Source organism: Nicotiana tomentosiformis, chromosome 3, assembly GCF_000390325.3.
Source record: "Nicotiana tomentosiformis chromosome 3, ASM39032v3, whole genome shotgun sequence".
NCBI classification, from domain to species: Eukaryota; Viridiplantae; Streptophyta; class Magnoliopsida; order Solanales; family Solanaceae; genus Nicotiana; species Nicotiana tomentosiformis.
In genome coordinates, this window is record NC_090814.1 from 137,321,897 (window position 1) to 137,393,985 (window position 72,089).

At 38.8% G+C, this 72,089-nt stretch overlaps 3 protein-coding genes and 1 long non-coding RNA gene across 4 annotated transcripts; all 4 read left to right on the forward strand.

The window, feature by feature from the left end:
• The first annotated feature begins 19,329 nt into the window (after positions 1 to 19,329).
• LOC138906891 (uncharacterized) lies at positions 19,330 to 20,510 on the forward strand. The gene is made up of 3 exons (XR_011414517.1): positions 19,330 to 20,042; positions 20,133 to 20,198; positions 20,302 to 20,510. It is a non-coding gene; the product is annotated as an uncharacterized lncRNA (long non-coding RNA).
• A 2,437-nt stretch (positions 20,511 to 22,947) lies between these two features.
• On the forward strand, positions 22,948 to 27,528 carry LOC104103667 (uncharacterized). The gene is made up of 9 exons (XM_070197703.1): positions 22,948 to 23,321; positions 23,838 to 23,886; positions 24,095 to 24,183; positions 24,314 to 24,370; positions 24,465 to 24,527; positions 24,709 to 24,774; positions 25,294 to 25,380; positions 26,404 to 26,497; positions 26,834 to 27,528. The coding sequence occupies exons 1-9, from the start codon at positions 23,217 to 23,219 to the stop codon at positions 27,307 to 27,309; spliced, it is 1,086 nt and encodes a 361-aa protein (XP_070053804.1). The 5' UTR covers positions 22,948 to 23,216; the 3' UTR covers positions 27,310 to 27,528.
• Positions 27,529 to 32,193: 4,665 nt separating this feature from the next.
• LOC104092794 (calcium-binding allergen Ole e 8-like) lies at positions 32,194 to 32,694 on the forward strand. Its single transcript, XM_009598461.4, has one exon. It carries the CDS (start codon positions 32,194 to 32,196, stop codon positions 32,692 to 32,694), a length of 501 nt encoding a protein of 166 aa, XP_009596756.3.
• Positions 32,695 to 55,875: 23,181 nt separating this feature from the next.
• Positions 55,876 to 58,680, forward strand: LOC104092795 (ras-related protein RABA6a-like). Its single transcript, XM_009598462.4, has 2 exons — positions 55,876 to 56,304; positions 58,166 to 58,680. The coding sequence occupies exons 1-2, from the start codon at positions 56,087 to 56,089 to the stop codon at positions 58,614 to 58,616; spliced, it is 669 nt and encodes a 222-aa protein (XP_009596757.1). The 5' UTR covers positions 55,876 to 56,086; the 3' UTR covers positions 58,617 to 58,680.
• Positions 58,681 to 72,089: the final 13,409 nt, after the last annotated feature.

Below are 72,089 nucleotides of genomic sequence, written 5' to 3' on the forward strand. Positions count from 1 at the left end.
GAGGAAAAAAATCCCCATGATAATATATTTTTACTATTATTTGAACTGCTTTCCTACTCAAATAATATTTTGTTATTATTATTATTTTGTGTAATATTGAAAAATATATCCAATTATAAAAGAACAACTAAGAAAATTTTTAAGAATATAAATATATGAGAAAGAGAAAGAAAAAGGTTGGTAAGAGTCAATACCACTAATAATTTTGCAAACATAAGGATCTAAAAGTGGAATGTCAAATCGATCTTTTTACTCTTTGAAAATAAAATTTATGGTGGATAAAATTATAATTACGGTTAAATATTTAAAATAAGAGATGAACTAATATTAAGAATCTGAATCAACAGAAAATAAATTATTTTTTATCTTAAGACCAAATAATCAAAAATTTAATTAATTATTTAGCACGAGAATCCATCTTAATTATTTTTAAATTCATCATATGAGTAAAATTATTTCTCAAGTTAAAAATAAATAAATTTAGGGTACATAAATGTATTCTATAACAATAGCGTTAAAAAGTAGATCACAAAGAAAAAAGATTAATATAGTATTAAGAAGGCCATACAAGATCCTGAACAAAAATAAGTTTTCAAGACTATATTATAAAGAGTTGACTATGGTATAACGGGATTACCCTTTGTAGATGCCTTCGCCGGAATCGAATTAATATTCATATGTCATGCGTTACTTACAAATGTCAGATCAAGAGGTATGATACTGTTAGCAATAAGAACAAGTGGTGTACCATCAACAATTTTATTATGAAGTCGTACAACTCACTTTAGATTTAATATACATCTTCAAACAACTGGAATAATCATCACAAAATATATCAAAGCAGAGCAATAATACTAAAATTTATAAGGAAAGCCAAATTTATAATATGTGATGAAGCATTTATGGCTAAGCGTCAAAGGATCGAACAATTTCCTAGAGTATTAGAGATATATTGGATATCAATGAACTATTTGGAGGAAAAGTAATAGTTTATGTAATGACCCTATCGGACGTTTTGATCTCTAGTGCATCGTTCAGCGGTTTTGAGGCCTTGAGTAGCTTCACTTCATGTTTTATGACTTGTACACGTAGTCGAAATTGAATTTCGGGAAGTTAGTAGTTGATTCGGATGGAAAATTCTCAATTCGGAAGCTTTAAGTTGGAAGAGTTGACCAAGGTTTGACTTTTGAGTAAATGACCTCGGAATCGAGATTTAAAGGTTTCAATAGGTTCGTATGGTGATTTCGGACTTGAGCGTATGTTCGGGTTGAGTATCGGGTGATCCGGGAGCATTTCAGCGCTCATTGTGAAAAGTTAGCATTTTGATGTTTTTAGAATTTTCTAAGTTTGGTTTGAAGTGAACTTTGGTGTTATCGATGTCCGTTTGAGGTCCCGAGCCTTGGAATAGGTTCGTATCGTGATTTGTGACTTGTACGTAAAGTTTGGCGTCATTCCAGAATATTAGTATGAATCAGACGCGTTCGTCGAAGTTGGAATGTTTGAAAATTAAAAGAAGGATTTTGATCATCAATTCGTAGTTTGGATGTTGTTTGGTGTTATTTCAGGCCTCGATTAGGTTCGTGTCATGACTTGGGACTGGTTGGTGTGATTGAACGGGGTTCCGGGGATCTCAGGTGTGATTTGGGGTAGTTTCGGACCAAGTTTAGGTGTTCTAATGGTGTTGGTTGCTCGTTCTAGTGTCGTGCTTTGCGATCGCGAATTGACTTACGTGATCGCGAAGAAGGAAATTGGTGACTGCCTTTTTGTGCTTCACGAACGTGAAGAAAGAGTCGTAAACATGAAGAAGGACTGGGGGTCAGGGGGACTTTACCCTACGCGAACGCGACAAGGTAGTGGCGAACGCAATAAATTGCTAGGCCGGCAGCTTGCCCTTCGCGAACTCGGGAAGACAACCATGAACGCGAAAGAGGAGTTCTAGGATAGGGGCGAGTTGTTCATCGCGAATGCGATGCAGTGGATTGCTAGGTCTTCGCGAACACGATGAAGGTCGGGCCTGGGCAGACTTGTTTTAAACCGATATTTGGCTCATTTTCATATCATTTCTTCCATGGGAGCCGACTTTGGTGCGCTTTTTTGAGTGCCATTTTCATCATATATTATGGGGTAAGTGATTTCTACACATTGTTAGTTGAATATACGCATTTAGGCTTGTAAATTCAAGAATTTAAGTGAAAAATGTGGGATTCTTGGTAGGAGCCCTAGAATTTATAACTTCGAGTTTTGACCACGATTTTGGGCATGGAATTAAAAATAAATTATATATTTAAACTCGTAGTATTATGGGTAATGTTTATCTTCGAAAATTTTCGAAACCTGGGCATGTGGGCCTGAGGGTTGACTTAGTTGACTTTTCGAGCAGAGTTGGGAATTGTTATAAATTGATTAATTATGAGTATTGGAGTATATTTTTATTAGTTTCATGTTGTTTGACTAGTTTCAGATCGATGGGCATCGGTTTGATGTGTTAGAGAGGCGTTGGAGACGGTTATGAAATTTCGGAGCGAGGTAAGTCTCCTGTCTAACCTTGTGAGGGGAATTTACCCTGTATGTGTTATATTTGTTATGTGCTACATGTTGTGAGAGCAACGCACGTATGAGGTAACGAGTATCTATGCGTATGCTAGAATTCCTGATTTGGTCCGGGTAGACTTACATTCGCGCTATGCTTTATTTGCAACAATTGAGTTATCATTTCTTGTTTAATTGCTTTAATTTACCTTCAACATGAGACTAGACTCGCGTAGAGTATCGGACTTGCCATTTTAGGTATTTAACGAGCTACGTGATTAGCCGTGGAAAATTGTGCTTCCCTTACGAATTTCTTCTGCATTGTGCGTATTCATCGGGAAAAAAATTAAATTTCATAACTCACATGTATATTCGTGAGTGGGGTCAAGGACACATTAAGGCTTTTTATTCTAAGGGGATCAGGCCGTTCGTCTCGACTGAATTATTGTAACGCGGTCTTATGGGATCGGGCTGTTCGCCAAGGCAGGATTATTGTAACACGCTCTTATGGGATTTGGCCATTCGCTTCGGCAGGATTATTATAACACACTCTTATGGGATCGAGTCGTTCGCTTCGGCATGATTATTGTAATACACTCTTATGGGATAGGGTCGTTCGTCTCAGCATGTTTATTGTAGCACACTCTTATGGGATCAGTCTGTTTGCCTCGGCATTTCATAACATACTCTTATGGGATCGGGTAGCTCGCCTCGGCAGAATCGTGCGTATTATTTGACAAGAAGCCGATGTAATCTGTGAGTTTTCCTGACTTGAGATATGAGGATCTATCTGGTGGTGGCCTTTATATACTCCTTTAATGAAATAACCGATATTTGAGGACTTATCTTTACTGTTTAGTTGAGGATCGTATCGTGAACCTATATTTGTTTTCACTGTTTAATTACCATACTTCATACTTGTCTACTTTATTATATTGATTTATTGGACCACTAGTAACTGTCGATGTCGACTAGGGATGGGCATAAAATTCGAAAAACCGAATTTCGAACCGAATTAATTTGGTATTTCGATTTTGATTTTTTCGGTATTTCAGTTTATTTCGGTATAGAAATTACCGGTATTTCGGTAGTTCGGTACGGTATACGGAATTGAATTTTTGATACTTCGGTATTTCGGTATACCGAAATAGTTTAGTCCAAGCCCAACTTTATTTTTATTTTTTAGCCTAATAACTTTAAGCCCACGCCCCAAAAGTCCAAAATCCCTAATTCCCTAATCCCTTACCCTTAGGCTTAGTCGCTTAGAGACAGACAAGAATTTCAAGAAACCCTCACGACTTTGCTTGGTTGTTGCGGCGGTCGGATTCACGAGTTACGACTCACGACTACAACCTCGGCGACAGCGATTCCTTTCATCGGTGATTGCTTGTTTGCTCATTGTTGACCTTTATTCAGGTTCTTAACTTTTCCATTTTTCATTCAGTTATGTAGCTATACTTAAGTCTAAATAGCAGTACTAAAGTGAGAACAAGTGGTTGCACTAGTGACTCTGACTCAAATAATCAGTTGGATGGGCTAGTAGAGGTGGCGTTGAAAGGGTTAATGGTAAGTTTAGAGAGGGTGATGAAAATGGCTGATTGCGTTAGGCTTAAGACGTTGAAGGGCTTGTTAGATATCTTGAATCCTACACAGTGTGTGCATCTCTTGGCTGATATTTCAATGCTTCAAATACAGATGAAGAAATGTGGTAGAAAAAGAGAAAATTTTTGCCGTTAGTTTGAAAGTTTAATGAAAAAATGTGAATATTAATATACTATAGTTTTCTTGTACAATTTCGTTAGGTTTAGCTAGTATGAGAGTAGAGGATAAGCTTCATAAAATTTGCTATAGAGTATTAGAGCTTTTGTTACTACCAACAGATTACTGTGTAATTCTACCTATATTTTTGTATGATATTCTAAAGTTTTGGTTTTTTTCCAGCTTAATCATACTAGAAGCAGTGTTTTGCTTGTAGTATTCTATTTAGTATTTTGGTTTTAACAATTTGTGTTTATATTTGTTTTAATTTTGTATAGATGGCGGATGAAAGTAGAGTAAGTGATGTTGGTTCAACTGAAAGCTTACCTATTACTAATGATAGCAATGCCAACACAATTGATAGTGATACTCAATATTCTAAGAAAAGAAAAGCCATGCAACCTAGATCCGAAGTTTGGCAACATTTTGATAAATTTGAGGTAAATAGGGTCGGTAAAGCAAGGTGTAGATATTGTAAGCAAGCTTATGCTGCTAATACATCTAGGAATGGAACAAGAGGATTGAAAAATCATTTGACTAGATGCAAAGAATACCCACCTAACATTGATAAAGATAATAGTCAAATAAAGATAAATTTTCAATCTTGCCAAAATGATGGAGGAGTACTTTGGAAATTTGATCAAGAAGTGGTTAGGAGGGCCTTAATTGAGATAATAGTTATTGATGAACTACCATTTAGCTTTGTAGAAAAGGAAGGCTTTATGAAGTTTATGAGAATAACTTAACCACTATTTCGTCTTCCTTCTCGTAGAACAATAACAAGGGATTGTTATGAAGTTTACGGTGAATTGAAGTAAAATCTAAGAAGTTCTTTTAGAGAAGCACAACCAAAAATTTGCCTCACAACAGACACATGAACTTCATTGCAAAGAATAAATTATATGTTGACAGCCCACTTCATTGATAGGGATTGGAAGTTGCATAAAAGAATACTAAATTTTTGCCTTATCACTAGTCATAAGGGTGAAGAGATGGCAAAAGCTATTTGTAATTGTTTGCTTGAATGGAAATTATACAAGGTGTTCACTACTACTGTAACGACCCGACCGGTTGTTTTGAGCCCTAGCGCATCGTTCGACAGTTTGGGACCCTGAGCAGCTTCACTTCAGGTATTACGACTTGTACGCGTGGTCGGAATTTTATTTCTGGAAGTTCGGAGTTGATTTGGAAAGAAAATTCTGATTTCGGAAGCTTTAAGTTGGAAGAATTTGGCTAAGGTTGGATTTTTAAGTAAATGACCTCGGAATTGGGATTTGAAGATTCCAACATGTTCGTATGATGATTTTGTACTTGAGCATATTTCCGGATCGGGTTTTGGATGACCCAGGAGCATTTCGGCGCCTATTATGGAAGTTGGCATTTTTGGAAGAATTTCCTAAATTTGGGTTGAAGTGCATTTCAATGTTATTGACTCCCGTTTGGGATTCCGAGTCTGGGAATAGATCCGTATGGTAATTATGGTATTGAGAGCACGTCCAGATGTGGATTTGGAGGTCCGAAGGTCATTTGGCGAAAGCTGGAATTTGAAGGTTTTTGAGAAGTTTGACCGGGAGTGGACTTTTTGATATAGGGGTCGGATTCCAATTCCGGAAGTTGAAGTAGGTCTGAAATGTCGAATGTGACTTGTGTGCAAAATTTGAGGTCAATCGGACGTGATTTTATAGGTTCTGGCATCGAATGTAGAAGTTTGAAGTTCTAAAATTCATTAAGCTTGAATTGGGGTATGATTCATGATTTCGATGTTGTTTGATGTGATTTGAGGCCTTGAGCAGGTCCGTGTTATATTATGGGACTGGTTTGTGCGATTGGACAGGGTCCCGGGGGCCTTGGGTGTGTTTCGGGTGGTTTCGGACCAAATTAGAGTAGTTTTGGACTGTTGTTGATGGTGTCTGGTTTCCTTCTCCGCGAACGCGAAAGAAGTCCCGCGTTCGCGAAGAGGAATTTGAGGGGTTGCTGGGTTTGGCCTCGCGAACGCAAGGCAGTGGATGCGAACACGAGGCAAGAGCTGGTCAAGCCTTTGCGAACGCGGCCAAGGCGACGCGAACGTAAAGAAGAAGGGGCAGGGCAGCTGGCCTTCGCGAACGCGATCAGAGGGTCACAAACGAGGAGAGAGATTTCTGGGCGTGAGTTTGTTGAGCTTCACGAATGCGAGGGATGTGCCGCGTTCGCGACAAAGGGTCGGACTGGGCAGTGAGTTGTTTTAAAATGGGAGTTTGGCCATTTTCACTTCATTTCCTCCATGGGAGCCGGTCTTGGAGCCATTTTGGAGCTCCATCTTCATCATCTATGTCAAGGTAAGTGATTCCCACCTGATGCAAGTTAAATGCTTGGATTATATATGAATTTAGACATGAAAATTTATAGAAATTTGGGATATTAAGAGAAAAATGTAGAATTTGGTATTTTTGGATTTTGACCACGAATTTGGGCATGAAATTGGAAATAAATTATATATTTGAGTTCGTGAGGTTATGGGTAATGGTTATCTTCGAAAATTTTCGAAATTCGGGCACGTGGGCCCGAGGGTTGTTTTATCGATTTTTCGAGCGGAGTTGAAAATTGTTGTAAATTGATTAATTATGAGTATTAGAGCATATTTTGATTGAGTTGCATCTTATTTGACTAGTTTTGGAGCGACGGGCATCGGTTTGAGTTGTTGGAGCAGATTTGGAGCCGTTTATGAAATTTCGGAGTGAGGTAAGTCTCATTTCTAATCTTGTAAGAGGGAATTAATCACATAGGTGAATTGATTAAATATATGCTTCTACTTGCGGGGGCTACGTACGCACGAAGTGACGAGAGTCCGTACGTAGCTACTAGCTATGCCTATGTCCGAGTAATTTTAGGTTTGCATCATGCCTTGTTGATATTGTTATTTGATTTGTGGTTACCGTTTGCCTTGAAAAGAAGAAAGATTGAGGTTTGCGTATTAAATTGTCTTAAGAAGGATTTAAATTGGGAAAATTAAGTTTTCAAAAAGCTTTTATTTGGACTTCGTATTTTTGAAAAGAAATTGAGGAATATTATATTAACTTAATAAATTTATATTTGACTGCGTCGCATGTATGATCCGCGAGCGGGGTAATAGATGCATCTATGGTTCGTGCCATTCGACCCTCGGCAATGCACCATTTATATTTATTTGTTGGATCGGGCCGTACGACGTCGGCATGACTTGCGCATGATTGTATTAATTGCTTCGGAAATTATAATAATTGATATTGCTTCATTGGCCGGAGATATAAATTGTTAAACGATGAAAATGAATTTGGAGAAATTTCTTATTAACAAAAGAATTGTTTACTTATTTTATGATATTGGGCTTACAGCAGTTCTACGTGATCCATGCTCAATTATATCATTGGTATATTAATTATAGCCCATAGTAAGTGTCTGAGTCGACCCCTTGTCATTATTTCTTCGAGGTTAGGCAGGATACTTACTGGGTACGCGTTAATTTACGTACTCATACTACACTTGCTGCATATTTTTGTGCAGGTATATATATGTTTAGAGGCCTTGTGGGCGCAAAGGCGGGGTCATTGCTGAGACTTAGGTGAGTTGCACTCTCTACTATGATCCGCAACCAGCAGAGTCTCCTTCAGAGTATTTATATTTCTCATGTCCAAATTTATATTTCGGACACATATTGTATTTTATTTTTCTTCCTAGTTGATGCTCATGCACTTGTGACACCAGGTTTTGGGATGATTATGGGTTGTCCTGTATTGAACTTGTTGAAAATATTATTATTTACCCTGTAAATTCAATCTTTTACTATTTAATTGAAGGAAATTATGATTTCAAAATACTAAAATGAGAACCAAATTAAGTATTTATTTTTAGCTTGCCTGACAATGGCGTTCGGCATCATCACGACCTTTAAGGGATTTTGGATCGTGATAATTACTGTGGACAATGCTTCTTCAAATGATGTCACAGTCAAAGAATTGTCTAAAAAGTTAGATATATGGAAAACTAATATGAAGAGTGGTAAACATCTCCATGTGAGATGCATGGCTCATATAATAAATCTAAATGTGCAAGTGTCACGACCCAATATCCCCTCCGTGTGACGTCGTGACGGCACCCAGTCTCTACAACTAGGTAAGCATAACATTTTGCGAAATAATAAAATGAAAATATAAATTTAACCAACTATTCAAAAATACACAACAATCCCAAAAATCGATACATCGTGAATCACAAACTACAGGAAGAAAAGTCTAGTGTCTCTACACATCAGAGTCTATCAAAAGAAAATACAAAAGATAATGGACATGAGGAAGAGTAGAAAGGGGACTCCGAGGTCTGCGGACGCGGCAGATATACCTTGAAGTCTCCAAAACTATTCCGGCTCACTAATAGTGCGGCTGATAAGGAGCACTGGATTTGCACACGAAAAACATGTGCAGAAGAGTAGCATGAGTACACCACAATCGGTACCCAGTAAGTGTCAAGCCTAACATCGGTAGAGGAGTGACGAGGCTATGTCCGGGCCCTACTAGAATATGATAATAAAGCAAGGCAAAAATGAAATATCGCAGTAAAAATAAAGACTGAAATTTAACAAGAAAGAATTCATAGAAGGTAACAGCTCAATACACAGAAATACAACAGGGGATCTCCCGAGATACCATCTCGTAGTCCCAAAATAAATATGCAGTATAGGGGAGAGCTCCCGGAATATCGTTCTGTAGTCCCAAAGTAAATATGCAGTACAGGGGGATCTCCCGGAATACCGTTCCGAAGTCCCAAAGTAAATATGTGGTACAGGGGGATCTCCCGGAATACGGTTCTATAGTCCCTAAGTAAATATGCAGTATATGGGGATCTCCCGGAATATCGTTCCGCAGTCCCAAAGTAAATATGCAGCGCAAACAATAGAAATACAACTATATCACGAAATCTTACGATTTAGACTAAGTACCAATCAAGGAAGAAGCAGGAAATTCACTAAGCATGCTGCACAAAGTTCACATAAGTAGTTAAGACACGTAGACATGCTGTATTAGACTAAACAGGATAGCTACACATATTGGAATAACTCAATTAAGAATAAAAATAGATTAATACTCATTAAAATGGTATAACTCAAATAAAAGGAAAACAGGTTAATGCTCAGTAAGAAAATCGGGTTTTTCCACAACTATCCCGTGTACGTACTCATCACCTCACGTACACGACGCTCACATATCACAATAGTTCCAAATCTTAGGGGGATTTCCCCCGCACAAAATTAGGCAAGCCACTTACCTCGAGTCAAGCTCAATTAATCGGTCACAATGCCTTTTCCACGAATATCCGGCTCTGAATGACCCAAATCTAGCCAAAAGCAATTACGTATCATAAATACAACAATAATAGACTCATCTAATTAATGAAATCAATATTTTAACGAAAATTTTGAAATTAACTCAAATATCGCCCGTGGGGTCCACTTCTTGGAATCGGGTAAAAGTCATAAAATACGAAAGCCCGTTCACACACGAGTTCACTCGTACCAAAATTCACCAAATCCGATGTCTAAATCCCAATCAAAACTCAAAATTTCGTTTAGGGAATTGTTCCCCCCATTTTCCCCAACTTTTCAATCCAAAACCGAAATTAAATGAAGAAAACAACTATAGATTAATGAAATACAACCAAAAACGAGTTAGAAATCGTTACCCCAAAGCTCTCTCTAAAAATCCCTCAAAGAATCGCCAATTTCCGAGTTCCCAAGTCCAAAAATGGAGAAATGACTCAAGCCCTTGAAACTCTCTCTTTTCTGCCCTGCGAACTCGCTTCTGTGAGCCCAGAACCGTACCTGCAGTACCGCTTCGGCGGCTAGGACGCCGCACCTACAAGTTTTCATAGAACTCCAGAGCCCGCACTTGCGTGCCTAACTCCGCACCTGCGGATGCGCTTCTGCGCTTAATCGTCTGCTTCTGCGGAACCTTGGGTCCTTCTCATCTCCGCATCTGCGGCTTCCCTTCCGCAGATGCGGCTCCGCTCCTGCGGCTCACTCGTCGCATCTGCGACAACTGACTCCCCGGCCTAAAAACACACCTGCGATCCCAGCCTCACTTCTGCGAGGCCGCACCTGCGGACTTCCCACCACAGGTGCGAAAACACCAGAACCAGCAACTCAAAAATTCTTCTAAGTCCAAACTTTCACCCGCTAAGCACCCGAAACTCACCCGAGGCTCCCGGTACCTCAACCAAATATATCAAAAAATCCTAAAAAACCATACGAACTTAGTTGAGTCCTCAAACCACATCAAACAATGCTAAAATCATAATTCATCCTCTGATTCAAACTTAAAGAACTTGAAATTTTCAAATTCGACAACCGACGCCGAAACCAACCAAACCACGTCCGATTGACCCCAAATTTTGCACACAAGTCATATTCAACATTACGGACCTACTCCAACTTCCGAAATCGAAAAACGATCCCGATATCAAAAATTCCACTACCGGCCCAAAACTCCAAAAATTCGTCTTTTGACATTTTAAGCCTAAATAAGCTACGGACCTCCAAAACACAATCCGTACACGCCTCTAAGTCCATAATCACCTAACGGAGCTAACGAAATTGACAGAATTCCATTCCGGAGTCGTCTTCATACAGTTCCAACTAAGATCCAAATCCTAAGGCTTAAGCTCCCGTTTTAGGGACTTAGTGTCCCGGAACACTCCAAAAATCAAAACGAAGCCTCCCGACAAGTCACAATAGCAGAAATAGATGTGGGGGAAACAATAAATAGGGGGATGGGGGCTATTACTTTCAAAACGACCGGTCGGATTGTTATATCCTCCCCCTCTTAAAACAATCGTTCGTCCTCGAACGAGCATAGAGACATACCTGAAGTGGTGAAAAGATGAGGATAACGGCTGCACATATCCTGCTCGGTCTCCCAAGTCGTCTCCTCGACCGGCTGTCCCCTCCATTGAACCTTCACAGAAGCAATGTTCTTTGATCTTAGCTTTCTGACCTGCCTGTCCAAAATAGCCACTGGCTCCTCAACATAATATAGATTCCTGTCTAACTCGACTAAGCTAAAATCCAACACATGAGACGGATCACCGTGATACTTTCGGAGCATAGAAACATGGAATATCGGATGAACTCTTGCTAGACTGGGATGCAAAGCACGCTCATAAGCAACCTCCACAACTCGACACAACACCTCAAATGGACCAATGATCCTTGGGCTCAGCTTGCCCTTCTTTCCTAACCTCATAACGCCCTTCATAGGCAAAACCCGGAGCAAGACCCGCTCTCCAACCATGAATGCAACATCGCGAACCTTTCGGTCCGCATAACTCTTCTGTCTGGACTGGGTTGTGCGAAGTCTATCCTGAATCACCTTAACCTTTTTTAAGGCATCCTGAACCAAGTCCGTACCCAATAATCTGGCCTCACTCAGCTCGAACCAACCCACTGGGTACCGACACCGCCTACCATACAGAGCCTCATATGGTGCCATCTGAATGTTGGACTGATAACTGTTGTTGTAGGCAAACTCCGCAAGTGGCAAGAACTGGTCCCAAGCACCCCCAAAATCTATCACACAAGCGCAGAGCATATCCTCCAGTATCTGAATAGTGCGCTTGGACTGTCCATCCGTCTGAGGGTAAAATGTTGTGCTCAACTCAACCTGAGTACCCAACTCATGTTGTACAGCTCTCCAGAATCGTGATGTAAACTACGTACCTCGGTCAGAGATAATAGATATCGGTACGCCATGAAGCCTGATGATCTCACGGATGTAGATTCGAGCTAGCTGCTCGGAAGAATAGGTAGTCATCACAGGAATGAAATGAGCTGACTTGGTCAGCCTATCCACAATCACCCAAACTGTATCAAACCTCCGCTGAGTTCGTGGGAGTCCAACAACGAAATCCATAGTGTTCTGCTCCCATTTCCACTCTAGAATCTCTAACTTCTGAAGCAACCCACCTGGCCGCTGATGCTCATACTTTACCAGTTGGCAATTCAAACATCGTGCCACATACTCTACTATGTACTTCTTCATCCTCCTCCACCAGTAATGTTGTCTCAAGTCTTGATACATCTTTGCGTCACCTGGATGAATAGAGTATCGCAAACTGTGAGTCTCCTGGAGAATCAACTCACGCAAACCATCTACGTTGGGCACATATAGCCTGCCTTGTATCCTCAATGCACAATCATCTCTAATAGTGACCTCCTTAGCATCACCGTGCTGGACCGTGTCCTTAAGGACAAGCATATGAGGGTCATCATACTGACGCTCCCTGATACAATCATAAATAGAAGACCGAGAGACCACACAAGCCAATACTCGACTCGGCTTATAAATATCCAATCTCACAAACTGGCTGGCTAAGGCCTGAACATCCAACGCCAATGGCCTCTCTAATGTTGGTAGATATGCTAAACTCCCCAAAATCTCTGCCCGACGACTCAAAGCATCGGCCACCACACTGGCCTTCTCAAGGTGGTACAAAATAGTGATATCAGAATCCTTAAGTAGCTCCAACCACCTCTGCTGACGTAAGTTAAGATCTTTCTACTTAATCAGATGTTGCAAACTCCGATGATCGGTGTAGATCTCACAAGGAACACCGTACAAATAATGTTGCCATGTCTTCAAGGCATGAACAATAGCTGCTAACTCAAGGTCGTGGACAAGATAGTTCTTTTCGTGCACCTTCAATTGTCTGAACGCGTAGGTAATCACCCTACCGTCCTGCATCAATACCGCTCCGAGACCAATCCGCGATGCATCACAATATACAGTATAAGACCCCGAACCTATATGTGATACCAATACTGGGGTTGTAGTCAAAGTTGTCTTGAACTTCTGAAAGCTCTCCTCACATTCCTCTGTCCACCTGAACGGAGCACCCTTCTGGGTCAGCCGAGGCATAGGTGCTGCAATAGACGAGAAACCCTCTACAAATAGACGGTAATACCCCGCAAAACAAAGAAAACTTCGGATATTTGTAGCTAAGGACGGTCTGGGCCAACTCTGCACTGCTTTAATCTTCCTCGGATCCACATGGATCTCATCTCTCGATACTATATGACCCAAGAATGCCACTGTGTCTAGCCAAAACTCACACTTTAAAAATTATGCATATAATTTCTTTTCTCTCAAGGTCTGAAGTGTAGTCCTCAAGTGCTGCTCATGATCCTCCCGACTTCGGGAGTATACTAGAATGTCATCAATAAACACAATGACGAATGAATCCAGATAGAGGCGGAACACACTGTGCATCAAGTGCATAAAAGATGTTGGGGCATTGATCAGCCCAAAAGACATCACAAGAAACTCACAGTGACCATATCTGGTCCTAAAAGCAGTCTTCGGGATATCTGGCCCCCGAATCTTCAACTGATGATAACCTGAACGTAAGTCAATCTTGAAAAACACTCAGGCACCCTGTAATTGATCAAATAAGTCATCAATACGAGGCAATGGATACCTGTTCTTCACTGTGACTTTGTTCAACTGGCGGTAATCAATAAATATCCGCATAGAACCATCCTTATTCTTCTTCACAAATAAGACAGGAGCACCCCAAGGTGACACACTGGGCCGAATGAAGCCCTTATCAAGCAATTCCTGTAATTGCTCCTTCAACTCCTTTAACTTAGGAGGAACCATACGATACGGAGGAATAGAGATGGGATGAGTGCCCGGCAACAAGTCAATGCCAAAATTAATATCTTTGTCAGGTGACATGCCCGGAAGATCAGCTGGAAATACATCTGGAAAGTCCCTCACTACTTGAACTGACTCAATTGTAAGGGTATCACTACTGACATCTCTCACATAAGCTAGATACGCGCCACACCCTTTCTCAACCATTCGTTGAGCTTTAAGAAATGAAATAACTCTGGTGGGAGTATACTCTAAGGTACCTCTCCACTCTAATCGCGGAAATCCTGGCATAGCCAGCGTCACGGTCTTAGCGTGACAATCAATAATAACATAATGGGACGACAACTAGTCCATGTCTAAAATAGTATCAAAGTCCACCATGCTGAGCAATAATAAATCGGCTCTGGTCTCAAAACCACTAAGAGCAATCAAACACGACCGATACACGCGGTCCATAATAAGAGAATCTCCCACAAGAGTAGACACATAAATAGGGGAACTCAAATAATCCCGAAATACACCCAAATACGGGGCAAAGTAAGAGGACACATAAGAATATGTAGAGCCTGGGTCAGATAATACCGACGCATCTCTATGACAGACCGGAACAATACCTGTAATGACAGAATCAGAAGCAACTGCCTCTGTATGAGCAGGAAATGCATAATATCTAGCCTGGCCTCCCCCTCTGGGGCGACCTATACCTCCCTGACCTCTACCTCGGGATGGATGAGCAGGTGCGGTGGCATATGGCGCTGTAATCATAGCGTGAGGACCCGGTGGAGCACGCTGTGGCTGAGAAGTATATGGAGGTGCACCCTTCCTAATCCTGGGGCAATCCCTCACCACATGGTGAGTGTCGCCATACTCAAAATAAGGTCTGGGAGGGTGTGGCTGCTATGACTGGCTCGGGTCAGGTCTGCTGGACTGGCCGCTAGGAACACCTCGTACATGAGGCACACTAGATACTGGCGGTGCATAATAATGCTCATAGGGTCTAGAAGGAGCTGAAACATTGTTGGCGGCTGGAAGAGCTGAATGAACGGAGCGGCTCACATAATCCCTACCATGGCGAGCTGCTGGGGCACGAGCCCCAGAATAATAACCAATCTCTCGAGACCTCTTGGTCTCTCTCTCCTCTCTATCCCGGGCAAGCATGCCCTACAATCTCCTGGCAATACTCACAACCTGCTAATAAGAAATATCCATCTCTAACTCTCTGGCCATACTAATCCAGATACTGGGGTGGAGTCCCTCAATAAGCCGTCGAACCCTCTCTCGAACTGTGGCAACCAATGCCGGTGCATGTCGGGCCAAATCACTGAAGAGAACTGCATACTTTGACACAGTCATAGCACCTTAGCGCAGCTGCTCAAACTCCGCGCGTCATGAATCCCTGAGGCTCTGAGGGACATACTCTCTCAAAAACATGTTCGAGAACTGAGTCCATGTAAGTGAAGCTGCCTTAGCCGGACTACTCAACCCATAAGCACGCCACCACTGATAAGTTGCTCCTCTAAGCTGGAATGTAGTAAAAGAAACCCTTCTCGTCTCCGCTACGCCCATAGTACGGAGAATATGATGACACTCCTCCAGAAAACTCTAAGCATCATCTGTAGCCAATCCGCTGAAGGTAGGTGGGTGGTACTTCTTGTACCTCTCAAATCTGAGTTGCTCCACCTTAGAAGTTGTTGCCCCAACCTGGGGATGAGCTGGAGCTGCCGGCTGCATTGGTACAATCTCTGAAACCTGGTCGACATGAACCCGTTGCTATGAAGTACCGACGATGGGAGTCTGTGCTCCTCCCCCGGCTTGAGATGTGGCAGGAGCAAGTGGAATCAATCCACCCCGAGCTAAGGTGCTGAACATGCTCAAAACCTGGGATAGAGTCTCATGGAGGGCTGGTGCATCAACATGTATCTCAGGTGTCTGCCCTCCAACTTGAGCTACTGGGGGCTCCTCTGTAGCAGCTCGTGCGGGTGCTCTGGCTGCACCACGTGGACGTCCTAGTCCTCTACCCTGGCCCGGCCTCTCACGGCTCTAGCAGGGGGCGCGGGTGCCTGGTCATCAGATCTGCTTGTACGTGCCCTCACCATCTGTGAGAGAATAGAATACAGAAGTTTAGAATCTTTGAAGTCAACAATTTTCACATGACAAGGAATCAAAGTAGTGAAATTTTCCTAAAAATTCCATAGCCTACCAAAGATCAGTACAGACGTCTCTGTACCGATCCGCGAGACTCTACTAAACCGGTTTGTGACTCACGAGACCTATGAACCTAGAGCTCTGATACCAACTTGTCACGACCCAATTTCTTCTCCGTGTGACGTCGTGACGGCACCTATTCTCTATAACTAGGTAAGCCTAATATTTTGCGGAATAATGAAATGAAAATATAAATTTAACCAACTATTCAAAAATACACAACAATCCCAAAACCCGGAACATCATGAATCACAAACTACAGGAAGAAAAGTCTAGTGTCTCTATACATCAGAGTCTATCAAAAGAAAATACAAAAGATAATGGACATGAGGAAGAGTAGAAAGGGGACTCCGAGGTCTGCGGACGCGGTAGATATACCTTGAAGTCTCCAAAACTGTCTCGGCTCACTGATAGTGCGGCTGATAAGGAGCATCTAGATCTGCACACAAAAAACATGTGCAGAAGAGTAGCATGAGTACACCACAATCGGTACCCAAAAAGTGCCAAGCCTAACCTCGGTAGAGTAGTGACGAGGCCAGGTCCGGGCCCTACTAGAATATGATAATAAAGCAAGGCAAGAATGAAATATCACAGTAAAAATAAAGACTGAAATTTAACAAGAAAGAATTCATAGAAGGTAACAACTCAATACACAAAAATACAACAAGGGATCTCCCGAGATACCGTCTTGTAGTCCCAAAGTAAATATGCAGTACAAGGGGATCTCCCGGAATACCATTCCGTAGTCCCAAAGTAAATATGCAGTACATGGGGATCTCCCGGAACACCGTTTCGTAGTCCCAAAGTAAATATGCAGTACAGAGGTATCTCCTAGAATACCGTTCCGTAGTCCCAAAGTAAATATGCAGCGCAAACAATAGAAATACAACTACATCACGAAATCTTACGATTTAGACTAAGTACCTGTCAAGGAAGAAGCAGGAAATTCACTGAGCATGCTGCACAAAGTTCATATAAGTAGTTAAGACACGTAGACATGCTGTATTAGACTAAACAGGATAGCTACACATATTGGAATAACTCAATTAAGAATATAAAATAGATTAATACTCATTAAAATGGTATAACTTAAATAAAAGGAAAACAGGTTGCTGCTCAATAAGAAAATCGGTTTTTTCCACAACTAGCCCGTGTACGTACTCGTCACCTCACGTACATGGCGCTCACATATCACAATAATTCCAAATCTTAGGGGGATTTTCCCCCGCACAAAGTTACACAAGCCACATACCTCGAGTCAAGCTCAATTAATCGGTCACAATGCCTTTTTCACGAATATCCGGCTCCGAATGGCCCAAATCTAGCCAAAAGCAATTACGTATCATAAATACAACAATAATAGACTAATCTAATTAACGAAATCAACATTTTAACGAAAATTCCAAAATTAACTCAAAAATGCTTGTGGGACCCACTTCTTGGAATAAGGTAAAAGTTGTAAAATACGAAAGCCCGTTCACTCATGAGTTCACTCGTACCAAAATTCACCAAATCCGTTGTCTAAATCCCAATCAAAATTCGGAATTTTGTTTAGGGAATTTTCCCCAATTTTCCCCAACTTTTCAATCCAAAATCGAAATTAAATGGAGAAAACAACTATAGATTAATGAAATACAACCAAAAACGAGTTAGGAATCGTTACCCCAAAGCTCTCTCTGAAAATTCCTCAAAGAATCGCCAATTTTCGAGCTCCCAAGTCCAAAAATGGAGAAATGACTTAAGCCCTCGAAACTCTCTCTTTTCTGCCCAGCGAACTCGCTTCTGCGAGCCAAGAACCGCACATGTGGTACCGCTTCTGCGGCTAGGATGCCGCACCTGCGAGTTTTCATAAAACTCCATAGCCCGCACCTGCGCGCCTAAGTCCGCACATGCGGATGTGCTTCTGCGCTCAATCATCCGCTTCTACGGAAACTTGGGTCTTTCTCATCTCCGCATCTGCGGCTTCCTTTCCGCAGATGCGACTCCGTTCTTGCGGCTCACTCGTCGCATCTGCGACCACTTACTCCCCGGCCTAAAAATGCACCTGCGATCCCAGCCTCTCTTCTGCAAGGCCGCACCTGCGGACTTCCCACCGCAGGTGCGAAAACACCAGAACCAGCAACTCAAAAATTCTTCTAAGTCCAAACTTTCACCCGTTAAGGACCCGAAACTCACCCGAGGCTTTCGGGACCTCAACAAAACATAGCAACAAATCCTAAAACACCATACAAACTTAGTCGAGCCCTCAAACCACATCAAACAACGCTAAAATCACAATTCATCCTCTGATTCAAACTTAAAGAACTTAAAACTTCCAAATTCGACAACCGACGCCGAAACCAACCAAACCACGTCCGATTGACCCCAAATTTTGCACACAAGTCATATTCGATATTACAGACCTACTTCAACTTCCGAAATCAAAAAATGACCCCGATATAAAAAATTCCACTATCGGCCCAAAACTCCAAAAATTCGACTTTCGCTATTTCAATCCTAAATAAGCTACGGACCTCCAAAACACAATCCGGATACGCTCCTAAGTCCAAAATCACCTAACGGAACCAACGGAATTTCATTCCGGAGTCGTCTTTATATAGTTCCGACTAAGGTCCAAATCCTAAGGCTTAAGCTCCCGTTTTAGGGACTAAGTGTGCCTCCCGACAAATCACAATAGCAGAAATAGATGCGGGAGAAACAATAAATAGGGGATCGGGGCTATTACTTTCAAAGCCGACTGGGTCGTTACAGCAAGATGGTTTGAGAGAAATTGATGCTTCTATCACACGTGTTAGAAATATTGTGAGGTATGTGAGATCTTCGCCTGCAAGGACCTTAAAGTTTAAACAATGTTGTGCACATGTAAAGGTAGAATGTACCAAACCATTATGTTTTGATGTTCCTACTAGGTGGAATTCCACCTATTTGATGTTGGATATAGAACAAAACTTTGAAAAGGCCTTTGATAAGTTTCATCTTTTTGATGATGGATTTTCTGCTTATGTATGTTCTTATCTTTGTGAAGATGGTAGTAGTGCAAGTCCCCTTGAATCTGATGATTGGGTGAATGTGAGGAATGTGATAGAGTTTCTTGCAAGATTTCACGAGCTCATCAAAAAAGTTTCAGGTTCACGTTATGTCACTTGTAATTCTCATTTTGAGGATGTATCTGATTAATTAGTGAGGATGGGCATTTGAGAAAAATGGCTGAGCGAATGCAAGAAAAGTTCAAGAAGTACTAGGGTGAGCCTGAAAAGATGAATAAAATAATTTTTATTGCTTCCGTCTTGGATCCACGTAACAAATTTGAATATGTTAGCCTTGCACTTAAAGAATTTTTTGGGGAGGAAAAAGGGAAGAAAATAAATGCTGAGGTGTATGCTTATATGAATTCTTTGTTTGAAGAGTATCTAAAAACGTATTCAACTGGATCTTGTCCTTAATCTCCATCTAGTTCTACTTCATCTAATAACACATCTAATACATCTAGTGGGAGTGTTATAACTGCATCATTAATAATGACTAAGCTTCACTTGAAGAAACAAAAAGAAGACAATAGAAGTGGGGGTGTTAAATCGGAGTTGGATAAATAAATTAGTGAAGAACAAGAGCCTTTTAGTGAAGAATTTGATATCTTAAGTTGGTGGAAAACACATGCTCCTAGATTTCCTATTCTTTCGGAGTTGGCTCGTGATGTGTTGGCCATTCCAATTTCTAATACGGCGTCGGAATGTGCGTTTAGCACCGGTGGCCGTATTCTTGATTCATTTAGGAGTTCATTGAATCCTAAATGTGTGCAAGCTCTTGTTTGTGTTCAAGATTGGCTTAGAGAAGAGAAGAATCCTATTAGTGTTGAAGAAGACTGAGAGTATCTTGAGGAACTCGAGCTTGGTAAGCTTTAATATTTTGTGTGTATTTTAGTTCAAAATAATATATCATACTTGTTTATTTGTATGACATATTTGGTCGAATTATCTTTAGATATGGAAAATAATGGAAGCACTACTAGCATTGTTTGATGTATAGTTGCAGCTTACAATTTGAGTGGTAAGTTTAATATTCTATTTGTTTGGTGATATACTTTTGTAGTTTTGTTCTATTATCATCAAAAAATAATATTCTAACTTATGATTTATCTTTTTTGTTTTAGGTTCAAGTGCAATCATGCCCCGTGCTCCTAAAGTACGCTCTCATATTTGGGAACACTTTGAGGTGATAGAAGATAATGGAGAAGTTCGCAAAGTAGAGTGCAAGCATTGTGGTCGAGTCTATAATGTTCATCCAAAGAGGGGTGGCACGTATTGTTTAAGAAAGCATATTAGGCATTGTCTTGAGCGTCTTCCTGAAATCCATATTTAAGAATTAAGACTAAGTTGATTCGAGACTATTAGTGTAAACTCGAATTCTGTTTGGCAGGTTTATGCCCTCTCTGTTTTTGTTGCAATGTGTTTAATTCTGTTGCTACTCGTTAGTAGTTGTTACTATCTTAGCTTGCCGTGATATTTATTTACTTCTTTTCCCTTTCAAGTAGTTGCTGTGAATGTGATAATCAGGTGTGCATCTGCCATGTATGTGTTCCTGCATGTTGTTAGGCAGATTTGAATGTTTCTTACACGCCTTTTGTTAGGTAGAATGGCAGAAACCTGTTTTTGAAATTCAAGGTAATTCAGCTGTAGTTCAGGGAGTCGCAAGATTACAATCTGTAGGAGCTTCTTTTGCAAGTTCTACTTTTGTATTCTGAATGTGGTTTTTGATTGTTTTAGTTTCAACCTCATAAGACCAATTTGTTTGATGTTCCAAACAACTAAAGTTACATATTACTACCTGCTTTTTCCTTTGGATTCAATTCTCATTTTGTTTATCTAATGGTTCCATTCTGTTTGCCGCAGAATGGCAGATTGTTAGGCATGGCAGATTATTAAACCGAAATCGTACCGAACCAAAATAAGAAATATCGAACCGTACCGAAATACTTTGGTACGGTATTTGGTATACACAATTGATAAATCGAATACCAAAATACCGAACCAAAATTCTTAAATACCGAACCGAAGTACCGAATGCCCACCCCTAATGTCGATCCCTCGTCACTACTTCTCTGGGGTTAGGCTAGATACTTACTGGGTACACTTTGATTTACGTACTCATGCTATACTTCTGCACTTATTGTGCATGTATATATTTTTGGAGGTCTTTCGGTCGCAAAGGCGCACCTATTGCAGAGACTTTACGGTGAGCTGCATCCCATGTTATGATCCGCAGCACACAAAGTCTCCTTCATATTCATTTATGTTATCCTGTCTATTTTACATTTCAGACAGATATTGTATTGGTATTGTATTTCTTAGTAGTTGCTCATGCATTTGTGACACCGAGTTTTGGGATATCTACTTGTTGTTTATGGGTTTTGCATAATATTGTCATCTTTTATTTTTATATCTTACTAATTATGTATGTACCTATCATTTTCAATGTGTAAATTCCTTTAGTTAATAAAACTCATGATTTCAAGTAATAAAATGAGTAATTATTTAGATAGTTCACTGTTGGATTTTCTAACGGTGACATTGGGCGTCATCACGGTCTATAGTGGATTTTGGGTCGTGACAGTTTAAGAGGTAATTTTTGTCAAGTACTATCAATAGTTCCAAAATTGACGAAAGTAAAGACTGTAAAAGCTAGCTTGCCAAATTTATACTTATGGCCTCAAGTGAAAAAGATTCAAATGACAAGAAATATAAAAGTAAGAACAGATCCAACATTCAACGACTTCTTGCTTTCAGTCGGAAATGAAAAAGAGCATCCAATAAAAGATGATTTGGTTCTTCTAGAACACTTGGTTATCAACCCAAAGGGTAATAGCAATGCATTTAATAAGAAAAATATTTTTCTCATTAGATTAAAAAATAATTTGTACGATAGAAATTAAAGAGATATCTTAGCTAGCAGAAATGAATGTGTTGATCAACTAAATAAAGGTATTGCTAAGTTTTATGGTAAAAATAAAAAAAAAATTAGTTTTGACTCAGCAGAAGATGATCGATACCAACAATTACTACCAAGAATGATACTTAAATGCTTAATATCAAATGACCTTCTACCATCTAGGTTTGTTGTCAAGTTCATTATTTCTTACGTATATTAGTGTCACCGTATATATAATAGATTGAGTTAAAATTGATCTTCCATTGCATATAAGTTGATTTTGAAGAAAAATATGCTCGTCATGCTACCGAAAATTATAGATACGCCGAATAGCTTATGTAATAGTACACATATAGTATATATAAGTTTTGACAATAACGTCATACATGCAGAAATTATGATAATGATCAATGTGCTTCTAAGTATGTGTTTATTCAGAAATCAACTTTAGTCTTCAGAAACTAAAGAATAGCCTTTTAATTTGTGTAAAGATATTAATATCGACAACAAGAGTTCTGGTTATGGCACAACAACCAAAGCATTAGAAAGAAACATACACACAAAAAAATCATCTACAAAGAGGTATTCGATAAGATACCATCATATTAGATACATTTAAACTACAATATATAATTATCTAACTAACATGACTAAATTGATCATTTGTGTAAGTTCTAATGATATTCTTTCATTTTGAATTCACGTATTATGCTAATGTTTTACATGATTGTTGTATTATTATATATAAAAAAAATTCATCAATTAAATTTTTTTCTTCATTAATATAAATAAATATTTAAATCATCATATTTTATTATTAACGTGAAACAAACCTATACATTGAAACACAACACGACAAACAATAAAATTTATCCGATCATTGTATACTGATACAATGCATAACACGGTAACATACCGGAAATGACGTCGGAATACAAACCGGAGTGGGAAAGCAATTGATCGGCCTTCTCACGTAAGCCTATCTCGCCGGCCGGAGTGGGCCCAAGCCGTTATTCTGGAGGATAGCAGAAGCCGTACTTATAACCCGACCCGATTGAGATTTTGGATATTTGGCCCTTTATTTTTGGGGCCTTTGTGTTGTTTAGTTTTTCCTTGCACAGAGCATTCTTCTTTCTGAGTATGACGACTCGTATAGCTCCGGGAGTTGGAGCAAACCTGCTGGGCCAACACGCAGCGGAGCGCAACCAAGATGCCACCGCCTATGTCGGCAACCTCGACCCTCAGGTATCTCTTTCCTTCCTTCTAATCCCCTAGGGTTTTTTCCTTCTCCACCACTCTATTCGAGCTTCCTTACCTAAATAGAAAAGCAGTTGATTCAAACACAACGCGAAGGCTCAGTGTGACACTAGGAATACATGTAAAAGCTTTTCCCTTAGCTTCTCGAAAGTATAAAATGGGTTAACTCAGTTTTAACCCCGCCCAAAATCAACCCAACATGTCCATTTGCCACCGTTAATGCTGAACATTTTCTATGGTGCGAATAACTATCTCCCGCAATAGATTCTGCTTCTCTTTCCTTTTATGCTGACAGATTTGGTAATTTTCCCTTCCAATATCATTAACCTTAGTATGACTGCTTCCTCCTATACACGAAATATCTTTTTCCAGTTGATGCTCCAATTTGATGCTGGTGTCCCTTCCACAAACTCCTCCCTGCTTTTCTGCTTTTGTTTTGTTTTGTTTTGCTTTGCTTTCAGGGTTGAATTACTCAGAAAATTGAGAATTTTTTCCTGGATTCAGGTTTCTGAAGAGTTGTTATGGGAGTTGTTTGTTCAAGCAGGTCCAGTAGGTATGTCTTAAATTTTTAACTGAACCCCCTGTCCCCATAAAAAGGGAGTAAATCAGTGGAGCTTCTTGATAAATTTTGTTTAACATCCACTTTGGTTTTAAACTTTTAATCAGAATCTTCTTATCCCTTTTTTTCCCCCCAATCTTTTGGGAAATTTAGATTCTTTTAAATCTCACTTGTTCGCTATATAAATCATTATGTGTTGCAGTCAATGTTTATGTCCCTAAGGACAGAGTTACTAATGCTCATCAGGGATATGGCTTTGTGGAATTCCGAAGTGAAGAAGATGCTGACTATGTATGTGTTAGTTGTTTTTCTTGTTACTCTCTTTTTACTTGCTAGTGTCTTGTTATCCGTTATATTCTTTTACCATGGAATTGGTTTTTGCTATTCCTTGCTTTCTCTCTCTAAAGCACTACCAATGCAGGCAATAAAGGTACTGAATATGATTAAACTTTATGGGAAACCAATACGAGTGAATAAGGTAATGATATGCCATTGATGCATCTCCCCTTTCTATAATGAATTGTCCCACATATTTCACATTTTATTTAATCTAATAAGTTATCCTCGTACAGGCATCACAAGATAAAAAGAGTGTTGATGTTGGTGCCAACTTGTTTGTTGGGAACCTTGATCCTGTAAGCAGTAGATTTCTTTGACAGTATTTTACAAACTCTTGTGCTATTCTCATCCAAAGTGTCTGGACGTAGACATAGGATATCAGCTTTTATTTAGGTGTATAACATCACCTGCATATTATCACACTGCTCATGCTAGCGGTTCTGTTAGCTTATAAATCCACTTCTGTTTTATATGCAGGATGTTGATGAGAAGCTTCTATATGACACTTTTAGTGCTTTTGGAGTTATTGTCTCAAATCCAAAGGTTAAAGTCATTTCCCTTCTACTTTCATATGATTCATGATTCTTCATTTTGCTGCTTTTAAAGATGCGTGTCTGGACTTCCTAGCCATCCGTGCTGATTAAGTCTCGTTTATTTTGTGTCCATGCTTCAGATTATGTTTTTAAATCCTAACAATCTGCTAGAGATATTGTATTTGTACATCCTCTAAACAAACATCTAGCCCTTTTAAAGTTGATTCCTACAGGTTCTCTCTTGTCCTTTCTTTTCTTTCTCCAGGGGGTGTGGGAGGTATAAAGAGATGGTCCCTTCATGTTTGCAGTGTTATTAATGATTGCCCTCCTTACTTAGCTAGTGATTCATGTTAACATGCTAGACCAGCTTGAATGATAAACATTTAAACAATGCACATATTGTTTTTCTCTATAACTATGCGTATATTGGTTCATATAGCACTCTACATTTTACTAGGACCACATAGTTTACTTGCCATTTAGAGGTGGTGGTTGTTGTTATCTTCTGATGTATTATCTTTTGTTCCAGATAATGAGAGACCCTGAGACAGGGAATTCCCGGGGTTTTGGTTTCATTAGTTACGATTCATTTGAGGCCTCTGATGCAGCAATTGAGGTAACTGTCCGTTTACCTCTTTGCTTACCAACCATAACATGTACAGATACATGATATGTTGTGAGTTACAAGTCCAAAAAGTTCAACTGTCCATTTAAGTATTAGCTATTGTTCGACTTGAAGCCTGTGCTGTGTATGGAGTCCTATCTTCTTTTAAAGTCGATTATAAATTAGGATACATTTCTAATCAGATTGGAAAAGATAGATATTTGCATGATATGGAGGCTGTACTGGGTTAGAAGTGGAGTATTTTCCTGTTTGGTTTATGCTATTAATTTATCTGGTTTAGTCATAATACAATCACAACGTTTGACGCTTTCTTTCAATTCCAGAAAGACAGGTCAACTGGTTAAATAGTTACGACAATCAATTTTTCAAATATGATCTGAGACTGATGCATCTCCAAGTTGGTAATAAACGGGCTGTGTCTGGAAACCTTTAACAGTAAAATATTTGTGTCTGACATGACATGGGAGATGGAAGCTTGGCTTTCTTAAAAAATGTGTAATTTAACAACCGCATAGAAATAAAAAACGTACCCGTAGATATATGGTAACATCATTTTGGATCAGTGGTGGTAGTATGTGTTTTCTCTCTATTGTGCGTAAAATACTTGAAACATATACATCTTTCCTTTCTCCCCCCTACGTAGCCTCAGAGTTTGCATGTGCGCTTTATGGTCTTAGGATTCTAGTAGTGCTTTCATGACAAAATAACTACAGTATTACCTTGCATGTATAATGCATTACTATGGATCAGTGGTGATGGTATGGGTTATCTCACTGTAGTGCTAAAATACCTTAATTCTCTACATCTTTCCTTCTCCCCCCCCCCCCTCCGTGGTTTCAGAGCTTGCATTTGTGTGTTAGGTTCCTGGATTATAGCTTGACCTTGCATCCAAGGGACAGAACAACTGAAGGGAAAATTTATATTGGGCAGTCTTGAGTCTAAGAGACTGAACAACTAAATTCTCCCTTTAGCTGATGAATCTGGACTGTGACTTACAACTTGGTGTTTCTGCAGGCAATGAATGGTCAATATCTTTGCAACCGTCAAATTACAGTTTCCTATGCCTACAAGAAAGATACAAAAGGGGAACGTCATGGCACCCCTGCAGGTAGGAATCTTCTGTGTTATAAAAAAATGAAGTTGTGAATGCTAGGATGTGGATAATTGTCATTCAATCAAGATTGTTGAACTCTGTTTTGCTTGTGCTATTCCAACAAATTGGATATATCAATTAAATTTAAGATAGCTAATATTTTGAAATTCTTAGAAGTAAGTGACAAGGTGAAGTGAATGAGCGAGGTGGTTTTTTTAAAATGCACGAGTGGCTATTGTGCATCTTCTCTGCTGTTTGAAATTTCAGGAACTTTATTATCTCTATGAATTATGTAATCGTTACTTCTCCAACCACTTCGAGGAATTCTAATTTGTTGTTGATGATATGCAGAAAGGGTTTTAGCTGCTAGTAATCCAGGTACTCAGAAAAACAGGCCTCATACCATGTTTGCAAGTGGACCCCCCAGCGTTCCACAAGCCAATGGTGCGGTTGGTACTCCAGGTCCCCCACGGCCTTTTGCAAATGGTCCTATACCTCCAGCTCCTATTCCAGCAATCCGGCCACCACCTATGCAGCCTAATGTCTACCCGCCAATGCAAATGCCTGCACCACAAGCTTGGCAGGGACATCCTATGCAACCAGGTGCAGCTGGCATTCCGCAGCAGCAAATGCAATTCAGGGGAATGCCACCTCCACCGCCCCCACAGGTAGCTCCACCCCTAAATAGGCCCCCTCCACCACCAGCTGCAATGGGCGCTCAGGTTTGGCGTCCTCCACCACCACCTCAGCACCTTAATGGTGGCCCCTACCATTCGATGCCACATATGTCGATGCAGCCTCCCCCTCCACCTCCTGCACAAGGTTGAAAACTTGAGATGCCAAATTTTATACTAGCTTGGATGTCTGTTTCCTTTGACATATTTTTAAACTAGTGCATTCACTGTAAAAGGTACGTAATTGTGAGTGTCAATGTTGGGATTTCAAACTTTTAGTCGAGGATTAGTTCGACGTGGAAGTAACTTTTGCTTTTGGCGTCTGTTGGTTGTCATAAACAGAGGAAGATAGATAGTTGGTTTTAGCGTAAACACCATATGCAATCTCTGAGACGTCTGATTTTAACAATCTACACGTATATCACGAAGCGAGATAGTTAACAGATTGCAAGATCTGTCATCCGTACAGGGATCTTCTGAACATTATCTCCCTGTGTTGAAAGACATTTACAATAACATTTCAAATTATGTCAGGGCAGTTAAAAGAGTTTGTTGTGGCCCTTCATTCAGCAGCAGCTTCATGCTTCTGTTGACCACTTGATTGCAGAAATTTGCTTGTTTTTCCTAGCTCTCATACTTCATAATTGAATGAATAGTCCTTATTTATATATACACTCAATTTCTGAATGCAATAATGCTCTATGTTATATATGGTGTACCCATAATTTGCGGACCTTTGGAGTGAGGGGTGAGGGGAGAGGTGGTTTCCCGACACATATTTTAACTTACTTTTCACTTTTGTGTTTAGAAGTTACCAACTGTTTAGACAGTACATGCATATGGGCGATTTAAGTACTGGGAACTAGTTGAACGAACATAGCCAAATGCGTGAACCCATATTTTTAGGTTCTCAAAAGGATAGATTAAAGTAAAAGCCGTTAATTACGTTGTTGGTAAGGTCATCTTCCTTGCCATATATTAAGCTTTGATTCTAAAGCAGAGAATAAATTACTCTTGTAAACGTTTGCATTTTTTGGGCAAGCCTAAAGAGAAATTCTAACTTGAAACTCATTGTTTGACTTTTGAATAAAGGCGTCGGCATAGTTCGGAGGACCATTTATGACATGAGTTTTGTTATTTCAGTTAAGTTGATAAAAAAAAAATAGGTATATTTAAACAGAGTACATATGGTCGCTCAAAATATCGCCTAAAATTAGGTTGTATTTGTTATCTTAACAGTAATTTCTCCAATTTGCCTCATACAGCCGTGGGATACCCATATTAAGTGAGAAGACCGTGTGTAAATATATGTCACGCATATATTAAATTGATGTAAATATCGAGTGAGGTAAGCTTTTACATTATTATTGTTTGACCAAAAAGTGTAACTTTCGATTAAACTATTAAATTTATATAATGATGGGTTAAATCTAGTTAAGGATAATAACTCTGGATATAAATCTTAAAAACGTGCGGAAGGTGGGGACAGATCCCGTAAATGATTGATGACAACAAGTGCAAAGTATTCTTAAAGTAAGAGCAATAATGGAGGTGTAACTGACAATAAATAGCAATAAATGACATTCAAGTAAACAAGAAGAATGATTTACCAAATAATGGATGGATTAGACGAATATTTCTCCTAACAATGATGAGTGAGAAAGATCCAAGATTTGTTTGAACAATCCTTGGTGGAAAGATATGGAATAATATGAGCAAGAATTTTTGTCAAAAGGCAATCTTTATATTTTTATGTTTGGGAGAAAATCTTCTAGTGAAAAGTGTTCTTATCAAATGAATATTACGTACCTCTATCATTATCTTTTCTCTTTATATATATGAGATATTTTTCTACGAAACACTAGTAGTACAAGTAAAGAGAATATGCATTAGAATATTCCCTTTTAATATCCTACCCTAATAAACTAGTCGTTACAGCTCCTGTCATCAATATTCAATCTCGACCTCGACCCTTGTCGACATTTCAATTACGGCTCTCGTCGAGTCTCGTCGTCATTTCGACTACGGCTCATGGCTGACACCTCGGCCAATGACTTTGCTGCATCCTGATCGACCTCGATCAACTCTTTTCTTAATGCCTAAATATCCTCAGGGCAGATTTTGGCCTATACAATCATAAAATCAAATGTAAACATGCTCATGATAGATTTCTTACATGGTCAAGAAATCACGTCTTTTGGATATAGTTTTTAAAAACTATATTGTTCCCAATTTACCTTTAACTTCTTCCTCGAACTGATAAAGTTCTTTCTCGCCTAAGAAATTTTATTTGATTCTAAGAACATCGTTACGTACTTAACTAAATTGAATATAGTAGTTGTCTTTTTCTTTTGTCCTATTTACTGTTTGAAGAAGGTCAAATGCTATTCAAACTATACTATACCAAGTTGGAGGTTGGAACTAAATACTAGAAACCTCATACAAAGCATTATTCTATCATTAAGTCCCTTTCATTATTTTAAATGAAAAAATTTCCTTATCATTTGCCTTGCCGCAATTGAACTAGACAGTAGACACAACACTCGAAGACCAAATTGAGCGAACGTATGCTGCTTCTATAACTCAAAAGAAATAAATTATGTTCTGATTAGAGTTGTTTGCTTGAACTTGAACTTTAGCAATCATACATTCTAAAGGGTCGTTTGATTGCGGGTTAAAGTTATGTATGTATAAGTTATACATATATTAGTTATGCAGGTATTAGTTATGATGAAATAAATAATGCAGGAATTAGTTATACATGGATTAATTACGCGGAGATTATATTTTTTGAATATTTGATTTATTGTTTTACAAATTGATATACATTATATAAATTTTAAAGTATAATACTTATTTACTGATTTTGTCTCTAATAGATTGAGAAGAGGAAGAGCCTAGCAGTGAGGCATCAATATCTCCATGCTTGTTCTCCAAAGGGTTTGATACAGATCAATCTATAGAAGGAAGTCTTTATGTGTAAAATAATAGGGGTAAATTTATCATTCCAATATTTTATCCATGTATTACTAATACATGTATTAGCTATTCCATCTTCTACCCCGCATAAAATAATACACAGATTGACTCATAACTTATACATGTGTTATTTATGTAGAATTGTAAAATGACAACCAAACATGGTATTAGTTATGCTGAATTCTGTATAAAATAACTAATGACTATCAAACATTGTATAAGTTATGTTGCCCCCAATACATGAATAACTTTTCTCCTAACCAGCTACCAAACGAACTCTACGTGTTGATTAATAGTTGAATGGTCAAATACATATACAACCCATTCAACTTGACTCCGTTTTTTATTTTGGCACTATATCTCAACCTTGTTTCATTTTGGCCCTCCAACTCTATTTCTTATGTTTTATTTTAACACAAAACCTGAAACTAGTGCAAAAAAATATAGTGCGTGTGTATACACAAATCTGATGTGTAATAAATATCCAATTAAATGTTGCCACCTGATTTTTTCATCCTTTATTTCATATAAGCTTGAAATTTGAAGTGAATCCATGTTTCAAAGAAAATTATTTTTTCGTAATGGAATGGATATTTGTTTTTGTGGATTTCAAGTTGAACCGAAAGTATCATGGACACCAAGAAATCCGGGTCGGGTATTTTAGTATTGACCCATTTGATAAGGATGAGCAACGTTTAATTGGATATTTATTATACTTCAGATTTATATATACACACGCGCTATATTTTTTGCACTGGTTTCAGCTTTTGTGTTAAAATGAAACATAAAAAATAGAATTGAAGGGCCAAAATGGAACAAGATTGAGATATAGTGCTAAAATAAAAAATAAGAATAAGTTGAATGAGTTGTATATGTATTTGGCATAGTTGAATTAGAATGGCATAGTCAACGGACAAGTATTGAATAACAAAACAGTGGCCAAGTTAGAAGTTTATAAGGCAATAGTGATGAAAAAGAGAGGAGGTCGCTTTCCTCTATATTTAGGGCCCAACGCGTCTTACACACGCCTAATGACATGGGCATCCACTTGGCAGTCCTTCTCTCATGAAATTTCCTATCTTTTCTTTAAGGATGCCTTTATTATCATTAAACTATTTCTGGCTAATTAATCAAAGATTGAATAGAGAGAAAAGTAAAGCAGAATATAACGTTTTAGATTGCAAAGGGAGAACATATTCCATCTCTTCTTAATCATTAGAAAAGTCCGATATTTGGAAAGGTTTTTCAATCATGTATTATTCAAATCAAACACGAGTAAATCAGTAATGAGAGACGGAGGGATATTATCCCACTCCATCGAATCATACATTGAAACAGATGCTCTAGAAAGACAATGAGCAATCTAATTTGTTGATTTCTTAACGGACCACAAAGAAAAAAAAAGGATCCCTTTGAGAAGAGTTTTAAAAAGAAAAGAAAATAGTTAACAATTAAAATGCTTAACTATAAGTTTCGGGTTCAAATAAAAAAAAAAAGAAATTCTAAATCCGAAGTTCTTTATCCGGTAATGGGTCTCTACTTGAATCTACGTTACTCTTTCCGTTCCAGTTTATTTAAACTTATTTCCTTTTTGGTTCGTTCTAAAAAGAATGACCCCTTTCTAAATTTGAAAACAATTTAGCTTAAACTTATAATTCTACCCTTAATGAGAAGTTTTTATACCCACACAAATACTCTGGACTACTTTTTGATTTGTTTAGGACTACAAATTTTAAAAGACTTTATTTTTTCTTAAACTTCGTGTTCAATCAAACAAGTTCACGTAAATTGAAACGAGGAGTAATATAAAAAAAAATATATCAAAGAATTAAAAAGGGAAACAATTGAACCATTAATTAATATTAGTCTTTAAAAGAAAAGGAAAGAATTGTAACCTTTGCTATTCTTTACACAAACGCAAAGTCTTCTCGCGTGGTTCCTCATATGCTTTTACCATTCCCCTCCTATATATACACACAAACCCCGTATTTTCATCATTACACAAAGCCCACCACTACAAGTCTTCTCTTTCTCATATTCTTCTTTCAATCAACGGCAATGGCTGCTACCAACAATGGCAACAACAACAATAACTCCGTTTCCAAGCCTTCCCTTTATCTTCAGGACATGGACGAGGTCCAGAAAGTGTTCAAACGGTTCGACACTAACGGAGACGGCATGATCTCCGCCGACGAGCTCTCCGGTGTTATCAATGCCCTTGGATCTGATACATCTCCCGACGAAGTCGCTCGTATGATGGACGAAATTGATACCGACAGAGACGGTTACATTAACCTCGATGAATTTGCCGAGTTCTGCAAGGGTGACGTTAATGGCGTCGGTGACGGTGGCGTCAACGAGCTTCGTGAAGCCTTTGACCTCTACGATCAGGACAGTAACGGCTTGATCTCCGCCGCTGAGCTCCACCAGATCCTGATTCGTTTGGGCGAAAGCTGCTCGGTTCAGGACTGTACCAAAATGATCAGCTCCGTCGATGCTGACGGCGACGGTTACGTTAACTTTGATGAGTTTAAGAAGATGATGACCAACAGCAAGTAGGCCCTGGGTTTTTATTTTTATCTTTGTTTACTTTACTCTCCTTTTAGCGGCTGATAAAGGTGAGGGCGCACGGATTGTAGTGCGTCCTTTGGTAGGGTATAGTTTCTACTTCTAACTGATGATAGACGGAGAAACCGTAAGTAAACCTTAGGTTGACGACGTTAACAGTATACGTAGTGGAATCTGAATTCACTACTTGATCTGTTGTTAATGAAATTTATTTTTTATCTTTCTGTTTTTCGTTTATTGTTAAATTAAAGTAAGCTTTACATTTTATAATCTTCTCCTATAAGGTAATAGAAAATGCAAGGAGAAATAGTTTTTAGTACTGAACCTAAATGATTTGTTTTATACTTCAATTACCTTACAAATTTGAACTGTCAATGTTTTTTCTCACAATAAACACATCTATGTTTCACATGCTCTAGAGTCCAAATAATTATTCAACTGTAATGTAATAAAATTAGCATTACTTTAAATTTATACCTTACGGTTTTGAACTATCCAATAAATAGGAGAAGAAATTAGGGGAGTGCTATTGCACAAAAAGATACGTGTCAAGTACTACATAATAATAATAATAAATTTAGTACTTTAAGATGATTAATGCACAAGAAAAGGACACAAGCAGACAACTTGCTCTAGAGATCAAGTTTGTGAGGTAGACGTTTTCCTTATGAAACAGTGATAACTTTATGTAGTAGCCGAGAAATGTCTAACCAGTTTAGGCAAGCTATTTTTTGGCTTAAAATTTTTTTTTCGTCTAAAGTTAATGTATTTGATCAAACTTTTCAGGGAATTTTTTTTTTTTTTAAAGTTACATATTTGACCAAAGTTTTCAAGAAAAAAAATATTTTTGACCAGAAGTAATATCTGGACGGTTTGCCCAAACTTTTAGATGACCGAGAAATGTGGTCGCGAGCAATTAAAATCTCTGGGGGCGGTGGTATGTCTGTACATATCATAACCTCACACTATTGCGAGTTAGGTACAATTTGAACAGTTACCTATGGTACATGAAAAATACTCTCTCCATTTCAATTTAGGTGGACTCATTTGATTGGGCATGGAGTTTAAGAAAATAGAAAACTTGTTTGAATTTATAGTGTAATGAGGCACATATATTTTGTGTGGCTATAAATCATTGTATAAAGATAAATTGTTTCTAAATAAGGAAAGAAGTCATTTTTTTTGGCACGGACTAAAATTGAAATAGATTCACATAAATTGAAACGGAGGCAGTATATGAATTATGATCCAATCTGTCCAATTAGATTAATTGAGGTTGGGCCAAGAAAGAGCTTAGGTGAGTACACCTTCTGCCATCATTATCAAAAATGCAGATCAAACAATTATAGTTTCAAACACCGAGTGTAATCAATTAAACAAAGTAGAAGGAAAAAATGAAACAAATATGAGTGTAATGAGCTGAACAAATGCAGTGGATGATGACTGGAACGACGTCAAAAGAATGCATATGTTTTTGGACATTCTCGGGAAGACGAGTTGGAGATTATGAGTGCGTCAATAAAGAAGGCATGATAAAGATTCATGGGTTAATTTGGGTTGGGCTAGAAATTAGAAAATGTGAAGGTGAAAACCAGATATCGAGCAGGTCAAAAGTGACGCCACAATGGAAATTAGAAACTATAGCAGTCATCCAATCCGTGAATATGTAGAGGGGTTGTACGGATTACATGCTTTTGACGCCCATATTATCTAGCAGCTTGTTTAGATCATGGATATGGATAGATTGTATCTTAAAATGAAACTTTTTATTATTCCGGAACAATAGATTTAACAATACAATATAACAACAATAACAATCCAGTATAATTTCACTAGTGGGGTATGGGGAGGATAATGTGTACGCAAACCTTACCCCTACTTTAGGGTAGAGAGACTGTTTCCGATAGACCCTCGGTTTCCTCCCTTCAAGAATTTCCCCACCTTGCTTACCAATACAATACAATAAATTTTAAATAAACAATCAAAACAAACATTATTTTGGGATAATAATACACGTGAGGGCTAACAACCATCCCAACAAGTGGTAAGACTTCAACTATTAATGCCAATTGGTGGTAAATTAAATTAAGCGAATTGATTAATATAGCAGGCAAAGACGACGAATACTGAAAGCGGCAGCTCTAACAGAGCAGCCCGCAAGGTCAAATTAAAGGATTCCTCGAAAGCGTAACTTTCTGCTGAATTCTGCCGCACCAATTTCTTGAAAAGGTCTACCAATTGCTTATTCTGTTACTACTTCACCTCTGCGTGCTTTGAGCTGCTGAGATCTTTCTCTCTACTGTTATTAGCTGGTAAAATGTAAAACCGAACTCGGGATTTGATCGAGCATCCAACACGACAATTTGGGATCGAGAGATGGTGATAAAATTCCAGAGATCGGTTCCTGCCTTGCCGAATTAGCCACCGGAATCACTAGACTTACCTTCGAGTTTACCGAGGTCATAACCGGTCCCGGGTATAACGGTCTCAAGGAACATATTATCAGCTTATTCGACAAGGCTCCGAAATTCCCGCAACTAACCGGACATTACGGCAGAAATCACGGAACATACCAAAAAAGAGAACAGTCAGCAAATCAGTGTCCTTTTTACTTTTTATAAGAACAATAGAATAATCTATATTATTATAAAAGTATGAATACAATGTCGGTTTACAAAAATAACCTTCTAATATTATGCATAATAACTCATAATAAAAGGACATAACCGAAATTCTAGATATTAGCCTTATAATCCTATTAGTTTTAGGACATAATACTATACGTTAGAACTCCTACATGATCACCTTTAGGAATCCTATTAGTATAATTACTTTTCGGCTGTCTAATTCATATAAAATTGAACAAGTAAATATATTTTATCATTTAATCCTATTACTTTTAGGATATACTTCTTAAAAATTTCTATTACTAATTTAATTTGAAAATGTATTTTAATGTCCTATTACTAATTTAATTTGAGAATGTATTATATTGTCCAAATCCATTTAGAAAAAGGAGAGCCTATATTATTATAAAAGCATAAATACAATATTAATATACCAAAATAGCCCAAAAATATTAAACGGAAGAACTCACAGGGAAAGGGCATAACTGCAATAACTTATTTTTTGGACTACAATACCTTCTATGCTAATTTTTAATATTTAACATTCTAGATTTAATAAAATTTGTCTATTAAATTCTTATTAAAAATATGTAGGAAGGTTTAATAAAATCAATTTCATCAGAATCCTCTGTATTGGTAATACGTTACCACTCCATAATGTCCAATACAAAAAAAAAAAGTAATATTAAATGGACTGCATAAAGAGTTGACATTGAGAAAAAAAATGCCCCTACAATAATATATTTTTATATTATATTTGAACTATTTTCCTACTCAAATAATATATTTTTTTAATTAATTTTTTGTGTAATATTAAAAAATACCCAATTATTAAACTATAACTAAGAAAATATTTAAGAATATAAATGTGAGGAAGAGAAAAAAAATGGTTGGTAAGAGTCAATACCACTAATGATTCTACAGACATAAAGATCTAAATGTGAAATATCATATCAATCTTTTACTCTTTGAAAATAAAATTTATGGTGGATAAAATTATAATTAAGATTAAATATTCAAAACAAGAGGTGAAGTGGTGAACTAATATTAGATCTAAATCAACATAGAATAAATTACTTTTTATGTTAAACTCAAATAATTAAATATTTCAATTAATTATTTAGCAAGAGAATCCAATTCAATTATTTTTTTAAATTCATCACATGAGTAAAATTCTTATTCAAGTTTAAAAAAATCTTAGAGTACATAAATTTATTCCATAAAAAGAGCGTTAAAATAAAAAGTAAAAAGGTTAATATACTATTAAGAATCAAAATGCTATACAAGTGTTTTAAGAAGCACAATCAAAGCTAAATACTCCCCATGTTTCAATTTATATGAATTTATTTTCTTTTCGGTCCGTGGCAAAAAGAATGACTCATTTCCTTATATGACAACAATTTACCTTTATACAATGATTTATAACCACACAAAATATATGTGACTCATTTTACACCACAAGTTCAAAAGTCTTCTCTCTTTTCTTAAACTTTGTGCCCAGTCAAATGGGTTTACATAAATTGAAACGGAGGGAGTATTAAACAAGAACAAGCTTTTAAGACTATATTATAAAGAGTCAACTCTGCTATAACGTGATTATTCTTTGTAGATGCCTTCGGTGGAATCGAAATAATATTCCTATGTCATGCATTACTTGCAAATATCATATCAAGAGGCATGACACTGTTAGCAATAATAGCAAGTGGTGTACGTGTACCAATAACGATGTTATTGTGAGGCCACCCACTTTAGATTTGATATACCTCTTCAAACAATTTAAATAACCATCACAAATATATCAAAGCAAAGCAATGGTGCTAAATTTATAAGAAAATCAGAATTAATAATATGGGATGAAGCACTTATGGCTAAGTGTCAAACAGAGTTCTAGAGATATATTGGATATTAATGAACCGTTTGGTGAAAAATTAATGGTTTGGGAGGTAATTTATGTCAAGTACTACCAGTAGTTCCAAAATCGACAAAAGCACAGACAGTAAAAGGCAGTTTGCCAAAGTTATACTTCTGGCCTCAAATGAAAAAGATTCAACTGAGAAATATAAAGTAAGAACAAATCCAGTATTCAGTGTCTTCTGGCTTCGTGTCGGAAACGAATAAGAGCATCCAATAAAAGATGATTTGGTTCTTCCTGAACACTTGGTTATCAATCCCAATGGTAATAGTAGTGCATTTAATAAGAGAAATATTTCTATCATTAGATTAAGACGCAATTTGTGCAAATCGCATGATAGAATTAAAAAGACATCTTAGCTAGCAGAAATGAATATGTTGATCAACTAAATTTATAGTAAGAACAAAATATTTTCTTGTTTTTGACTCATCAGAAAATGATACCAATAATTACCACCAAGAAGAATATTTAAATACTTTAATATCATTTGATCTTCCATTGTAATAGATTGATTTTGAAGAAAAATATGCCCGTCATGCTACTGAAAAATTTAAATACGTCGAATAGCTTATGTAATAGCACACAGATGGTATATAGAAGTTTTGACAATAACGTCATACATGCAAAAATTATGATACCGGTCAATGTGCTTCTAAGTATATTCTTATCCCTGAATTCAACTTTCGTCTTCCGAAACTAAGGAATATCCGTTTAAATTTGTGTGAAAATATTTTTTAGTATGTTTATGTTTTGCAAATAGAATAAATAAAGAACAAGGACAAACATCCTAAATATTGGACTATATTTACCGCAATATATTTTCTTATACGAACAACTGTATGTTGCACTTTCAAGAGGGATATCAAGATCGACAACAAGAGTTCTGGTTAAGGCAGAGCAACCAAAGCATTAGGAGGAAATATACACAAAAAAATATTGTCCGCAAAGAAGTGTTCGTTAAGATACCATCACATTAAATTCTTTAAAACTATAATACATAATTATCTAACTAACATGACAAAATTGATCATTTGTGTAAGTTTTGATGATGTCCTTTTATTTTAAATTCATGTATTATGCTAATGTAATAATTTTTTTCGGTATTTAGATGATTGTTATTATACATAAAAAAATTTTTATTAATTAAATTTTATTGTTCCTTCGTATAAATAAATATTTAAATCATCACGTGCCATTATTAACGTGCAACGCACGTTCATAGATACTAGTATCTTAAAAGTAGGTTCCTCTAATATATAAAGGAGGTCTCACAATTGTAACATACACTCATAAGCAATACATTATCGTTATTCTTTAAGTTCTTATTCTTTGGTATCTTGGTGTCAATCAAAGTATATTCATTTCGAGGGTGGACAACTTTCCTAGGCTAAAATTATTCAATCCGTATGGTTTGCAGTTAATTTATCGTTTAGTATCAAATTAATCTGTATATCCTTTAAACCACTAACAAATTTAATTGTTATCTGATTTTGAGGGTAAACATTTTGGCGCCCACCGTGTGGCTAAGGATAATAGAGGCATTTTGATGCAAATTATCATAACACACCCCATTTTATACTTGCTCTCTGAAGTATTTCTGATTTCAGGTTAGGGTCGAAAATTTCAAACCCACAGTATGTCCTTCTAAACATAGACACAGAATCCGACCACCATGGCATGAATAACAATGCAGCGCTCGGTAACGAGGTAACACCGGTCGATCTTGGTAGAATCCCGATGGTGGTTACCATTGACGCCTATTCGCATATTGCCATCGACACAAACCAGTCCACCGACCCCGAAAACAACGTGCGCAGGGAAGTGCGTTCGATTGCCCAAAACACGCACGACGGCAAAAATTATGGGATCAACCTGCGTATGATCTTTGAAATGCTACAGGCTCAACAGATGGCGATAGCTCAATTGCAGAACCAAGGTCGAACACCAAGCAGGAATGAACCCGAGCTCCCCCGGGAAGCCATCCGCAGGAACGAACCAATCTCGGAAAGAACGAGCGAGAGTGAATCGGGGACTAACCCCGAAATCATGAAATTGCTCGAAGAATTGACGAAACGAATAGAATTAAGGAAAAATAAAATCGAAGCCAACGATAAAAAGGTGGAAACCTACAATTTAAGGGTCGATCAAATCCCGAAAGTGCCCCCAATACTGAAGAGCCTGGATTCCAAGAAATTTATTCAGAAACCTTTTCCCCCAAGTGCGGCTCCAAAGCCGATCCCCAAGAAGTTTCGCATGCCTGATATTCCTAAGTACAATGGAACGACCGACCCAAATGAGCATGTGACCTCCTATATATGTGCCATCAAAGGAAACTACTTGGAGGATGATAAGATCGAGTCTGTCCTGTTGAAGAAATTCAGGGAGACCCTATCGAAAGGAGCTATGATATGGTATCACAACCTTCCTCCTAATTATATTGACTCGTTTGCTATGCTTGCAGAATCCTTTGTAAAGGCACACGCCGGGGCTATAAAGGTCGAGACGAGGAAGTCAAACAATTTCAAAGTAAAACAGAGGGATAACGAGATGCTCAGAGAATTCGTATCCCGATTCCAAATGTAACAGATAGATTTGCCCCCGGTCGTGGACGATTGGGTTGTTCAGGCTTTCACCCAAGGACTCAACGTTCGAAGCTCGCTGGCTTCATAGTAGTTGAAACAAAACTTGGTAGAATATACAGGAATCACTTGGATTGATGTCCATAACCAGTACCAATCAAAAATTAGGGTCGAAGATGACCAGCTTGGGACCCCTTCCGGATCCATACACCCCGTAAGGATCATCGACCGAGTCAAGAGAGACACCGATCACGAACCTAAATCAAACATGGATCGGTATCAACCATACAGTAGGGACCGGAAAAGTAGTAGGTCCGGGATAAACCCTATGAGAAATGAAAGAAGAAATGACCGAGGACAGAACAACCGAGGACTGATGAGCAAAAAGAGCTTTGACAGCCCCATCGGGTCTAAAGAAGCTCCAAGGCTATCAGAGTACAATTTCGGCATCGATGCCTCTGCTATCGTCTCCGTCATTGGACACATCAAAGACATCAAATGGACATGACCTTTGCAATCTGATCCAGCCCAAAGGGATCCTAACCTAATGTGCAAATATCACAGCACTCATGGTCACAAAAGGGAAGATTATCGACAATTAAGAGAAGAAGTATCCCAGTTGTTCAACAACGGACATCTCCGAGAATTCCTCAATGATCGGGCCATGAACCATTTCAGGAATAGGGATTCTAATAAATGAACCGAACCATAGAAACCTCGGCATGTCGTAAACATAATCATCGATGGGGTCGACATCCCCCAAGGACTGATGCTGAAGTGTACCAAACTTTCCATCATAAGGGAGAAACGGACTCGAGATTACCTACCGGAAGGAACCTTGTCATTCAACGACAAAGACGCAGAGGGGTCGCACAGCCCCACAATGATGCACTGGTAATATCGATACACATAAATAAATATCGAGTTAAATGTGTGTTGATTGATCCAGTTAGCTCGGACAACTTCATCAGATCGAGGGTCGTGGAACAACTCGGCCTACAAGATCAGATCGCACCTGCAGTCTGTGTCCTAAATGGGTTCAATATGTCCCGTGAAACCACTAAAGGGGAAATAACATTACAGGTGAACGTCACTGTAACCATTGAGTAAGGCAAGTTCTATGTAATCAAAGGGGATATAAGATACAACGCTTTGCTCAGAAGGCCATGGATTCACAACATGAGAGCAATACCCTCAACATTACACTAGGTGTTGAAATTCCCGATGCCCGAAGGAATCAAAACGGCTTACGTGGAACAACCAGACGCTAAGGAGATGTTCGCGGTTGATGAGGTGATCTCGGTAACCATACTCTCTGTGTCTAAGAATCTGAATCCAGTGGTCGAAAATGGGGCTAAATAGCCATCGCCGATATCAACCTCAACAGAATCAGAGGAGCAAGGGATAGACGGGGACAAGGACTACGGAGTCCCCAGGTCTTTCATAGCCCCCGATGATTCTGACGCTATAAAATCAACGGTCGAGGAACTAGAGCAAGTCATCCTAAGTGAACATTTGCCTGATCGAAAATTATACATAGGCACGGGGTTAAACCCCGTGCTCAGAAAAAAACTTATTCAATTTCTTATAGCTAATAAAGATTGTTTTGCTTAGTCCCACCTCAATATGACAGGGATACCGCCGGAAATAACCACTCATAAGCTAAGCTTGGATCTGAAGTTCCACCCGGTTAAGCAGAAGAGGAGGCTCCAATCCGAGGTCAAATATGCTTTCATCAAGGATGAAGTATCTAAACTCCTTAAAATAGGGTCCGTTCGGGAAGTTAAAAACCCAAATTGGTTAGAAAACGTAGTGGTAATTCCTAAGAAAGGTATAAATTAAGAATGTGTGTAGACTATAATGATTTGAATAAAGCATGTCCCAAGGACTTCTTCCCTTTGCCCAACATCGATCGCATGATCGATGCAACGGCCGACCACGAGATCCTCAGTTTTTTCGACGCCTACTCCGGGTACAATCAAATACGGATGAACCTGGGTGATCAGGAAAAAACCTCTTTTATCACTAAATACGGCACATACTACTATAACGTAATGTCATTCGGGTTAAAAAATGTCGGTGCCACTTACCAACGCCTAGTAAACCGGATGTTCGAAGAACAAATAGGAAAATCAATGGAGGTTTATATTGACAATATGTTGGTTAAGTCCATGCGAGCAGATGACCATTTAAAACACTTGCAGGAAACCTTCAACGTATTGAAAAAATACAATATGAAGCTAAACCCGGAGAAGTGTGCGTTCGAAATTGGATTGGGTAAATTCCTCGGATTCATGGTATCCAACCGGGGAATCGAGATCAACCCCAATAAGATCAAAGCCATCGAAGATATCACGGTCGTAGATAACTTAAAGGTCGTGCAAAGTCTAACCGGGCGTATAGCCGCTCTGGGGCGATTCATCTTGAGGTCCTCCGATAAGAGTCACTGATTTTTCTCAATATTAAAGAAAAAGAGTAACTTCTCATGGACTCCGGAATGCCAATGGGTCTTGGAAGAGCTCAAGCGATATCTATCGAGACTGTCGCTGCTCCACATGCCTAAGATAGATGAACATCTATACCTGTACTTGTCCGTCTTGTAGATAGTGGTAAGTGGAGTCCTGGTCCGGGAAGAAAAAGGTATGAAATTCCCAATTTACTTTGTTAGCCGAACTTTAGGTGAGGCCGAAACTAGATACCCTCACCTAGAGAAATTTGTGTTTGCCTTGCTAAGTGCCTCTAGGAAGTTGAAACCGTATTTTCAATGCCACCACATACATGTTGTGACTACTTACCCATTGAGAAATATAATGCATAAACTCGAACTCTCGGGACGGTTAGCCAAGTGGACCATTGAGTTCAGCGGGTACGATATTGAATATCGGCCCCGAACCGCCATTAAATCTCAAATTCTTGCAGACTTTGTGGTCGATTTTACGCCGGTGATGGTACCCGAAGTCAAAAGAGAGTTATTATTGAACTCGTGGACTTCTTTGGGGAACTAGGACCTCTTTTACAGATGGCTCCTCGAACGCAAATGGGTCCGAACTTGGCATCGTGTTAAAGCCATCAAAGGGAAATACAGTTAGACAATCTATTAGAACTATAAAATTGACTAACAACGAGGCCGAATATGAGGCCATGATTTAAGGTCTCGAACTAGCCAAAAGCTTGGGGGCGGAAGTGATCGAAGCTAAGTGTGATTCCCTCCTTGTGGTAAACCAAGTTAATGGGACGTTCGAGGTAAGAGAAGAATGAATGCAGAGATACCTGGATAAATTACAGGTAACATTACACTGGTTCAAGGAATGGTTTATATAACACATGCCTCGTGATCAAAACAATGAGGTTGATGCTCTCGCTAATTTAGGGTCGTCGGTAGAAGACAATAAGCTCAATTCAGGGGCAGTCGTACAACTAATGAGGTTGGTAGTCGAAGAGGGCCATGCCGAAATAAACTCAACGAGCCTAACATGAAATTGGAGAAACAAATACATAGAATACCTGAAAACTAGAAAATTGCCCTCGGATCCAAAGGAATCGAGGGCCCTACGTACGAAGGTAGCCCGATTAGTTTGTCCGAGGATGGAACCTTATTTAGAAGAACGTTCGATGGCCCGATCACGATATGTTTAGGACCGGGAGATATCGAGTACGTTCTAAGGGAAATTCACGAAGGCACCTGCGGAAATCATTCAGGTACCGAAGCATTGGTCCGTAAAATAATCAGGTCCAGTTACTACTGGATCGACATGTAAAAAGATACGAAGGAATTCATACGAATATGTGATGAGTGCCAAAGGCATGCTCCGATGATTCATCGAGCAGGAGAGCTGCTGCATTCGGTGTTGTCACCATGGCCATTCATGAAATGAGGGATGGACATCATTGACCCGCTTCCACGAGCACCTGGTAAGGCCCAATTTATTTTATTTATGACATGACTATTTTTATAAATGGGTGGAAGCCCAGGAATATGAGAAGGTCAGGGAAAAGGAGGTCATCGATTTTATCAGGACCATATCATATGTCGGATCGGAATACCAGCCGAGATCGTATGCGATAATGGGAAACAGTTCATTGGCAGCAAAGTAAGCAAGTTTCTCGAAGACCATAAGATCAAAGGGATATTATAAACTCCCTACCACCCTAGTGGGAATGGACAAACAAAATCCACCAATAAAACTATAATCCAAAACCTCAAAAAGAGGTTGATCGACGCCAAAGGAAAATGGAAGGATATCCTACCCAAAGTCCTATGGGCATATCGTACGACTTTGAAATCTAGTACCGAGGCAATCCCGTTCTCACTAGTTTACAGCGCCAAAGCTTTGATACCGGTCAAAGTCGGAGAACCGAGTTTCAGGTTCCGATATGCTGCCGAAGAAATAAATAACGAAACCCTGAACACAAACTTAGAACTACTAGACGAAAGGCGTGATGTCGCCCTCATCTGAATGGCAGCCCAAAAATAACGAATCGAGAGATATTGCAATCGAAGAGCCAACCTTCGACACTTTAATATCGGGGATTTGGTAGTAAGGAAGGTCACACCGAACACTCGGAATTCGAGCGAAGGAAAACTGGGACCGAACTGGGAGGGTCCTTATCAAATTATTGAGGTCACCGAGAAAAAGGGTCGTACAAACTCGGAACAATGAACGGTGAACAATTACCGAACAACTGGAATATAACCCACTTGAAGCGATATTACTGCTAAGGTACGACCCCGATCACCTTCTTTTACTCAGCTACATTTTTACTAACACTTGCAGGTACCCAACACAATTGTTTAGGCGCGAAAGCACGTGTTGCACTCTTTTTTCCTTGATCCAATTTTGTCCCAAATGGGTTTTCCGGCAAGGTTTTTAACGAGGCAACAGTGAAATCGTGCTAACTTAGAATCGAAGTCAACAGTATTCGAGGCTTATCTATGACAAACCCCGAACACTAGGGGGCATAATCTGGGGGAATGATTTTTTATTCTTGCGCTCGAACAATCTAGGCTCGGTCAATAAAATTCTCTGTAAAGTCCAAACAGTTGATTGAACCATGCTCGCGTAGATCACCTAAGCACAGACACAAAATACAAGTTTAACTTTGTATACTACACACAAAATTGAAATAAAGTTTATGCCTTATGGATAAAAGTTCTTGTCCTTTCAAAGATTTTCTGTTTGATTCCCCGAAGACATCGACCCCAAGAGCCACTTCACTCGGAGACTGCCACCTAAGGCATTGCCTAAATTAAAAGGCTACATCTATTCCAGGATAATGAAACCCGAGGGCACAAAGCTTATCAAGCATTGCTTGAATTAAAAGGCTAAGACCATTCCGGAATATAAAAGCCCTAGGGCACGAAGCCTATTTGGCGCTGCCCGAATTAAAAGGCTACGACCATTTCGGGATATAAAAGCCTGAGGGCACGAAGCCTATTTGGCGTTGCCCTAATTAACTCGAGGTGTCAAACCCATTGGGCAACACCTGAACTAAAAGGCTACGACAATATCAAAATGGCTCGGAGACGTCCGAAGCCCGTTACAAAAGGTGCCTTCGGCAAAATTACAATCTAAGGAATTATAAGTACTTTGGGAAAGATTTTCGGTCATACCGAATTTTTGCATTGCCTTAAGAAAAATCAAAGGCAAGGCCTGTTCGAAACCCCGAACAGGACCTAACTATTTAATGTTAAGGCATTGCAATCTTTGCAAAACATAAAGAGAAAAATAAAGGAAAAACTCAAGAATTATCGAAAAACATGTATTATATATATGGTCTTTACAAAGGAATAACAAGACTTGAAAAAATTATAAAATACAAAAAAGGAAAAAACAAAATTAAACAGAAGCAGCCTGATCTCGGCCGGAGCACGCTTCGTCACCGGGATCCCCAGGGGCTTCTCCACCCTCGGGCGTGCTTGAGTCCTCAGAATCTTCCTCCTCGGGATAGAGGAGTGAGCACATTGGCATTCTCAATCTAAGATGATAAATCAAAACCCTGAGCGTGAACTTCCTCGAGGGCCTCCCTTCGGGATTTCCACTTCATATGCTCAACTTTATTTTTTACAAGGTCCTAAGCCGCCTCGACATCGGCCTTGTACTGGGCCACCATTTCATCAGCTTCGGCTTTGGCTATAACGACCTCTGACTTGGCCATTTTTAGCTCCTTGGCCATACTTTCCCGATCTGAGACAGCCAAACCTAACCGGGATTGGAGCTCCTCAACCTTTTTGATCTGAACCTCGGCCCTCTCCTTTGCCGCTCTAAGCTCGACTTCAGCCGAAGTTAGTTGTGCCCGAGCAACCACTTTTTCCGAGGCCAAACAATCTATTCTACCTCTCCATTCATCGGTCTCAGCTTTGACTATATCCAATTCAACTCGGAGCTGGTCAATCCGATCGATTTTTTGGTGGATCTTCGAATTTTGACAATCAATCACCGAATCAAATTCATCATCACTAACATTAAAAACTTTTACTTGCTCGACCAAACTAGCATATTCCTTTCGAGTAGCTTTTAGCTCGGCACAGAGGTTCTTAGCCTCCCCTTCGAACTGCTATCCAAGAAATTTAAAAGTGTCTCTCTTCTTAGTGAGCTCTCGAACTTCGGCTTCGAGTAGTTTCAGCTCTTCTCGGTAAATTAAAAAAATCTCGTGATGAAGCTGTGATGCCTACAAGCACGAAGACAAATGTAAATTAATCTATGAAATAACCTAAGTACAAAATTGTGATGACCCAAAAAGATCATCTTATGTTTTAGAACTCGATTTTGCACTCTTAAGCCTTAAAAATCTCATTTTTTACTCTCATTGATTTGCATGCGCAACATTTTTGGTAAACAGGCCCGTATCCATATTTTGATGGACCCGATGGGTCCGTATCAAAATATGGGACCTAGGCGTATACCCAGAATCGAATTCGGAGGTCTTTAGCTCGAGTTATGAAATTTTGATGAAAATTAAAAGTGTGAAAGTTTAATGGTTTTTAAGAATTGGTTGATGTTTTATGACTTATCTGTGAAATTTGGTGAGAAACGTAGTTGGTTTGACGTGGTTCGGACGTCCAGTTGTAAAAATAGGAATTTTAAACTTTCTTGAAAATTTTGTTGGATTTGGTGCTAAGTTCGTAGTTCTAGGTGTTATTTTGGTGATTTGATCGCGCGAGCAAGTTCGTATGATATTTTTAGACTTGTGTACATGTTTGGTTTGGAGCCCCGAGGGCTCGGGTGAGTTTCAGATAGGCTACGAGATGTTTTGGACTTGGAAAATCTTGTATTTTTGTTGCAGCAGTTGTTCTGGTATGTTCTTCTTCGCGTTAGCGAAGGTACTCTCGCGAACGCGAAAGGTAAGCTGGTCAGGGTGAGTTTTTACTCTTAGCGAACGCGAAGGCTTTGTTGCGAACGCGAAGAGATGGGGGCTTTATCCTTCGCGAACACGACCAGCTCATCGCGAACGCGTAGTGTTAGGGACCTGGGGGAGGGGTCAGTCTTTCTTTCATCGCGAACGCGAGCAAGGTCTCGCGAATGCGAAGGCCAGTGGGTAGCCTTCACGAACGCGTAGGGGGACTTGCGAACGCGTAAGCTTGGAAACTCTGCTCTTCGCGAACGCGACAGTGTCCTCGCGAACGCGATGAACTCTGTCGTCTAGTGCATAAATAGTCCCAAAAATGGGACTTAAGCCATTTCTTCAACTTTTCAAAAAACCAAACGGGCTAGAGGCGATTTTCAAGAGATAATTTCTTCCCCAAAAGTGTTGGTAAGTGATTCTAAACTATTTTCTTTCAATTACACATTACATTTCCTGAATTTTCAACCTAAAATCTAAAGTTCTCATGGTAGAATTGGGGGTTTGGGGTAGAAACTAGGGATTTCGAAATTTGGGGATTTGGACCTCAATTTGAGGTCGGATTCCAAATCAATTATATATCCGGGATCGGGGGTGAATGGTTAAATAGATTTTAGTCCGAACCTCGGGTTTTGACCTAGTGGGCCTGTGGTCGATTTTTGACTTTATGGAGGAAGCTTGGAAAAATCTAAATTTATGCAATGTAATTGATTCCTTTAGTAATATTTGATTTTATTGAGTCACTTTTGAATAGATACGAGTGGTTCAGAGGTGGAATCTAGAGGAAAAGTTGTGATTGAGTATTGAGTGGCCTTCGGAGTGAGGTAAGTGTCATGGTTAACCCTGACTTGCGAGAATTAGGAATCTCAGACTATTTGCTATGTGAAATTCATGTGAGCGGCATATATGTGAGGTAACGAGTACTTATGTGCCGCCAATTTACCTGTTTTCCCTGTTTCTATCGTTTTCTCATATTGTCTCTTTTTCCCATGCCTAATTTCTACGTGTTTAGACTAGTGTTGTTAAGTTGATTTTTCTTATCATGTTTATGGATCTTCTGGTGATAATTGAATATTGACTCCGAAGTTAAGGTTGATATTGTGAAACCAAATGTTGAAGTAAGGCTTGTATTTATTATTCTATATCCCTATTGTTAATTGTTCATTACATTATGGAAAGGGAGAGTGTTAATGCACGAAGGGTGATGCCGTACCATATTGTGAGTGTTAATGCACGAAGGGTGATGTCGTTCCATACTGTGAGTGTTAATGCACGAATGGTGATGTCGTGCCATGATATGAGAATTAAGGCACGAAGGGTGATGTTGTGCCGTTTCTATTGATTTTATGTGAGGTTGAGAGTAAAAGCACGAAGGGTGATGTCGTGCAATTTATTTTTCTTTATTGTATTCGTTGTTCTTGTTGATTCATAGTATATTGGTCATTTCAGTCATTATTCTGCTGTAGTTCTTTATCTCGTATTTCCCTCAGCATGTTCCCCCTTCCGATATTATCTGTCTAACTTTTCATTGCTATTACTTGTATATACACTTAAATTGTACAAGTTGATTATAGGTGCCTTGTCTTAGCCTCGTCACTACTTCGTCGAGGTTAGGCTCGACACTTACCAGTACATGGGGTCGGTTGTACTGATACTGTACTCTGCACTTTCTGTGCAGATTTTGGTACCGGCTCGGGTTGATCGAGATTTTTGTTGTTGTTGGACTACTATCCGGAGACTCAAGGTAGATCTGTCGGCGTTCACAGACCTTGAAGTCCCCGTCTATCTTTTCTGTTTTACTGTATCTCTCATTCAAAGAGTTGTATTTCTCCCATACTATTATTTGTAGTAAGTTCTAGAATGCTCGTGAATTATGACTCCGGATCCGGGTGGTAGTAATTAATGCATTTTTTTATATATTATTTCGCACTCAATATATTTAATCTTAGCTAATTGTTATTATTTACTGAAAGGAATAAGGATTAGTTTAATGATTCTCTAATGTTGGTTTGCTTAGCAAGTGAAATGTTAGGCGCCATCATGGTTCCGACGGTGAAAATTTCGGATCGTGACAAAAATTGAAAATCATCAAGGAAAGTACGAAGATTACCCGGTTAAGCGCATGTTGTGCTTCGTTGAATAATCAAGGTGCCTCCACCTCATTCATCTTGGTCCGGTTATCCTTGGTCACTAGACATCGAAGATAACTGGCCACCCCTACGGTGGCGGAAAGAACCTGTGCATCCTACGGAAGGGAAATAACAATGGTACGTTTTCGATCGGGATATGCACTCGGGGCAGGAAATCGATTGACCAATTTCGGGCTCGAGGAAGGCCTGCTTGCTTCAGAGGTTGATCTCTTCCTCCGTATCTTTAAATCACCAAATCTGATGGCGTCCTCCGTGGCCATTGAATCCACGCCATCAAACAAATCGCGAAAAGGGTCGTTCGCTTTATGGGACCCCTCTATGGGGCGTTCTTTTGCAGCTTGGGCCTCGTTGAACATAGACTCAGTGAACGAGGGGACTTTACGTCATGATTTTTGTCGCTTACGTCATGATTTATCGAAGTAGGAATCGAGAGCTCTTATCATTTCTTATTATTTACTCTTTGAAAACGAGGGGACTATCTGTATACGGGTAAAATCGAACTCGGGATTTGACCGAGCATCCAACACGACAATTTGGGATCAAGAGATGGTGATAAAATCCAGGAGATCGGTTCCTGCCTTGCCAAATTAGCCACCGGAATCACGAGACTTACCTTCAAGATTACCGAGGTCATAACCGGTCCCGGGTATAACGGCCTCAAGGAACATATTGCCAGCTTATTCGACAAGGGTCCAAAATTCCCGCAACTAACTGGACATTACGGCGAAAATTACGGAACATACCAAAAAGGGGACCAACGATTATCAAATCAAGGGTCTTTTTACCTTTTATAAGAATAATAGAATAATACCTTAAAAGTAGGTTCCTCTAATATATAAAAGGGCCTCACTATTCATGAAGGACATTGTAACATACATTCATAATCAATACATTACTATTATTCTTTAAGTTCTTATTCTTTGGTATCTTGGTGTTAATCAAAGTACATTTAGCTCGAGGGTGGACAACTTTCCTAGGCTAAAATTATCCAATCTGTGTGGTTTGCAGTTGATTTATTGTTATTTATTTCAATTGCTATCAAATTTATCGTTTAGTATCAAATTAATCTGCATATCCTTTAAACCACTAACAAATTCAATTGTTATCCAATTTTGAGGGTAAACAACCCTCTTGTTTCCACTATCGACGTGGAATGTCGTACATCTCTAGCATCTTGCTTCCCGTTGAGTTATGTCACGCCCCGACCTTGGGGAGTGCGACCAGCGCTCAACAGGGATACCCCGATCGAGCAAGCTTGCACAATGTCGTCTATCCAACTCGCACATAAATAAAGAGAAGAATACATTTCATTAATTAGATGGTAAGAGCTCATGTGAACAACACCAAATCATTTCCATAAGTTACATCATTAACAAATCTCCAAAATAGTACACTATACAATCATAGTTAAAGTGGAACATGTGATACAATTACAACATTTTTAGTTTAAATTTCCCAAAACAAGGTTCAACCCATACTACGTCTACGGAGCCTCTAACATAAATAAAAGAGTGCTATGACAGTGCCGACAACAAGGCCCCGGCTATACCTCAAAATGCTATGTACAAAGGGTAAGATATGTAGGACCCCGAAATGAAGTGGGGCTCACCAAATCTGTTGGGAAGAGAGTGTGCTGCTATCAATGATCAATGTCACCTGCTGCGGAACCACCTGCATCCATTAAAGATGCAGTGTCCCCGGCAAAAAAGACGTTAGTACATAAGAAATAGTACTAGTATGTATGACTAAACACCCTATCATTAGAATAGGTTGCAATACAAGAAAGAACAATCACAGAATCAATGGAAGCATCAAACAATACTAAACATCAAGTTAGGAGCAAGATAAGTTTTCAATTAGATTTTCATTATTTTAGGTTGGAAGATCTTAGCACCGATATAGATATACCACCGTGTATATTGCACAGAGTCCGATCACGGTCCGATCGGCTAGGTTGTCTCATCCGAATACATCAACCACAATCACAACTACTATCACAAACTTCAATCATTATCTCGATCAATATTTCAAACACAATCACCACTATGTGTGCGGCATGACGTCCAATCATGACCCAACCGGATAGGCCGTCTCACCACAATGCCATGTGAATCGACATCACCTTTTTCTAGCAATCATCTCATCCCAATAAAGATGAAAATTCTCATCACAATAATCTCATCCCAAATGAGGGGAATAATTACAATTCACTCCTACACCGGCATGTGTTGTTTCAGGTTTAGGCTATTTCAATATACCCTTCCTCAGTGACTAACGATACTCCCGAAGTGTTTATTATTAAAAGGATTTACCACTCATTTCAATATCTTTTACACGCATCTTTGTTTCATTGGCACTAATGGCCCCAAATGTAATATTCTTGGCACGTTGGCCGTATTTCATATAGCATGCTCACCACTTTCACTTTCAAACAACATCACAGATCATCGACAACAAAGCATTTATATTCAAGACTTTAAGTACACATGTGAGCAAGTAAGAGTCTTAAGCACATTGAGATTTCTTACACAATTTGGCATAATAGCTTTCATTAGAATCACGACTTGAAGTTATAATATTTAGATATGCATTCCATACCTTGAACACATTCTCAAATAGTAACACAACATAACAAGAACATTTGGAATACGTATTGAACACATATATCTTTTGACACAAGGCTTATTCAGAATAATCAATTTATAATGAGCAACTCGGGACTTACAAAGATATTATGGGGTTCAATTCTAAAAGAGGGGTTTAGCCAACATACCTTGCTTGAGCTTTCTTTATTTTACTACAGCGTTCTGAAACTCCTAGCGACTTCAATTTAATTAAAGACATGACAAAATTTAACTATAATTAGGAAGATTCTCGGGGGTTCAGCTCATTTGAGTATTTAATCAAGCACTAGGTGTGCATTAAGGTCTCAAGGTCCTCCTATGGTGGATTCATTTACCCCACAATCAATCCCTACTTCAATAAGCCACCCACAATTACTCCACAACCTCCCTACCACCTATATTAGTACATGCATGCATAAACAACAACCCTCATTATCAAAACCTTCCTCCACATTACCTAAATCCAAATAAAATTTCGAAATTAAAGGTTAGGGATAGAATCCTATCTCTTGGTTGAAGACCTTGTGAGCTTTCTTGTTGAATTTCAAGGCTTGAGCAAGATTTTGGATGAACAATTAGCTTAGGGATTTCTCCTCTCATTCTAGGGTATTTCATCTCTATAAAAAATATCACATATTCCCTTCAAAAATGGCCCTTTACGTCTATTTATCGAGATAGGGTCGGGTTATAAAAAAAGAAGAATGGACCCTCCGAAATCTGGATCGAGCTACACACCAGGCTAGGCGAGCTCTGCAGCGAGCTACAGACCAGGCTTCACGAGGGATATAGCATGGTCTAGCGCGCTACAGACCAGGCTTCACGAGGGATATAGCACGGTCTAGCAATTTACAGACCAGGCTTCGCGAGGGATATAGCACGGTCTAGCGCGCTACAGACCAGGCTTCGCGAGGGATATAGCACGGTCTGGCGCGCTAGGAGCTGGGCGACGCGAGGTCGAAATGATTTAACTCCCAAACGCACTGTGCAACCCAAAAAGTCCGAAAATATAATACATTAGCCTACCTAGGCACCACAGAATCTTAAAATTACTTGCCGGAAATTTACGGGGCCTTACATCAAACTATTTATAACTTATAGAGGTCGTTTGGTACGTGGAATAAGAGATAATAATTGTAAGATTAGATGCGACAATATTTTATCTCGTGTTTAGTTAAATTTTGAATTTAGTATTACCAATCCCGAAATTAATTAATTCCCCTAATTGGTATTATTTTATCCCACGGTGAGGGTGGGTTACTTATCCCAACTTATCTAGTATATACCAAATACATGTTTATATTATATCTTGTATATTATACTGCATTCACGAGTTCAACCTGTGAAATCAGTCACTGATACTTGCATTAGGGTAGGCTACCTATATCACACCCTCTGGGGTGCCGTCCTTCTCTTGACCCTGCGTGAACGCGAAATACTTCGTACACCGGGTTGCCCTTCTAATCCAATCATTAATTAATTTTTGCATTATAATCTCATCATTATAATCCAGGATAACTTATTTCGCACAGTGGCGGACGCACGTGGTGGCAAGCGGGTTCAACTGAACCCGCTTCACCAAAAAATAATACCGTGTACATGTATAAATTACGATTAAAGCAACGTAAATTTTGTATAAATATTTTATTTGAACCCTCTTGACAACTACTATTTTACGACTAAAGTTATGTACTTCTAAGATTGAACCCGCTTGCACAAAATCCTGGATCCGCCACTGATTTCGTACCAAATGATCCCATAGTGTTGGAGTACCGGACCTAGACTAATTTAACGCAACGACTGGAAACTGTTTTCTTCCTTTGGACATCTATATTATTATTACATTACTTGGAGGGGGGCATCTGGCATGTACAGTAGAGTTACTTCCAAAAATTAATGTACTTTTCAAGTCTGGGCGACTCGACTGGATTTAGTTTACATCTTTAATGGGCTTTTGGAGTCCGAATGGAATCCCTATCAATATCGGTGACATGTATTAACTCTTATTTTCATTTTGGGTAACCTAGCTAGGAATACAATTTCCATATCAAATTTGGTAGTTGATGATGGAAGAACTTTCATAAAGCACTAAATTTTAAGGCCTAATTACGATACATAATTATAGTTTGTCTAATTACCATTTATAACTACTGTTCGATTGTTACTCGTTTGCGTCACTTGTATTCATTTGTTCTAAATGGCTGTATTGACGCATACATACACTGAAATACAATGATACATACATTATATGTATCACTATATGTGATTCCATACACTGTTTACGTTGGAATTTGCTAAAAAATCCAAAGAGTAGCTACGAATTATAATTATTTTAAAGTATAGATACATATAATAAATACAGTGTATAAGTTAGTTATACATATAATTTTTCTTGATGTTATTGGTAAAATTTGTGCCCTAAGTAAGTGAACGTAAAACTTGAATAATGCAAACCATCACTTGGATTCTTGATTCTAATATTGACTTATTTCTTAGCCATCGAATTCTCTTTAATCTCGATATAGATGTTTTTTTTGTTGTTCTTTTTATATATAGGTGAGAAATTCTTTTTCTTTACTTTTGAGATAACAGCACTTGCAACAAAGCAGTCTAGGTTCAATCAACTCCAAGAAACAGGTTGCTGTGCTTTAGGCGGCTGGTCCAACATAGCTTGTTCTCTTCGCACCAAAATATGGCATATGTCTACTTCTTCTTTTTTGGGGGGTTTGGGGGGGGGGGGGGGGCTGCTTAAATTATACGTAGGAGTACTATATTAGTATTTCTATATGTAGCTTTTAGGTCTGCTCTACTTGTGCGGGAGCCTGACTTACATTTCAATAATTGTTTTCCTTTTCAGTGCTAGCGTTTACCCAATCAATGCTGAAATGCCAGAAATAGGTAAATTTTGGGGGTAAAAACAAAGAGTAGAAAATGATAATGTTGGTCACATGAATACAGTGACTACTCATTTTGTCCACTTCGAAGTTTGGACTTTCGTTCAAATGCATAACATGTTACTAAAGAGAAAACAAACCATATGAGCAAGACGAACAGAAAAAGAAACTTATTTTCTAGTTAAATGCAAATTGATTTAAAATCATTGCGAGGTTAGAGGATTCTAGTTGTAGCATATAAATCTTTCATCTTACTTTTCTCTTTTGTTCCTTAGATAATAATCATTTCCTCTAATGACTTGATTTGATACCAAACACATTGATATCTTGATTTTGAATGTCGGGAGTTGAATTCATTACCAACAGTTAGGTCAAATCCTTTTAATTAAGAATCCTTCGTTTTCTCCTAAAAAAAGAATTAGGAATGATTATTTTTATTACTTTATTCTTAAGAGTTAAGATGCCTCTTAACTATAGGAGGATTGCCTATGCACCTTTTAGCCCCACTCCACCCCCACCTGGCCCATTGCTAATTTGACAGTTGGGTGAGGAAGAAAGTGAGGAAACCCCAATCATGAAGCATGAAATCGAGCAATTATTAACAAAATAAAAAATAAGGAGATAATTAGGGGCACATGTGGATCAATTTGGTTGATCACTACTAAAGCCTCTAGCAATATGGTTAGCAATACAAACTAAGTGGATGTCACCTAATAATTGTAAGGATTTAACTTAATAATGTAAAAAGTTTATACACTAACATTATATTTTAATCTGCCGTAGCAGATAAGATGTCATGTTCTTTATATTATTAATTCACTTTTTAGGAACGATTATCCTTCACTATCTTTTGGGTGATTAGATAGTGAATTTTTAAAAAAATATTGTCCGTGTATAAAAATTAAACTCTTTAATATATTGGGGCTTTAATTTCCATCTTTGTTTGTGTTAATAATAATAATTGTATTAGTGAAAAACTGAAAACTACCGGATAGGCTTAAAAAGACCATAATTAAAGAAACTCCATAATGTCATTTTCTAAAAGGGTATCACATGCTTTACACTCATTTTCTTTTTTCCTAGCCATTTCCAAAGGAGTCCTCATCGCTTTGGTTTCACATTTATGTCTGTGTGATTATGACTTGAGCTCATACCTGCCTTCTTCTTCTCCTCTTATTTCCTCTTTCTTTCTTGTTGGTCTTTGGTGTCTTATACATATTTTTAGTGTTCCTAAAAAGTAATAAATTCTTACGAGTATTATGGGGGATTCATTTGATGAAGAGTGTGATTATCTATTCAAAGCAGTTCTTATAGGAGATTCAGCAGTTGGGAAATCAAACCTTTTGTCAAGATTTGCTAAGGATCAATTTCAGCTGGATTCTAAACCTACCATTGGAGTGGAATTTGCTTACAGAAATATTAGAGTTGGCGATAAGCTCATCAAAGCACAAATATGGGACACCGCCGGACAAGAAAGGTTTTTATTAATCCTTCACTCTCTTTTGGACTTGTTTTTAATTCATATTCCTATTTCTGGATCCTAAAAACAAAGAAAAAATGAACAAGAATTAGTCTCCAAGTGTTATCTTCGCGAGTCTTAAGTTCACAATTTGTTAGACCCTTTAATTTATGTCTGTTTCTATTAGGATTGAAGATATTGAATAATACAAGTTTTACTTAAATGTTAGGATCCTCCCTTCAGAAATTTTATCTCTATTTTTTGGCCAGTATTTAGTAACGTGGCTTCTTAATTTGCTATAATCTCAAGTCCAACGAATATAATTAGGTTATTACAAGAATATCTCTGAAGACCTTTTTATAGCATTACCAAACATTTATGGATGCAAATATTGGTATTATTCTAAAACCAAACAAGACCTGCAAAGGAAATTAAATTGAGAGAGCAGTGATATTTGCAAGAGAGTTCCCAATTTGATGATATCAGGGCTAATTGCTAATGAAGGATATTCCCTCAACATCGGTCCAAACCGTCTCAATTAATCTATTAGCCTTATTCATGCCTCTAAAGTCTATAAAGTATACCAGCTCACCACTTTTGACATGATCGATAAATTTGACTAAAATGTATATTGAAATTTAATTAATGAAATTGACTCGCATGCGATTTCTTTTTTCTTTTGATGGGAAAAAAGATATTGCTGTACATTATCCGTTAGGTCAATTTTTGTGTTTGAATAATTGTTTCAATATATCTCCATTATTAAGTAGCAAGCAGCAAATATCAGAAAAGGCAGATGATAATGCAATACGATGTGTTATGCAGTCAATTATTAAAAGAACTGTTAGCATATTAGAAGTACAAAATATTTAATATGATCTCAAAGTATCATTAATGTTTAAAAGTGTAAACGTTTCCCCCCAAAAATATCCAATACTGCTCGAATCAAAACTTGTAGATAGATTTTAATTTTATTTTCTTTTAGCGGCTTTTAGTCATTTTAGATTCATAAATATACTCGATAAATTGCGTTTATTCAAAATAAATAAAAAGAAAGTTGCTAAATGATCAAGGCTAAAGATGCAAAATAAATTGCGATAAATTCCGTAAGTTCTATATGTAAGTACGTAAATGATCCAGGCTGTTAAAAAGTTGCTAACTCCAGGGTTTCAATTTATACGGTGTAATTTAACTAGGCACAAAGTTTAAGATAAAAATAGAGATTATTGAAAGTTGTTGTCTTAAATATTCATAACATTTATTTGGCTAGAAGACTTTTGAAACTTGTTATTTTAAACATGTCATATTATTTATATAGGGGTGGTAAACGGGCAGGTCGGGTTAGATATGAGCGAGTCGAAGACGAATACTGCAAAAATGGATAAAATATCCAACCAACCCATATTTAATATGGATAGAAAATGTGATAAACGACGGATAATACGGATAGATTCTTGAATACGATCACTTTTAGGAGAATCCCTAGTCTTCCAAACTTCAGGAGTCCCGAATTTGATCCTTTGCAAATATAAAAATTAAATCCATTGGTTATCCAGTGATTATCTATTTTTAAGTGGATAATATGGATTTTATCCATATTTGACCAATTTTTAAAAAGTTTGTTACGTTATCCAACTCATTTTTCAATGGTTAATATGGGTGGATAACTATTTTTTTAATCCATTTTGCCACCATTACATTTGTTTGACTATAGAAACTTGTCATAAAAGGTAAAATAAGAAGTTCAAATTAAATTATTTTTAAATTTAGAAAGATGTCATTATATTCTTTTAGGAATGAACTAATAAGAAAACAACGTCATTCTATTTAAAATAGATGGAGTATTAATTTCTAACATAAATATTGTTTTTTCTTACAGGTTTCGAGCCATAACAAGTTCATATTATCGTGGAGCACTTGGTGCCTTGCTTGTCTACGATATAACAAGAAGAGCAACATTTGAAAATTTAAGAAAATGGCTATACGAGCTTAGGGAATATGGCAGCTCAGACATGGTAATTGTTCTTGTTGGAAACAAATCTGATTTGGCCAATTCTGCAAGAGAAGTCAATGTTGAAGATGGGCAAAGCCTTGCACAATTAGAAGGATTATCTTTTTTGGAAACATCAGCAAAGGACAATCTAAATGTAGAAGAAGCATTTTTTCAAATGATTACAAAAATTCATGAAATTATGAGTCAGAAAAGCTTGGAAGCTAAGATGAATGAAGCAACTACACCAAAATCTCTTCAAGGAAAAAAAGAAATTATTAACATGATGGATGATGAAGTAACAGCCACTAAACAAACTTCTACTTGTTGTTTATACTGAATTCTAATTAATTGTAATTTCTTTGACATTTATAGTTGGAGAAAAAAGGATCACACTTTACTTTTGGTTGTTGCTTCTTCTTTCTATTACTGGATCTAGGGATGTACATGGACCGGGTTGGTTCAGTTTTTATCAAAATCAAACCAAACCAACTATATATATCGGTTTAGATTAGTTCGGTTTTGTCCGATTTTTTGGGTTTTTGATTTTTTTTGTTACATGAATATTATTTCAATTTTACTTTGTTAAAGTTATAGATAAAGTTTTGATAAGTGAATATATGTTTACTAAATATTGAAAAAATTGGCAAGCATATGATCTATTAAAATATTCTAATGGGAGCATTTTTTTTTTATCAACACATGATAGTTATTTTCTTAGTCATCTAACAATAATTTTCGTTAATGTACGCTTTCAAGGTTAACACATGAGAGGATCCCAAATATTTCAATATTTTTTAAAGAAAATTCAATATAAAGTCTTAAAAAAAATATATAAATTATATATTTATATGTTAGTTTAGTTCGGATTTTTTTACTCAATACCAAACCTAGTCGGGTTTTTAAATCGGTTTGGTTTGAATTTTCAGTTTGGTGCGGTTTTCCGGTTCGGTTGAACACCCTAACTTGATCTTTGTTCCTTTGTCAACTTAATCCACGGCAGAATCCTATTTTTAAAAAATAGTATTGCTTTTATATATATATTGATATGATGTAAACATTGTGTGCGATTAACTTTCTAAATTTTGCCTGCTAAATAATGGTACATATGACAATTTCTCTTGAGTAAAGAAAAAATGATTACAATTAAAGTTCACTTTATATATTTGTAGATTAGTATATAATGTTTTGCAGATTTTTGAACTTTTTTTTCTTTAACATAGCTTTATTTCCCATTGAAGTAACATCTGAAAGCATGAAACATAGGGTTTTAGGCATTATGTCTGGTCAACAGCATTAGTTATTTTTCATCTACTATATGATATTCCTCTTATACCTAATATTTGGTACCGAATATATTAGAAAAACAAACTTGAGAAAACACAATTACTCACAAAGAGACAAAATTAAAACTTCACATGTTTTTCATAATAGCATACACAATTAGGCAAAAGAATGTCACGAAAGTATTGATAAAATCACCAAATTATGTACGAAGACGAAAAAGAATCAGGATAAATAGCAGAATCGCGTATTTGATCAGTTGAACAAGACAAGATACGGCCATATAAGAGATAAAAATAATAATTAATTAACTGATGAAGCAGTTCTACTTATTTGATTTTAACTTGTTTACTCTTAAAATGGATGACAATTGAATTTGGACGCGATTTTAAGAATATGTGGATTGATTCAACACAAATAATTAAGAATATTAGGTAACAATTTAAAGATAAAATAAATAATCAACCAATTGTAATATTACGGCCCAGCTCGAACTTAGGTTGAATAGTAGTTTTGCCCTCGATCGGATCCTTGGTTCGAAGCCAATTGTAAATGAAAAACAAACAATAAAGTAAAAAAATTTCAATAGCTAGCAGAAAAATGAATTTGTATTTCTTTGGTTTGCGTGTTATAATGTGTGTTATAAAAGAAAAAATTTTCCTTTATAAAGTAAGAGAGTTTCATCCCTACTACAAGTCTAAAAAAGATAAAAATCTTTCTTTCTCGTTAATTACGAGATCTGCATCGTGATTTCCGGTTAGGTACGAATATCACGGCCCTCTGTTAGTCGTTCGTAACCGTTTGCCATATTTTCCGAGGTCTTAGAACCCGTTTCGAGTCCGAGGAGCGTTGCTTAATCACGCCCGACGATGAGCACATTGTTCACCTTTCATGGGTCTCGGTACGAAAGGCTCCCAACCTCGATTTTAACCTCATGTGTTCGTTCCCTTCTTCCGTCTTCTTCACCGGGAAATCGGGGCATGCATTGTCCCTGATTTTACCCGTATACATAACTTTTTTTCTTTTTGAAGATCCAATAGATGAACGATAAAATCTGGAATACTGCTATCTGATTGGTTGAATGATGTGTTCTATATATTATAGTCTTTGGTTAGTTCTCAATACTTCTCATTAATCTCTAAAATATATACTAATGTCTCTTTCGTGAATTAGACGCAGGACTGCTATTTATAATCGTAAAAAAAACTAAAAGAAAGCTATAACTTCTCTAACAAATACCAAATATTTTATTATTAAACCAATAAACCACATGACCACAAAAAAGTTAAACGTAATGAAGTTTGAGCAAGCTTAAGTAATACATCTAATTCGGGTTTCTCATTTGATTTTGACGTGACTATTGTAAATGAGTTAAAAGTACATTTTCTATAAAACATATGCTAATCTAATTTATTTTTGGAAAATGCAAATTGAAGAAACATCTACTATTATTTTAGGAGGTGTATACGGTCGAAATAGATTTTGGCTTTCGTAATTTGATCGAGTTCGAATGGTAAGCGATCGAAGTAAGACTTCGAGACGAGTTCCGAAGATAGTACAAACAAGTTTCGAGCTCCAAGACCGATCGAGGAATCAGCTCGGTATCATTATAGAGCCCATGATCAAATCGAACCGCAAAGCAACATGAAGGTTGTCAGAGATGCACAGACCAATTGACACTCACCCCTAATGTCAAACTCGAACCAAGGCCGAGGGCTCGACCCAATACCGAGCACGAGGCAGTATCAAGCTCGCAGACAAGAGCCGTTGCAACCGCATTAGGAGAGAGAATTTTGGCGGAAATCGAGGAAGAGACAATTCATCATGGGTTCTCCACTAAATATTTTTTATTATAAATAAAGTAAGATCCCTCTACTATAAGGGGGAAATCTTTATAAGCACAAGGGAGGGGGGCGCATTGTAAGAAAAGGCTACTTCTCTTATTGAAGAATAAATCTTTTGAGCTTGTTTTACTCAACATACTCACGTTTCTTGTTCAATAATTTATATTCTGTTTTTATATCCAAGAATCTAAACATTTCCACTTCTACGTACGATTTATGTCAAGCTATATCACATACCGTTAGAACTACTTATAAATTTCACTATATTCGACTTTTCGGGTAAACAGTTTGGCGCCCACCGTGGGGCTAAGGGTAACAGTGGTTGTTTAATACAAATCTGCAATACACACCAGTTTACAACTCCGAATCAGCAATGGCAAACCCTCGATTGATGGCTTTACCTATCGACCATGAAGCCGGCCTTCAAGATAAAACCAACAACGTGATACCCAGGGCCGGAAGGCCACTTAACGATGTCACTGAAGCTCGAGTCGAAGTACCTGAAATCCGAGTCGAAGTACCGCTAGATGTTAATTCACAAATGGCTCTTGAGTCAAACTAACGTTCCGAATCGGAAAAAAGTATCCAGGACGGTACTCGATCCGTAGCTCGAGACGCCCATAACGTGGAAGAGATCAGAGTCAGCTTGTGGATGATCTTCGAGATGTTACAAGCCCAGCAAATAGCGATAGCTGAGTTACAGAGCCAAACTCAAGTACAAAGCAGGCCGGAGCCCGATCCGCTTCAAGAAATCACCCACAGAACGGAGTCAGCCATAATGAAGTCAAACGAGCAAGAACCGGGGACTACTCCCGAAATCACTAAATTGCTCGAGGAACTCACAAAACGAGTCGAAGCCAACAATAAAAAAGTAAAAACATATAATTCCAGGGTCGATGAGATCCCGGGAGCTCCACCAATGATAAAAGGGCTGGATTCGAAAAAATTCATTCAAAAGCCTTTTCCCTCGAGTGCAGCCCCAAAACCAATCCCAAAAATATTTCGTATGCCCAAAATTCTCAAATATAACGGTACGACCGATCCCAACGAACACGTCACCTCTTACACGTATGCCATCAAGGGTAATAATTTGGAAGACGATGAGATCGAATCCGTGTTATTGAAAAAATTCTGAGAGACCCTCTCGAAGGGAGCGATGATTTGGTATCATAATTTGCCACCAAATTCCATCGATTCTTTTGCCATGCTAGCAGATTCGTTTGTAAAGGCGCATGCCGGTGCCATAAAGGTTGCAACAAGGAAATCGGACCTCTTCAAAGTAAAACAAAGGGGTAGTGAAATGCTGAGGGAGTTCGTGTCCCGATTTTAAATGGAACGCATGGAATTGCCACCGGTCACAGATGACTGGGCCGTCCAAGCTTTCACCCAAGGGTTGAACGAGCAAAGTTCAATAGCGTCACGTCGGCTGAAGCAAAATTTGATCGAGTATCCAGCAATAACCTGGGCGGATATACACAACCGATATCAGTCAAAAATTAGGGTCGAAGACGACCAGTTGGGAGCTCCTTCCGGATCCATGCATCAGAACAGGACAGCTATTAAAAACCAGAAGGATATCGACAGAGAGAAAAGGCCGAACAGAGACCGATATCAACCGTACGTCGCAGATCGAATGAACAACGGTTCAACGCGCAATGTCATTTGGAACAATCGAAGGAGTGATCGAGGACAAAATTCTCAGGGACTTATGAGCAATAGTGGCTTTGATAAATATGCCGATCCTATAGAGGCACCTCGGCTTTCGGAGTACAATTTTAGCGTCGACGCATCGGGTATTGTATCGGCGATCGGAAGAATCAAAGATACTAGGTGGCCCAGACCCATGCAAACCGACCCTTCACAAAGGAACCCGAATTCGATGTGCAAGTATCATGGTACGCATGGCCACAGGACCGAGGATTGCAGGCAATTAAGAGAAGAGGTAGCCCGTCTATTCAATGAGGGCCACCTTCGAGAATTCCTCAGTGACCGAGCCGAGAATCACTTTAGAGAAAGGGACGCCAGCAAAAAAGATAAACAAGAGGAACCTGTGCATATCATTCATATGATCATCGGTGGGGTCGATACTCCACAGGGACCCGTGCTCAAATACGGCAAGATACCGGCCACAGGGGGAAAACAAACTCGAGACTATGTACCCGAAGGCACTTTATCATTCGAAATTGAAGAAGCCGAGGGCATCTCTTAACCTCACAACGACTCTCTGGTAATTTCTATCCTATTAAATAAAGTTCAAGTTAAGCGTGTCTTAGTAGATCCAGGTAGCTCTGCGAATATCATCCGATCTTGGGTAGTGGACAAGCTCGGTTTACAGAATCAAGTCGTGCCCGCAGCTCGGGTCTTAGACGGCTTTAATATGGCCAGTGAAACAACTAAAGGGGAAATTATTCTGCCCGTAAATGTGGCTGGAACCATCCAAAATACCAGGTTTCACGTAATTGAAGGCGATATGAGGTACAATGCCCTATTCGGAAGACCATGGATCCACAATATGAGGGCAGTGCCTTCGACTCTACACCAAGTAATAAAATTCCCTACTTCGAACGGCGTGAAGACAGTATACGGGGAGCAACATGTTGCGAAGGAAATATTTTCGGTCGATGAGATAACACTGATACCAACGTTATCGGCCTCAGAAAGGTCGAGCATAAAAGATAGGCGAGAAACCAAATAGCAATCACAGCAACCAGTCTCGATCGAATCGGTGAAGCAGGAAATAGAAGATGACGAGGAAGAGTTTCCGACACCTCGAGCTCTCATCGTCCCTGACGACTCCGACGCCACCAAGTCGACGATCGAAGAACTGGAGCAGGTTATATTAATCGAGCGTCTGCCCGAGAGAAAGATATACCGGGGAATGGGATTGACCCCCGAACACAGGAAAAAACTTATTTAATTCCTTATTGGTAACATAGATTGTTTTGCTTGGTCCCATTTAGACATGATAGGGATCCCACCGTCGATAACAACGTACCAGCTGAGCTTGGACCCTAGGTTCAAACCGATGAAGCAAAAAAGAAGACCTCAATCCGAGGTAAAACACACATTTGTAAGAGATGAGGTAACTAAACATCTCAAAATAGGGTCAATTCGGAAAGTAAAATATCCCGAATGGTTAGCCAATGTGGTTGTAGTCCCTAAAAAAAGGAACAAACTTAGAATGTGTGTAGATTATAAAGATCTAAACAAAGCATGCCCCAAAGATTCTTTTCCACTGCCTAGCATCGATCGCTTGATCGATGCCACAGCCGGCCACGAGATCCTCACTTTTCTTGACGCCTATTCCGGGTACAATTAAATTAGCATGAACCCGGAGGACCAAGAAAAAACTTCATTTATCACCAAGTATGGAACCTATTGCTATAATGTAATGCCATTCGGGCTAAAAAAACACGGGGCCTACGTACCAACGCCTAGCGAATAAAATGTTCGAAGAACAAATAGGTAAATCGATGGAAGTTTATATTGATGATATGCTAGTCAAGTCCCTGCGCGCAGAGGACCATTTGACTCATTTGCAGGAAACGTTCAAGGTTTTAAGGAAATACAACATGAAGCTCAACCCCGAGAAATGTGCTTTCGGGATTGGATCGGGCAAGTTCCTCGAGTTCATGGTGTCGAATCGGGGGATCGAGATCAACCCTGACAAAATAAAATCCATCGAAGACATCACCGTCATGGATAGTGTGAAAGCAGTGCAAAGGCTAACCGGACGGATAGCTGCCTTAGGCCGATTCATTTCAAGGTCGTCAGATCGAAGCCACAAATTCTTCTCTCTACTAAAAAAGAAGAACCCAGAATGCCAACAAGCACTTGAACAACTGAAGCGGTACCTATCGAGCCCACCATTACTTCACACTTCGAAGACAGATGAGAAGTTTTACTTGTACTTAGCGGTATCGAAAATCTTGGTAAGTGGTGTCCTAGTTCGAGAAGAGCAAGGTACGCAGTTTCCTGTTTATTATGTAAGTCGGACTTTAGGAGAGGCAGAGACTAGATATCCACACTTAGAGAAATTGGCGCTTGCATTGATAAGCGCCTCTAGAAAGTTAAGAACATACTTTCAATGTCACCCCGTATGCGTTCTAACAACTTTCCCACTTTGAAACATTTTGCACAAGCCCGAACTATCGGGCCGACTGGCCAAATAGGTCGTCGAACTCAGTGGGTACGATATTGAATATCAGCCTCGAACGGACATCAAGTCCCAAATTTTAGCAGACTTCGTGGCTGATTTCACACCAACCCTCGTACCCGAAGTTGAAAAGGAACTCTTGTTAAAATCAGGTACATCGTCGGGGGGTTGGACCCTCTACACAGATGGTGCTTCAAATGTGAAGGGATCCGGGCTTGGCATCGTATTAAAACCTCCCAAATATGGCATTATTAGGAAATCCTTCAAAACTACTAGATTAACTAACAATGAGGCCGAGTACGAGGCCATGATTGCAGGTCTCGAGCTAGCTAAAAGCTTGGGAGCAGAAGTCATTGAAGCCAAATGTGACTCTTTGCTAGTGGTGAACCAAGTAAACAAAACTTTCGAAGTTCGAGAAGATAGGATGCAGAGGTAATTGGAAAAACTACATGTAACTCTACACCGTTTCAAAGAATGGACCCTACAACATGTGCCTTGAGAACAAACAGAGAGGCCGACGCACTCGCAAATCTGGGGTCGTCGGTCAAAGTAGATAAGATCGACTCAGGGACTGTCGTTCAACTTTCAAGATCTACAATCGAGGGAGGGAATGCCGAGATAAATTCCATAAGCTTAACCTGGGATTGGAGGAATAAGTATATTGAATACTTAAAGAACGGAAAACTCCCATCGAACTCTAAAGAATCGAGGGTTCTATGAACCAAGGCTGCTCGGTTCACGCTGGTTGAAGATGGAACATTGTACAGAAGGACGTTCGACGGACCACTGGCAGTATGCTTGGGACCAGGGGACATTGATTATGTTTTACGAGAGGTCCATGAGGGCACCTGTGGAAACCACTCCGGCGTCGAACCACTAATTCGCAAAATCATCAGAGCAGGATACTACTGGGATAGGATGGAAAATGACACTAAGGAGTTCGTTCGTAAATGCGATAAATGTCAAAGGTTTGCACCAATGATCCATCAACCCGGAGAGCAGCTTCATTTAGTCATTTCTCCATGGCCATTCATGAAATGGGGAATGAATATCATCGGCCCTCTACCATCGGCCCCAGGTAAAGCTAAATTCATTTTGTTTATGACTGACTATTTCTCTAAATGGGTTGAAGTACATGCGTTCGAAAAAGTAAGAGAGAAAGAGGTTATATATTTCATCTGGGATCACATCGTGTGTAGATTTGGTATACCAGCAGAAATAAAATCTGACAATGGTAAGCAATTTATCGGCGATAAAGTGATAAAATTTCTCGAAGATCATAAAATAAAAAAGGATGATGTCAACACCATATCATCCTAGTGGGAACGGACAGGCCGAATCAACGAACAAGATTATCATCCAAAACATAAAGAAAAGATTGAACGAAGCCAAAGAAAAGTGCAGAGAGATTTTGTCCGAAGTCCTTTGGGCATATCGGACAACATCTAAATCCAGTACAGGAGCGACTCCTTTTTTTTAGTGTATGGCTTCGAAGCTTTAATTCTGGTCGAAGCCGGGGAACCAAGTGCAAGGTTTCGACATACATCGAAAGAATTGAACTACGAGGCAATGAATACTAGCCTCGAGTTATTAGATGAAAAACGAGAAGCGGCACTGGTTCGAATGGCTTCACAAAAATAACGAATCGAAAGGTACTACAACAGAAGAACCAACCTCCGCCATTTCAAGACTGGGGACTTGGTCCTAAGGAAGGTCGTCAACACTCAAGATCCTAATGAAGGGAAGCTCGGCCCAAATTGGGAAGGACCCTATCAAGTCGTCGATACAGTCGGGAAAGGGTCTTACAAACTTAGAGCAATGGATGGAAAACCATTACCAAACAATTGGAACATATCGCTTCTCAAATGATATTATTGTTAAGGTATGATTTTCTCTTCTTTATAGTCTATATACGTATATTCGACACTAACTCATTGCAGGAATTCGACAAAAAACATCAAAACCTCTGGTTTCAAAGCACGCGTTGTACTCTTTTTTCCCTTAGTTCGGCTTTTATCCCAAATGGGTTTTTCCGGCAAGGTTTTTATCGAGGCAACAACTATGTGCTACCCGAGAACAAATCAATAGTATCCGAGGCTCCTTCGTAATCAACCTCAAATACTGGGGGGCTACCAATCGAATAAATCAAGTTCGGCACAAGAAAGTTGTTTCATATCAAATTCATGTCGAACAGGGTATCGATAGAGAAAAATGTAAGGGCCAAATGGTCAAAACGAACCATGCCTACGTAGTTTTGCTCGAACTCTGGCACAAGATACAAACACATGTATAATTACTTATAAAGGAGAACTTCTTGTTTTTCAGATATCTCACACTTTGAAAAGATCTTCCTGCTTCATACATTCTAACAGGCTTAAATGCCAACCACCATCAAAAGGATTTTTGATACAAGCGATCATAAAAAGCCTACGGGCTAAGATATTTTGAGTTCGAGTTCGAAATAATCACTCACTCAATTATTAAAGCCTAAGGGCTATCTTACTTCGAGTTCGAGCAATCACTCACTCGATCATAAAAGGCTTACATGCTTAGATATTTTGAGCTCGAGTTCGAAACAATCACTCACTCAATTATTAAAGCCTAAGGGCTATCTTACTTCGAGTTCGAGCAATCATTCACTCGATCATAAAAGCCTACGGGCTAAGATATTTTGAGTTCGAAACAATCACTCACTCAATTATTAAACCCTAAGGTCTATCGTACTTCAAGTTCAAGCAATCACTCACTCGATCATAAAAGGCCTATGGGCTTAGATATTTTGAGTTCGAGTTCGAAACAATCGCTCACTCAATTATTAAAGCCTAAGGGTTATCTTACTTCGAGTTCGAGCAATCACTCACTCGATCATAAAAGCCTACGGGCTAAGATATTTTGAGTTCGAGTTCGAAACAATCACTCACTCAATTATTAAAGCCTAAGGGCTATCTTACTTCGAGTTCGAGTAATCACTCACTCAATCATAAAAGCCTACGGGCTAAGATATTTTGAGTTCTAGTTCGAAACAATCACTCACTCAATTATTAAACCCTAATGGCTATCTTACTTCGAGTTCATTAAAACCTAAGGTCTATCTTACTTCGAGTTCAAGCAATCACTCACTCGATCATAAAAGGCCTACGGGCTACGATACGTTGAGTTCGAGTTTGAAGCAATCACTCACTCAATTATTAAAGCCTAAGGGCTATCTTACTTCGAGTTCGAGCAATCACTCACTCGATCATAAAAATCCCACGGGTTACGATACTTTAAGTTTGAGTTTGAATCATTCACTCGACTGCTAAGCCTACGTGCCACTTTTATTTCGAGTTCGAGCAAGCACTCACTCGACCATTATACCTACGGGCTACTTTACTTCGAGTTCGAAACGTTCACTCGACTACTAAGCCTGTGTGCTACTTTTATTTCGAGTTCGAGCAAACACTCACTCGGCCATATCCCGAATGGTTAGCCAATGTGGTTGTAGTCCCTAAAAAGGAAACAAACTTAGAATGTGTGTAAATTATAAAGATCTAAACAAAGCATACCCCAAAGATTCTTTTCCACTGCCTAGCATCGATCGCTTGATCGATGCCACAGCCGGCCACGAGATCCTTACTTTTCTCGACGCCTATTCCGGGTACAATCAAATTAGCATGAATCCGGAGGACCAAGAAAAAACTTCATTTGTCACCAAGTATGGAACCTATTACTATAATGTAATGCCATTCAGGCTAAAAAAACACGGGGCCTACTTACCAACGCCTAGTGAATAAAATGTTCGAAGAACAAATAGGTAAATCGATGGAAGTTTATATTGATGACATGCTAGTCAAGTCCCTACGCACAGAGGACCATTTGACTCATTTGCAGGAAACGTTCAAGGTTTTAAGGAAATACAACATGAAGCTCAACCCCGAGAAATGTGCTTTCGGGATTGGATCGGGCAAGTTCCTCGAGTTCATGATGTAGGATCGGGGGATCGAGATCAACCCCGACAAAATAAAATCCATCGAAGACATCACCGTCATGGATAGTGTGAAAGTAGTGCAAAGGCTAACCGGACGGATAGCTGCCTTAGGCCGATTCATTTCAAGGTCGTCAGATCGAAGCCACAAATTCTTCTCTCTGCTAAAAAAGAAGAACGATTTCACCTGGACCCCAGAATGCCAACAGGCACTTAAACAACTGAAGCGGTACCTATCGAGCCCACCATTACTTCACACTCCGAAGACAGATGAGAAGTTTTACTTGTACTTAGCGGTATCGGAAATCTTGGTAAGTGGTGTCCTAGTTCGAGAAGAGCAAGGTACGCAGTTTCCTGTTTATTATGTAAGTCGGACTTTAGGAGAGGCAGAGACTAGATATCCACACTTAGAGAAATTGGCGCTTGCATTGATAAGCGCCTCTAGAAAGTTAAGAACATACTTTCAATGTCACCACGTATGCGTTCTAACAACTTTCCCACTTTGAAATATTTTGCACAAGCCCGAACTATCGGGCCGACTGGCCAAATGGGTCGTCGAACTCAGTGGGTATGATATTGAATATCAGCCTCGAACGGACATCAAGTCCCAAATTTTAGCAGACTTGGTAGCCGATTTCACACCAACCCTCGTACCCGAAGTTGAAAAGGAACTCTTGTTAAAATCAGGTACATCGTCGGGGGGTTGGACCCTCTACACAGATGGTGCTTCAAATGTGAAGGGATCCGGGCTTGGCATCGTATTAAAACCTCCCAAATATGGCATTATTAGGAAATCCTTCAAAACTACTAGATTAACTAACAATTAGGCCGAGTACGAGTCCATGATTGCAGGTCTCGAGCTAGGTAAGAGCTTGGGAGTAGAAGTCATTGAAGCCAAATGTGACTCTTTGCTAGTGGTGAACCAAGTGAACAAAACTTTCGAAGTTCGAGAAGATAGGATGCAGAGGTAATTGGACAAACTACATGTAACTCTACACCATTTCAAATAATGGACCCTACAACATGTGCCTCGAGAACAAATAGTGAGGCCGACGCACTCGCAAATCTGGGGTCGTCGGTCGAAGAAGATAAGATCGACTTAGGGACTGTCGTTCAACTTTCGAGATCTACAATCGAGGGAGGGAATGCCGAGATAAATTCCATAAGCTTAACTTAGGATTGGAGGAATAAGTATATTGAATACTTAAAGAATGGAAAACTCCCACCGAACTCTAAAGAATCGAGGGTTCTATGAACCAAGGCTGCTCGGTTCACGCTGGTTGAAGATGGAACATTGTACAGAAGGACATTCGACGGACCACTGGCAGTATGCTTGGGACCAGGGAACACTGATTATGTTTTACGAGAGGTCCATGAGGGCACCTGTGTAAACCACTCCGGCGCCGAACCACTAATTCGCAAAATCATCAGAGCAGGATACTACTGGGATAGGATAGAAAAGGACACTAAGGAGTTCGTTCGTAAATGCGATAAATGTCAAAGGTTTGCACCAATGATCCATCAACCCGGAGAGCAGCTTCATTCAGTCATTTCTCCATGGCCATTCATGAAATGGGGAATAGATATCGTCGGCCCTCTACCATCGGCCCTAGGTAAAGCTAAATTCATTTTGTTTATGACTGACTATTTCTCTAAATGGGTTGAAGCACATGCGTTCGAAAAAGTAAGAGAGAAAGAGGTTATAGATTTCATCTGGGATCACATCGTGTGTAGATTTGGTATACGAGCAGAAATAACATCTGACAATGGTAAGCAATTTATCGGCGGTAAAGTGACAAAATTTCTCGAAGATCATAAAATAAAAAGGATATTGTCAACACCATATCATCCTAGTGGGAACGGACAGGCCAAATCAACGAACAAGATTATCATCCAAAACATAAAGAAAAGATTGAACGAAGCCAAAGGAAAGTGGAGAGAGATTTTGTCCGAAGTCTTTTGGGCATATCGGACAACATCTAAATCCAGTACAGGAGCGACTCCTTTTTTTTTAGTGTATGGCTTCAAAGCTTTTATTCTGGTCGAAGTCGGGGAACCAAGTGCAAGGTTCCGACATACATCGAAAGAATCGAACTATGAGGCAATGAATACTAGCCTCGAGTTATTAGATGAAAAATGAGAAGCGGCACTGGTTCGAATGGCTTCACAAAAATAACGAATCGAAAGGTACTACAACAGAAGAACCAACCTCCGCCATTTCAAGACCGGGGACTTGGTCCTAAGGAAGGTCGTCAACACTCGAGATCCTAATGAAGGGAAGCTCGACCTAAATTGGGAAGGACCCTATCAAGTCGTCGATACAGTCGGGAAAGGGTCTTACAAACTTAGAGCAATGGATGGAAAACCATAACCAAACAATTGGAACATATCGCTTCTCAAACGATATTATTGTTAAGGTATGATTTTCTCTTCTTTATCGTCTATATACGTATATTCGACACTAACTCATTGCAGGAATTCGACAAAAAACATCAAGACCTCTGGTTTCAAAGCACGTGTTGTACTCTTTTTTCCCTTAGTTCGGCTCTTATCCCAAATGGGTTT

What these genes read in the sequence shown, in the direction of transcription:
- LOC104103667 (XM_070197703.1), top strand. Translation starts at nt 23,217, where the DNA reads ATGACGACTCGTATAGCTCCGGGAGTTGGAGCAAACCTGCTGGGCCAA. An exon ending in TGTTCAAGCAGGTCCAGTAG is followed by an intron (nt 23,887 to 24,094) that starts GTATGTCTTAAA and finishes TATGTGTTGCAG; the next exon opens with TCAATGTTTATGTCCCTAAG. An exon ending in TTATTGTCTCAAATCCAAAG is followed by an intron (nt 24,775 to 25,293) that starts GTTAAAGTCATT and finishes CTTTTGTTCCAG; the next exon opens with ATAATGAGAGACCCTGAGAC.
- LOC104092794 (XM_009598461.4), top strand. Translation starts at nt 32,194, where the DNA reads ATGGCTGCTACCAACAATGGCAACAACAACAATAACTCCGTTTCCAAG.
- LOC104092795 (XM_009598462.4), top strand. Translation starts at nt 56,087, where the DNA reads ATGGGGGATTCATTTGATGAAGAGTGTGATTATCTATTCAAAGCAGTT. An exon ending in GACACCGCCGGACAAGAAAG is followed by an intron (nt 56,305 to 58,165) that starts GTTTTTATTAAT and finishes TTTTTCTTACAG; the next exon opens with GTTTCGAGCCATAACAAGTT.